The 72,089-nt window shown below is 42.6% G+C and overlaps 1 protein-coding gene across 1 annotated transcript; it reads left to right on the top strand.

The window, feature by feature from the left end:
* The first annotated feature begins 25,061 nt into the window (after positions 1 to 25,061).
* On the top strand, positions 25,062 to 60,073 carry LOC147730528 (gamma-crystallin-1-like). The gene is made up of 3 exons (XM_086958570.1): positions 25,062 to 25,076; positions 53,148 to 53,390; positions 59,752 to 60,073. The coding sequence occupies exons 1-3, from the start codon at positions 25,068 to 25,070 to the stop codon at positions 60,022 to 60,024; spliced, it is 525 nt and encodes a 174-aa protein (XP_086814696.1). The 5' UTR covers positions 25,062 to 25,067; the 3' UTR covers positions 60,025 to 60,073.
* The last annotated feature ends 12,016 nt before the right edge of the window (positions 60,074 to 72,089 follow it).

The raw sequence follows: 72,089 nt of genomic DNA, 5'->3' as shown, positions 1-72,089 counted from the left end.
CTGTACAGTACGCTGTAATGGCTGGCCTGAGCCATGTTTGAAAAGGCAACTTTAACTTGTGGCACAATGAGTGCTGCAGCCCACTAGTACCATTTAATTTATAGGCCCTGTTCAATTTTTTCAAAATCTAAAGGTACATTTGAAAGGTTTTACACCTACCTGTCTCATCTCAAACACTGATCATGCTTACCAAATTCCAGACTGTGGAGATGCCTGATACAATGGCATACTCATTGTTAACTTTATATGTGAGCCTTTTCAAGAATTCAGAGAAGAATTTCCGAGATAACTGGGAAAAAACATTTGAGATGATACATAGGAAGAGTTAAGGAGATCTGCGAAATATTTGACCTCAGCAATGTCCTCTTACATCACACTCTATGGATATCAGCAACTTTACATCAAGCATGTTCTGTTTGGAGGAAATGGTAATGCCTTCAAACTATTATTTACAGACGCTCCTTTGGAATGGGTACAATGTTCTTATACTAGTCATGCTAGATTTCCGAAGTGTGTGCCTTCCTGGTTTGCACATGATTGGATGAGTAGAGTTAATGTGATGTTTGTACTTGTTTACACCAAATTGCTTCATTACTTCTTACACATATTTGCACATACATATATATTATATTTTAGTTAGGATGTAGCTTCCATAGGATGAGCTTTTTTTCATTTGTCAATTATTTAAGCATCCTATGATGAATCTTTTCCAAACTAATATTGATTCTCACTTCAGCTGCTGTCTGGAAATGTAGCCCGAACCGCTGCACAGAAATACATCAAATTTGGCAGGAAGGTAGATGTTGGTCCAGGGAACTGCCTTTTTGTAATTCGGTGTTGCACAGTTATTCAAAGAAATTTCCAATTCAATTTATAGGAATGCAGAGGAACCACGACTCCTCCCGACCTCCTGCCGAGATCTGCTTGAGCTGAGTTCCAGAAAAAGAGTAAAACAAAAAAGACATGGGGGCAGGGTACAAATTCCCAGGCTTTCCCAGACCTCTTGGGGGGTCCCACAGGGACCCCACAAGGCCCAAAAAGCATTTTCTTAGAGAAAGATTTCAGTTGGAGTTGCGCATGATCCGTGTATTCTGCCCCAAAAAAATTAAGTGCTACCTCTCGCGCTTCATTAGTAATTGACCTCGGGTGGGTCAGGTCTGAGGGTATTTTTATAATAAGGGAGGTGGGGTGCATGGTCCAACCCCCCTCCTGGGGCTCATTAGTGGCCAGGGTACTGCAACCTCACTGGAACTTTTCTTCAACAATTAATGCAGGAGAGACCCGTACAGCTTCCCCGCTGCCCTGGGGAACACCACCTACTTTTGTTGACTGTTAACTCATTACATATGCTTTGCAATTAATGTTTTTCGCAGTTCCTGTATTTTTACCCTAGGGGTGTGATCACCACACCCCACTAGTCACCATCTAGGGAGGTACTCGAAGGTGACCCTTGTTGGATTTGTTTTAGTAATTTTGGGCTTAAGGGTCCTTATTGGTTATCTATATGGATCAAATCTTTGTATAAGCCATTGAACCCCCCCCCCCACCTATTACCACCTAGTTGCCGGATTTGTGCTATATGTTTGTTTGGTGGTCTGATGAGCGTAGTGAGGGATGGAATTGTGGCTTTTAGTCGGAGTCCTATGGAAATACTACTTTTGTCATAGGCACTTTGCTCAGTGGCACAGGGTCTAGTTACTGTGTGGCCCCTTGCCGAAGTGGTTTAGACTAATGGGGGCTACACCTTTTGATTTTATCCTCCATTGTGTTTGTTATGCCCTGTTTAGCTGTGGCCATTATAGGTGAGTGGAACATGTGGAAAGAGAAGGTGTATAACTGCTGCTGCCCCATGCCGTGAGCACATTTTGGTGTGGTGCATCTCTTTGTTCCTGCCACGTGGTGTGTAACATGACGTGTAACATGGCGTTACCCTCCTGCGCTCCCTCTGGACTTCCAGGTACTTGGCTTTGGATGATCTTTACCCCGCCTTTGCATTTGGATCTTCCTGTTGGGCTAGCTTTGGTCAGTTTTTCCTATAGTGCTGGGCATTTCCCTGACACATAATCTTATTGCTTCATTTGTCATGTGGGGGAGAGGATCAGGAGCTGCTCTGTGGTCCCTCTTTTCTCCCATCTATGCCTCCTCATGGTGTCCGAGGCTGGGGCCAAATGCTTTCCCTAGATGGTGCCTGCAAGGTTATAGTACCATTATTCACTATGCTTGGTATGGAGGTGAGTGCATTCAGTGCCCACTTCTTCTCCACGTAGTGGCGGGCCTGATGGCCCTAAATGAGTGAACTGGTGCATCTGTTGTTGATGTTGGAAAGGTTAGGCAGGGTGACTTGTCATTGGAAATCAAAAAAGGGACAGCTCACCAAACATAGAAGAAGGCTAGCTAAGCTACCATTTTCCTTGTAACCAAAAAGGACCTTTGCCCAAAAAACTAATTGCAAAAGACTCATGGGTGACGATGGAAAAACGTGACTGCCTCAGCAAATCCGGGATGCCTGGTCACCCAGGTGGACTCCTCGCACCTGAGGCTTGAACGCAATCCCATGCTGAAGCCTCACAGCTTATTTGCTCTTTGTGGGTGGGAGCTGTGGAGTTGAGGGGGATAAGATAAGAAGTAGAATGTATAGGAAACCTACAATTGCAATGCAATCTTGCATGCTGGGAGTTGCCACCCGAGCAGTCAGATAAACGCCATACCATATGGGGAACTGATTAGGGCTCGACAGAATTGTGCTCTAGATAGTGACTTTGAGAAAAATCTGATTGATATGTCACATAGATTTCTTAATCGTGGATGCAAACATGATGTAATCACAGCTGCAGTATCCAGAGCCAGGAAAGTAAAGAGGAAATCCACTTTGATCAGACAAAGTAAAGAAGAGAGAGTGAGAGACAAAGATAAGAAGATCAGGTTAATAACTAATTATGGCATGGGAAGTACAAGGTTATTCGCTATTTTGAAGAAGCACTGGCATCTTCTCCTCATGGATCAAGATTTGAGACCTTACCTGTTTGACAGACCCAGTTTGACTTTTAAGAGGGGAGTCACTTTGAGAAACTTGGTGAGTCCCAGCTACCCCAGCAAACCTAGTAAGAAAGATTGGCTTACTAGATTTAAAGGCTTTCATAAATGTGGGAGATGTAGTTCATGTAGATGGGCCAAAACCAAGATACTGCAGTTCAATTATAACAACTCAGGTGAGAATACTATTGGTATGTTTATAAACTTTGACACCACATACGTGGTTTATGTAATTGTCTGCTCCTGTGGTAAAATCTATGTGGGGAGCACGATCAGGAGACTTAGGGACAGAATGGCTGAGCACTTTAGAGCTCTGAAAAATGGAGATACTCACTATCCAATTGCATCACATATGGTGCAGAATTTTGAGAATAGAGGACAACATGTCTTCTCTTTTCATGGGATTTATCACATTAAACCTGACCCCCGTGGGAGAATAGACTCTTGACACTAAGGAAAAGAGAAGTACTGTGGCTGATTAAGTTAAAAGCTGTCGAGTGTGGCCTAAATTTGGATCACGAATTTGAATTTTTTCTAGGACCAGAATAACTTCGAATAATCTATAATGTATGATATGTTACTGATAACGTTATCGTCAATATGAGTTACATGAATTTTCTGTCCCTTTCATGATGAAGACATGTCTAAAATGATGTATATCTTTATTTCTTTATGTGAACTGCCCTATGGGTAGAATGTCATGTTTTACAGTTCCATAAATAGATCTGTATCTATGGAATGAAACTACATGCAATGTGACAATGAAGTTTAATGACGTTAGGATGAAGCCTACCGTCTGACCTATCCATCCGGCTCTTTAATTAAATACTACTTAATTTTTGGTTGTGAGAAATTGGATGACATCATAAGTGCCCGAATTTACGTATGTAGAATACTAGAGACTCACAAATACGAGGATACAACTAGGGATTCATTTGGATAATATTGATATATAGATCATTAGTATTACGTGTTATTTCCATGTTTTTATACAAAATTAACACTAGGATTTAGTCTTTGGTTACTACTAACGACAAAAGTGGTGAGTATACATACAAGATAGCGAGATTAAGGATCAGTGGTTTACGGCCAATAGTGGAAATATTTGAGGATGGTACGCGAACCTTATGATATAGAGATTACTATTGTAGATTAATTTCGGTTTGAGGTTATACCATGCTTAACAACAGAGCGTCTAGACCGATCCAAGATGGCGCCCGTTAATCGAATAATATTTTGAGTGGATTACTGTTAAACATTTTTCAGTCTTTTATAATTCTAGATTAATATAAACTCGAATTTAGATTGTAGTGGTAGGTTCGTGGCGAGAACATGCATTACTATTTGGTTGGCATGTATCACTAACCACTACAATATGGCTCTATGCTATCACACTATAAATTGCGATTCAAAGATGGCGCTGGTGCGGAACGCCACTTAGAGCTCGTGATCTTGCTGCAAACGGTAAGCTTGAGATAGTTACTCTACCAATAATTTAGTTTGATCGGATTACACAATGATTGTGCATTATGTTTTATTATTTCACACTTTTGGTTACAGAACACGTACTCGTGAATAACCAAAGGTGAAGAACCTCCGCGGACTCGGTGATTAATTCCGACTACCGCTAAACTATTTGAAAGGTGAGGAATTATTGTCACAACATATTAAAGCGAATCAGGAAATGCTTATATAAGTGATTGAATCACTAACAGTCCTGTTACAGACTATGTCATCAGACATAAAATATTTACCATTACTTAAACTTGAATTTGTAGGAAAACTACACGTGTTACAACGATAAGAAAGATTGGAGTCCGGTTTTGACTTCTAGAACTTTTTTTGAAGGTGAGGGAGACTTATAAAAAATAAGAACATGAGTAGTTCTTACTATTCTGTAACCTAGAGATGTCATTTTCTTTTTAGACTTATACGTATCGGACTAGTGGGATACAGAGAACACCAATTTGATAATAATATTGGTGAGTTGTTTAGCATGTAGGAAGAAATAACTTTTATTCTACTGTGCGAAATTCTGGGTGTAATGGTGTCACCAACTAATCACAGCCACAATAACTGCAACTGTCCAGAACTACTGTTCTAGACTATTTTTAAAGACTTTTTGGATAATTGTTACTTTACAATCTTTACTCTTCATGCTGATATGAACACGACTTTGGTGTAGCTTGTTCTTCTTTTTAACAAAAACCTTGTTATTCTTGAACTTTTTCTATGAAATTGTGAAGGCTTGAGGGTGTTTCCTTTTCAGCTAGCTCTCCTAACAAATTTAATAGGAGTGTTAATAATTTGGTTTGTAAAACTTGTGAAATCTGTTTTTTATTTCAAAATGTTTTGGGTTGCAGCCCTGAAGAAGTCATTTGTCTATACTGACTTGACGAAACACGTATTGGCTTCTTCTTATTATTTGGTGGATCTTGGATGTGACACATTTGAATTGGATTGGACATTAAAATCGTTCAGAGAAGACTTCATAAAGACTGTGTGTTATTATATGGAGTGCTCGGAGGAACTATAATCTAACCAAAAAGGACCTTTGTGCAAAAAAACTAATTGCAAAAGACTCCTGGGTGAAGATGGAAAAACGTGACTGCCTCAGCAAATCCGGGATGCCTGGTCACCCAGGTGGACTCCTCGCACCTGAGGCTTGAACGCAATCCCATGCTGAAGCCTCACAGCTTATGTGGTCTTTGTGGGTGGGAGCTGTGGAGTTTTAGAGATTTACCATCCCAGGCACACCAGAGTCATGGTTCCCGCCACTGAAAACAGCTTCATTTAGGAACTGAAAGGGGGCCTCCACCTCCATTTGGTGCAGAAACATCTGGCTTTTGGGGGAGCTGCTGGGATTACACTCCATGAAGGAAACATTGGCCCCGGACATGGTGCCCAAAAACGGGAACCTTTTGACTTGGTGATCTGAATGTCTCCCTTTATGACATTGGCTGTGGGAACTGAGTGGTTCCTTTCAAACAGTTATTGGTCTCGCCCCATCATCAGACTGCCATGACCCTGAAGTGTGGCCAGCCAACCCTGCTCTGGGCGATCAGCTGCAGAGGGGCCCTTCGAGGTCACCCCTTGATGATGATTTTGGTTCAGGTCCCCAATTGGCACAGCTCTCAGCCGCTCTAAATTTCTGGACACAAGTAAAAAAACTTGATTTAGAGTTTGGCTTAGGGTTTACTCCATCACAACGGTGACGGATATCCTGTCCTCTGTATTATGATATCCATAGGATATAATTTATTTATTTATTTATTTCAATTTGTATAGCGCATTATCACCCCAGGGTCTCTAAGCGCTTGTACTAGAGAAAAAACCAACTCTACAAAAAACAGGTAGCCAACTTACAACACTCCCCATGCTTCTCGGAAGAGTATGGTTTTTAACATTCGGCGGAATGGCAAAAGATTAGGCTCCTTGCGGAGATTAAGTGGTAGTTTGTTCCATGCTGCAGGAAGTGAAGTGGAGAAAGCACGCCCAAAGTAGACAGGCGGAAACGTGGATTGACCAGGAGAGTGGCTTCAGAAGACCGCAGCACCCTACCAGGGGTATAGCCAGATAGTCTACTTTTAATGTAACTGGGCGCGTTACCGTAGAGTCCCTTGTGGGAGATACACAATCCTTTAAACAATGCCCTCTGTCTAACAGGGAGCCAGTGTAACTGACGTAGGAGAGGTGAGGCATGCCTCTTTCTGGGCTTCTTAAAGATCAATCTTGCTGCGTCATTCATTACTGTCTGAAGCCTCGAGAGCTGTTGCTGGGGCAGCCCTATATACAGCGCATTGCCGTAATCCAATCGCCCCAGAATCATAGCTGACACAGCACTTCTTAGGGTGGGAAACGACAGCAATTGGGAGATCTTACGAAGCTGCCTACCACTACTGACACCTGCTTCTTCATAGACAGATTGCTGTCAATGTGGATTCCCAAGCTTTTCACCACGGTTGCTGGTACCGGCGTCCTACCCAACTCCTTGGGCCAAAACCCATCATTCCAAGGGCTGCCTGAAATGGTTATCGGCAGCACCTCGGTTTTGTCAGGGTTAATCTTCAAGGAGTTGGCGGACATCCAGTTTACCGTGTACCTCAAGATGTTATGCAACCTGGCTGGTGCTCCTGGAGAATCCTCTATTTGGATGACGATCTGCGTGTCGTCAGCGTAATTATAAATCTGACATTCCATCTGATTAAGAGCTGAAATCAATGGCTGCAGGTAAATGTTAAATAGGAGCGGTGAGAGAGCCGAGCCTGGCGGCATTCCACAGGTGATGGCCGCTGATGTTGATACTAGGTCGGACAACTGCACTTTCTGCGATCTATCTTGCAAGAAAGAGGTAAGCCAACCTAGTGCGGTCCCCCCGATGCCCAGATCTCTCACACACGACAGCAATTGACTATGACACACCGTGTCAAAAGCAGCGGAGAGATCAAGTAGCACCAGGTCCCCTGGGATCTTTTTATCAGCTCTACACCTCAATTCGTCCAAAATGGACACCATCACCAGCTCCGTACTATGATGTACCCGAAATCCAGCCTGATTCTGCTCTAACAGATCATTGGTCTCCAGATGCTTTGAGAGGTATGTCAGCACATGCTGCTCCAAAACCTTTGCTAAGAAGGGTAATTGGGAAATGGGCCTGAAATTCTTTAGAATTTTGACATTTGCCCCGGGCTTCTTGAGCAGCGGAATCAACCGAGCCTCCTTAAGCATAGCCGGAACTTGTCCAGTTTCCAAAGACTCATTTAGGAGGTTAAGAACATCCTCTTCCATCCCTGGCATAGCTAGCTTAAAAACCCTCGGGGGGCAAGGATCCACCTGGGAGCCTGACTTCACCCTCCCTACCAGGCTGGCTAGCGTCTCCTTCGTAATCAAGGGAATAGTATTCAGGGGGTTATCGACTTTAGGACTAAGAGGCGTAACTTGTAGTGAACATTCTAGGACGGGAGAGCGAGAGATTTCTAACAGGAGATCTTCAATTTTATTAGTGAAGAAATCCTGGAATTTTTGACAGTCCTCCTGCAAAAATTCAGGCCTCTGCTCCCTGTTCTTCCTCAATTCAGAGAGCACCTTGAAGACTTCTTTCTGCGGATTTCGGGCTGTTGCAATCCTAGTCTAAAAAAACTCCGATTTTTGTGCTAGGATAGCCTTTTTATACGCGGCAAGCTCTTGCAGATATAGGTTCTGTGCCGTTGTATTATAGTCCCTCCTCCAGGCTCTCTCAGCCTTCCGAAGGGCCTGTTTCCTTAACCTCAGCGAGTCATTAAACCAAGGCGCTCCAGCTCCTTTGTCCACCATTTTCACCTTTCTAGCTGGTGCCACCACTTCGATGGTTAATTTTAATTTGCCCACTACCTTCTGACAAGTGACCTCTATATTATCGTCACATGCGGTTGGTGCGGTAAGTTTCCCACCAATTCTTCCTCGTTTATAGAGTTCCATTTCCTCACCGTTTTCCAGGATACCCTGGATTTCCCTCCACATTTTAGTGCCACCTTCTGTCCCCTGATTAAATAATGGTCAGACCATACACACGGTCTACTGACTACCGGCCTGACCCCGGGGTCAGTCGACCACACCAGATCCAGCGTGTGGCCCTTGTCATGGGTGGGGCCTGCTACATGTTGTATCAGTCCAAGCGCAGGTCCTTATAATGAGACCTAAGGTCATAGACCAACTCAACAAAACCATCCATAAAGTCTGATTTTGACAAATAGCAATATAATTGGGAGGGAGGGAGGCCACCACATCTGGTGTAGATGAGTCTTCCAGCCACGTCTCTGTGACCCCCGAGATGTCTATCTCCCCATCTTGTAATAGTGTAAAGATTTCTAAATTATGTTTCTAAAGCGATCTGGTGTTTAAGAGGCCATACGTCAAAATCTTATCTACTTTCCTGTTTTTCCTACTTTTCTGCTCAAACAATGATTTGAGCAGTCCTTCCTTCCGCAACAATGATAGACAATCCCTACTGAGCTGTGGGTTCCCCTGATGTAAATTCATCAGCTCGGATCTACTATACTTGACAAATGGGCCAGGGTTTATGGCCCCTGGTCCCGTTAGGTCGCGGATGGGCGCAGATGGGCTCGCCTCCGGCAAGCCTCCAGCGTGCCCACGGCGCGCACGTTTCGCGCAAACGCTGCGCGCTAGCATGTGGCAGGTTTAAAACTCGAAACTCGAATGTTGTCCCAAAATGGCGCCCGCCAGGCGTCCAAACTATCCCCATGCCAAGATGGCGTCCAAAAAAGTTTGTGATGGTGCCGAGGACCCGCTAAGCAGTGGTGCAAAAACAATTATTGTGCAGGTATGTGGGGCATTCACTATTTAAAACTATATTCAGCAACTAAAAAGTCCCTACAATAAAACAAAATGCCACAGAAAAGCACAAATTCACAGCGCAAGCCGCATGAAGCGCGTTTAGTCAGAGCCTTCTTTGTGAAGTCAGTTACCTTGTACTCTATAATGGAATCATAATACAGTGGATGGAATATCTGCCTTGTTTGTTACGGAGTAACCCCATCTGCCAAACTCCAAATCAGGCCTGTTGTCTTTTTCTAATCTGGTTACCACTGGGTGTTAAGCTGTTGGGGTAATTTCTACTTGTGCTAAGGGAGTTTAACTTTACTGTGCATTCTGGTTTTGTGATTGCTTAAAGGCACTTTCTTCCAACACTATCACTCTTCTCTGTGGTCATTTTGGCCCGGCCCCTGGTGCGATGGGTTCCCTGTCTGTGGCTGCTGCTGCCATATGCTCTCCCAATTGCTGGATACCTGCACCTGTGTGGGGACTGGTGGACCTCCCTGCTGGATATGGAGTTCATTCTGATTTCCCTGTGCTTGGTGTTAAGGAGAGACATTAGTCGGGTGTTGTGGTGGCTGCCCCCTGGTTCATTGACCGCTGCTTCTTTTGTTGTTTATGGTAGGCCTTTACCCGGCATCTCTCTGTCAGGTGACCTGGCCTGTAGTAAAAGTAGCACTCCCTAGGGTCTAGTTGCAGCCAACCTCCCTGGCCTTTGTTATTATAGCCTGTTTGGAAACTCCAGGTGGAGACCCCATTGAGCCTGGTGCCATCTGCATGGTTGCAGCATTGCTGTCCCCTCGAAGGCAGTTTTTTTTCAATTTGTGTTGGACAAGTTTTGCAGTGTCTCTTTGGACCTGCTACTACTTCTCTCGATCTTTCACTTGCTTCTTTTTGTGACAGTGGAGTATGTGTGCTTGTATCTCTGACAATGGTTTGATGCTTAGACCAACCGCACCGTCCAACCTTCGCTCTATCTCGATGGGTAACCACTTTTTAAGAATGTTGTAGATAAATGTGAGTTGTGAACATTGCCCATCCACAGCTGTCGTGTTTCTTGTCACCATTATTCCCTCCTTCTATTCAGGAACTCACTTACGCTTTCTTCTGGCTGTGTGGTCTTTGCCATTAGCCCCATACGTCTGGGCTGTCAGGGAATATTTCCCTCAGGGTGGTCCATATCCGGTGCCAGTATGAATTAAATGCTGCCCTGTCATGCTGGGTCTCTGGTAACATTAGTGCTGGACTAGGGCTTTGGTGAACACCATATTAGTCTGTTCCCCAATTAGGCTGCTTAGCAGACTCCTAATATCGCCTATTGCAAGATTGATACCTGCGGTGCTTTTCATGAAGAATGTAATCCACTTCCCTGTCCCATCCAGCAATGATGGCAACTTTGCTCATAATCCCTCTTTTTCCATCTGGGCCCATGGCACTTCTATAACCCCTGCCACACACTTCTGCAGTAGCGTGTGGCTGGGGTTACAATCTCAGCCAAAAATACATCATCCTTAAACAACTGAAAAAACTGTATAGGCAAAAACAATTCACAATTCACTCTACTCCCTGCATCACCACTAAAGGCAGTCAACACTGTCTGCACCATGTTTGGATCAACCCAGCGTCCATCACTTCCTATGGCAAGCCTTGCAGCCCCGGGCTGCAATCCAGATGCTGCTTGCTGCACCATTGACACATCAGTGTCTTCCTCTAAAACAGGCACTACCTCCGCACCGAGAGTAGCTTCATGCACACAGAGAAAAGCTTCATCATCAGATTATTCCGCATGTACAGAAAACTCCCTGCCAGAATCTTGCACTTCCTCCTCTCCCTCAGACGCACTGTCAGTCTCATAATCATGGTCAGAGGAAGATTCAAAAGTGACGTCTCCTTTCTACTTACCACCAACTTTGGAGAGCCTTGGAGCCCCCTCTTCTCCCAACAGCTGGACTGTGAGAGTTGCTCCTCCCTGTCGCTGCACTCATGGTGCCCACCTCCTCTCTCACACCACACTAGTCCTGATGAAGACCCCAACAGTAGGGGTACAAACACCTATGGACAAGGGGTCGAAAGGTCGACTTTAGAACATCTGCCAACAACCGTTCAACAGTGATTTATTAACTGTGACTTTATGTGTATTAAATGGCATCATGTTTTTAATGTTTAGTGGTTGCCTATTTGGTATATAGTCATCTCTATACCAGAATTGTTTGTGATTACCTGTCACTACCTCCCAAGTACCCTAGCCATCACTAACTACCTTGCACTTCCCCCCCCTTCCTGGGCACCACCTATGCGAGTAACTATGAGGTGGTCTCATGCAAAGTCATATGTGTAAATAAGTACTTTCACCAATGTGATTAAATAACATTGGTTTCAAATCTATCTTCCTTTCGTCTCTTTGAAATTTTGGTATAAATTGTTTTGATCTTATTTTTTCTTCCCTATGTCAATTTAAATATTTTTAGTACACTGGGATCCCTCTTTTTGCATACTTATCTGTGGGATTGGCCAAGAGTTCCCTGCACACATTTTTGCCTGCCAAATATGCTCCTTCCCATCTGTGACCTACTAATCAGTATTTCTGGGCCTAGGACACAACTAGAAGTGGCATTCGAGATGAGTGATTTTATTGATAAATGTGTGGATATCCATATTAACAGCCTGAATGTCTAAGTGGCTGTATAAATATGTGGCTGGGAGTGTCATTGCCTCTATAAGTATGTGCCTATGTGTGTCAGTTTCTGTGTCGGAGTGGCTGGGTGTATCAGTAGTTGTATCGGTGTGTGTCTGAGTATGGCAGTGCCTGTATCAGTGGGTCCCTAAGTGTGTAAGAGGCTGTATCAGTGTGAGTCTGGGTTTGTCAGTGACTGTATCTGTGAGTGCCTGGGTGTGTCAGTGGCTGCACTGATCTGTGCACAAATGTGTCAGTCTCAGTGTAGTTTTATCAGTGTTTGATTGGGAATGAGTGTACCTGTATTGGTGTTTGTGTTTGGGTGCGAGAGTGGGTGTATCAGTATATAACTGGGTGTATGAGTCACTGTATCAGTATGTGTCTTGGTGTGTGTGAGTTACTGTATGAATATTTGAGTTGGTGTGTGAATTGCTCTATGGGTGCATTAGACTATCTTAGTAGGTTTCCATTTGTAAATTGGTGTGTGACTGTCTATGGAATTTTGAGTGGCTGTATGAGATGTATGTGTGGGTGTGTAAATTACTCCATAGGTGTGAAAGTTCATGTATGAGTACCCGTGTGGGTGTGTTTGTGGCCTATAAATAAAAATACAACTATACATTTTTATAGCTTTACAAATACATTTTATTAAAACATTACCAACAATTTAAATCAAACAACTAACAAATAAACAACTTATTTAACTATTTACAAATACACTTGTGTGCAAAAGTATTTCAGGAAGCACAAAACAAAGTGGTGTTTTGAAGCATCTTACAATACAGTCAAAGGGAAAAAAGGTTAAAGATAAATATCTGTACTGCAATATATGCAGCAAGCAGTTATCCAGGGGCATTACAAAGCATTATTTACATTGGGCAATTTGCATGTGGAAGCGCTTAAAAGCAATTCCAGAAAAAGGCCACAACTAAATTATGCAAGACAAAGTAAGTGCAGCAGGACAGTCCATTTGTACAGTACCCTTGGGAGACCACAGCCAGCTGCAGTCATTATAATAGCACCTCCCTTCAAAGATTTAAGTGAGATACTTACTCACTGTGCAAAATTCCACATTCCTCTCACCATGCAAATGTCTTCTGTTGGTACATTTACACTTTTTTACTATTCACAGGTTCTATACTCATATATCAAATGTGACGCACTGTTGAAAGTTTCATAAATGAATAGTGGGATGAAAAACAATCATAACTTTGTACAAACCCCTCCCCCACAACCCAAAACTTGGTTTCTAACTCTCAGCTGAGCAGATTATATATGGGATAGCTTACATTACATTTTCATTAAACAAACTGTAACAATAAAGACATCAAATTCAAGACTCAACACAAAGGCCTGATTTTGATGCATACACAGCAGCCTATTGTATTCGTAATTCACTGGCTATCAGCTAAAGGTAGGACATGCGTATACCACCCTATTTATGTATGAATATTCAAATAGATAAAACATTCAAACACAGCCATGTCCCGGTATTCCAAAAAGACTTTACAGATAATACTGGTGCGCTAATCCTAAGCAGTGTAAAATGATTTGGAAAAAAATATATAGTACCATCAGCAGAAATCTTTAATTGTTTTCTTAGATTTCTGTGGAATCTTATGTTTTTCACAGTCTTAAGCCAGTTCTTTCTTCCCAGTTCTCTTTGGAAAAGAAAGAAAAAGTATAAAACTGTTAGAAAAAGCTTCTTAAAAAAACAGCGATACGTTTTGCAAACATTTCAATAGCACCCCACAAAATCCTCCAAGGACTAATGACACACTTTCTGTCTGCGCCTGTACTTTAACCCCTTCCATGCTCATGACGGAACAGTTCCGTCATGAGCGTCGGTTGAGCTGTGCTCATGACTGAACTGTTCCGTCATGAGCCGATAGGCTCATTAGAACCTTCAGCACAGTGCGAAAATTCGCGCCGCGCTGAAGGGGTTAACCTGCACTTCTCTTGAGTAAATTCATACTTACAGACAAGGGCCTCCTTCATAATGGGATACCTCAATCTCTTCCCCTTCTATAGAGCCACTAGGGTGTCCCTTCCATCACCAGAATGTGACTCTAAAGGCCAGCTATCCTCTGGGTATATGAGCACTTTGTTCTGCACTAGACAACGTAGTTTTGTTCCTACCATTTTTGCTAGACTCTAACATCTTTTTGACATTCAAGTCCAAATCCTTGACAGTTACGTTATGAGCCAACAAGACTATTTTCTCCTCCAGGGCTCTCTCAGCCTTTCTCTCCTCAGCAGCCACCTGGGCCAGCTGCAGCATAGGCCCCTCTCAGCTGGCCCTTCCTTAACCTCCTCAGGGGACTGGGTTTGGGAGGAGAGACTGATTTCTGCATTGAATCCAGCAAAGAACGCTTTCTCTGTGGGGGAATCCCCTCGCTCCTATAGACCCTTGCCCATGCATTTCTCTACTCCTTTCCTTCCTCCCCAGATCCAGTACCCTTAGGGGACTTGATTATAAGGTCAACTACAATCAGAGTTCTCCCTTTTCAAGAGTACTGAAGTTGTCTTCTTGAAACTCTTCAAGTGGTGTAGAATGCATTCTGTGGATGTAATCCCAGACTGTATGGGCAAACTAGTACTCAAACATGAACGTACAGGTAAATAAATGGGTGTGTGAGTGGTCTTATGGGGGTGAGATGGGTACATAAGTGCTTTTGTAGGAGTGTAACTAGGGTCTGTAAGTGTCTGCCTGCCTGAATGAGCTCATGCAAATTACATGCTATTAAATTGCATACTATAAGCAAGCGCCCACATCTAATATCAAATACATTCATTTATATTTGCATAATAAAATTAATATTCATTCAGAATACCAATTCCTCTTTTGCCTTTCCTGCTCCATACATTTTTAGTTAATGTTGTCATCTGTGTACCCTTCTACTTTCCCTCCTAGTATAGTGTCTAAAAGCTACACATTTTCTTTCAGCTTACATGCACTCTCTATCTTTTTTCTAAATGTACTTTTATATTCTACAATCCAATTAGCATTCCTGTAAAAGCTCTTTGCTGTTCTCTCAGCCGGCGCTAGGCATGGGAAGTGTGGGCAGCTGCCCAGGGACCTGCTTCTGGTTGCAGCCATGGGGCCCACACTTGTGAAGAATCCAGAGTTTCGAGGCCCAGGGGGCCCCTAGGAGTTTATTTATTTTCTATTTTAGCAATTACTTCAGCTGGGTCCTCTCTCTGAGCCTAATCACAGCATCTGCATGAGGATAATAGATATCAGATAAGTAATGAATTAGTCCTTAGGTGTGAAGTGTTCCCTGCCCCTATATGAATAAAAAGCAGGATAGCCTGCAGGGTCCACAACAAAAGATAGAATGACATTGCAGTACAAGGGAAACTGCTCACTTAGGATGAGAGGAAAAGGGAGCAGAGAGGTGAATAAAAGGGGTAAGACAAACAGAATGAAGTGGGAGGAAAGGGAGAGTGGATAAGTGTGAGTACCGCAGTGAGACAAGAGGTGAACGCAAAGGAGCAGTATCAGCATGTGAAAGTGGCTGGGTCCTTCGAGTCTTAGACCCTGTAGTAAATTAAAATGGACATTGAAACAGTGTTTGTTACGCAGCACTTTTCCTCTATCTTCCTCATGGAGAGGGCACACTAGTCCTTGGTCCCTTACTCCCCTCCTTCAACGCCATCACGGCCTATCACTGGGTGCCTTCTGAATTATCGGGACCGTGATACCATATTCCATCTGGGAGAAGTCCTCTCTACTTTATCAGGGGACCACTTTTTCAATTTACCCCGACTACACCCTGATGGTGCAAGAGGCGAGATGTAAATTCACAGACACAAAGGCACAGCTAAGAAAGTATGGGATAAAGTACAGCATTCTCTACCCTGCCAAACTCAGAGTAGTATCGGAAGGTAAACACCATTTCTTCGACAACCCAGCTGATGTCCTTGCATTCTGTAAACGACTATGACCGGGCAGCCCTCCATCAACCAACAACACCCAGGAATGCTCCTCTCTGGACATTAACATTTCTGCAAACCCCAAACTCCTTAATCCTTGCTGACTGTCCCTGATGTGATCATATTGCAAGTGTTGTTATGCTGGGAGACAACTAGTCATCTCATACTGTTATTTCAGTGTTGTTGCATACCCTGCCTCATTATGCAAAGTGTCCGGCTCAACCCTTATAAAACAGTAATAAGAACTTTACTTAACATGGGCACCAAGCTCCGACGTGTTGCCCACCCTGAGGATGATGCCATGTTTAGATTTGTTTACGTTTTGGTTCCTATTATGGGCTTCATTGGGATTCACTGGGATTTCTTCTCCTAGTGTGGGAGCTGCTTTGCGAGACTTTGATTTGATTGTTATTCCTATACTTTGTTTATCTCTCTGTCTTTTCTCTACCCCTTTTTTCCGGACAAGATGGTATGAAGTAGTGACTACTTTTCTAGAAATGACTAGCCTAACCCTTTTTAGGCCGAGCCTAGCGCAGCACGCTTGCGCTGCCCAAGAGTGACCTTTTGGAATCAGTCTTCACTTTTTGTAAATCTCTTGCATGTGCTGCACTGTTTCCAATGGGCACTCGTGCATGCACGGCATCCAACATTTGGGAGCGAGCAGCGGCGCTATCTGTTTCGCAGTGTGCCAGCTGAATTCTTTAAATTCCTAGAAGCTCGGGTGTGCACCACTCCCGGGCTTGATTTTTCTCTGTGGCCAACATGCTCCCACTATGTCACATGCCTGCATTTTCTTTTAAAGACGCCGCTTGTTTGTTGTTTTTTGATACATTTTTCCTTTATTACTAAAATCCTTTCATTCCCATAATTGGACTCTCGACATTACATAATTGCCCAAACAAAGACTCCATTCATGCACTATCCTTTTCTCAACTATGGGACTCGTAATTTATAATTGCATTTTTCCATAAAAAAACATAGCTAACCAGCCACATTAAGCATCAATGTATATTGTTTCCGAGCGACCCAACTTCAGGGTATAAATCTTTTCAAAGTTGCTTCCCCGATGTATAAAAAGTTATTTTTGGGGCGCTCGTCTCCCGCTACACCGCCCCCACCACTCCAAATTTGAGTATGTTTACCCCCAACCTTTAAGGCAAAGCAACTGGATGACTTTGCATGTCTCTCTCCCTTTCTCTCTAAGTTTAATTACCAAATGCAAATTTCCTTGCCTACTACGTGATTAATCAAAATCATATTTTCATAATCATTTGGCAGTGGCATTGTTTCAACATTATCCGATGCCTTGTGTGTCTGTAAATACAGCGTTGAGCGGGTGGAGGAAGCAGAGCTGAGGACCTTTTATGTGTTTGTGTGCCTGCCATTGGCAACATAACTGGCTTATTTTCATTTCATCCTTCGGAGGTTGATAAATGAGTTCTGTTGAGCTGGGTAATATAAATACCCACTGTTTAACTACAGGAGCCAGCGCTGGGTAAAAACATGTAGTCGATACAGTATCTATCTGTATGCCTGATCTGTGGTGTGGTTTGTAAATGTTGATAATGTTTCCTGTCAGTTACACTCGGCTGCTTCAAGTAATGAACCAACCTGTCCAAATGTGAAACCTGGGGGGCTGAGCCTTCTATACTTTTGATAACCACAGTACGAAATGCTGCAGCCAGCCTATGAACAGCACATCCTGCATTCTAATTAAATATGCAAGATTAACATCAAGAGTGCTGACTTGGTCCTCGCAGCCATTCCCACTGCTGTATTAAACAGCCCCGATCAAGCGTCTTGTAATAATGTTTCATCCAAAAAAATGTTATATAAAATTCGGATTGTTGTCACCCTTTGTGAAGGTTCTGAAATATGCTGGTTAGAGTCACCACTACAAAGACATTCTCTAGAAGGATAGGATTTTCACTAATCGAAACCCGACAACCTTAACAAAGGGGGCAAATGTTTCTTCTACAAGTTTACATCCTCAATGGCGAATATTTGCTTGATTTCTCTTTATCATTTGCATTTCTTTTCTGTGCATAATGGCATTGAGCAGGAAAAGCAAACCAATTTATCTGTGCAAAGTATAACTTATGTAGATCAATTTTATTAATGTTAACTAAGGATGCGTGCGACAAACTGTCAGGATTTTCAGCAGAAAGTGTGGGAAGTACAACAATGAACATCTTTCACAAAGCGGGAAAGATTTCCTCTAAAGCTTTGTAAAGGTTGCATAAAAATACAATTTGCAAGTTCCCACGCCCTGGCTCCTATGCAAATCTCTTTCTATGCACCATAACAGCCTGCAAGTGAATTAAAATGCAGTTTGTTGAAGGTCACAGTCAGGTCAGAAGTTTGATCAGCACGATAAAGTTCTATATGAAAAGGACAGCTATGTAGCCTAGTCAAATACAGAAATGGTCGACTGAGAGCACAGTATAAAAGCAGGTTACTTAATACTGGCAAAATGGATGGAGAAACACATCAAGCATTAGAAAACATGAAAGAAACAACAGACACAATGAGATAGGGTGTACACACATTTCACATCCGCACAGGAAAAAAAAATCTATGCTCCTGACACATGGACAGGAAAGCGATACATTCTAATGGGTCACACTTGTGACAAGTGGCGCTTGTTATACACACATTTTAGAGGGTCTGACAGGAGATGAAATGTAAACTCCTCCAACAGACACACAAGAATGGACCGCCATTGCAGACTTAAACCATGCACTGCTGTGCGATTTTCTGCCAGTTTCCCGGTAGGTTGCTACATAGAGTCGGAAGGCTCGAGCAGAAAGGCACATTTGACATCAAAGAGGATGCTGGGAGTCCGTCTGACTTTTTGGTTGATTTCCACTGAAGGCGATCCATTAACAAGCATTGGCATAGCCAATAGGTCTCGCCTTTGGGACCTTATAAGTGTTTAGCCATGCAACAGTTGAAGTTGTTGCACCAAGGATATTGTGCTGCATAACTATATACTTACAAGGTCCCAAAGGCGAGACCTATTGGCTATGCCACTGCTTGTTTCCCTTTCCTTTTTTTATTTTTTTTTATTATTAAACAACTCCAGATAATACAGATATCCATAGGAGAAGAGCATGATTTTAGAATAAAAAAGAAAGTATACTTACATCGAAGACAGGTTATTAGAAAATATGAAGAATTTCATGAGCTTATACTGAGTAGCTAGAATAACTTATACATCTCAATTTATATCTAGAATATAAATCAATACAGTAATATAGAGAAGAATACATAGTACTATTATACAGTAAGAGAGGTGTTATATTGATCTGAACCCTGTGCTCCAAGCTGTAATAGGAGACCAGATATTGCTGCCCGCATTCTAGATTGCCTTCCCCAAGTGGCATAAATGGCTCTCTCCTGATTAAACACCCCCAGGAAGTGAGTCGACCACATTTGAAAGCTCGGTGGGTCTGGATCTTTCCAGTGAGTATTATTCTGTACACAGCCGTAGCAATAAACAGGGTTGATTCCTCCTCCAAATTTAGTTCAAGCAAGCTATCATAGCCTAGCATATATAAGGTAGGAGAATCGGCTACTTTAAGCCCGAACACCTCCTCCCAAAATTCTAATATCATTGTCTTAATCAATGTTAATTCATCACATTCACAAAACATGTGTATCAGTGTAGCTGGACCCACACCGCATCTAGGGCACTCATCATTTATCCTTTTTCCCCATGCATATAGCTTTGCCGGAGTAAAATACAAATTATAGATAGGCTTATACAGCTGGGCTTTTAAGCTGGACGATATGAGCAGGCGTGATTTTAAAGATAAGCTCATATCAATATCTACATTTGGATTAGCCAGCTTGCCTGCCCATAGTACTTCGGTTTGTTCCAAGTCGTCCGTAAGCTTTTCAAGAAGCATCCCATATATTAAGCCAATTCTGGTAGTGCTTTTGAATATGGTTTCTATGAGTAGGATCCTTTCTAGATTAATATTAGATGTTTTTTGCCTTGGAATCATATTAATTTGAATGAATTTAAAGTAATCACCATTAGATACATTAAAATTGCTCTGTAGATCCGAGAAGGTGGTATACATATCCTCTCCCAGAAAGTCCCAAACTGTAGTAATTCCTATGCCTTCCCACTTTTTAGTGATGTCAATGTTAGCCAGTGTAGGGAGCACTGAGGAATGCCACAGAGGAGTGTACCGATTGATCCTCGGAATCAACATATACTTAGAAATTTTTGACCAAACTTTCCAAGCGCTAAAAATAACTTTACATTTTACCTTTTTAAAATAGCTTGGTTCTAGTTGTCTTAGAAAGAGGCATTTAGCTTTCATCCCTATTGACAGCTCATAAATAGAGGGTATTTCTATGCGCCCTGCATTATCAGTGGACAAGGTGATATTAAGGAGTGGCGCCATTGGTTGGAGAAAAGCAGCCCAGAAGTAGAGTGGCATGTTGGGAATTGCTAAACCGCCTCTGTGCTGTGGCAAGGATAGATATTTCAAGGATCTCCTAATTTTGCCATTCTGCCAAACAATTTTTGACATCTGAGATTCGAGGACCTTAATAATGTTATCCTCAATACAAGGGGATTGCCCGGAATAGATACAGTACCCTGGGAAGTATGTTCATTTTTAATAAATTCCCCCTGCCGATAATTGACAAGTGTAAGCTATTGACTTGTGCTAAGTCCCTTCTCATGGTGTTCATTAATGGCTTGTAGTTAAATTTAGAGATAGATTAGACATCTGGACTTATACATACCCCAAGATATGTTGCTATTTCCGCTTTCTGGAGTCAGTAATGTTAATGTTATCGGTACACAGTATGATTGTTTTATCTTTATTGAGGGAATATCCTGAGTAATGGCCATATGCTTGTGTAATAGCCTCTATTTCTATGATTGCCTCAGCCTTGTTGGTTGTTAAAACTGCAATGTCGTCGGCACAAGATAGTATTTTGGTATCATATAAGCCGACCACGACAGGTTTAATGGCCTGGTTTTCTAGAAGCTTCAAAATCAGGGGGTTAATATAGAGAGCGAATAAGATCGGGGTGCAGGGGCAGCCTTGCCTTGTACCTCTTGAAATTTGTATTGTGCCCGATTTGAGACCCATTATTTGAAGCTTAGCTTTAGAATCCTGGTACATTGATCTTATTGATTTTACAAAATTAGGCCCAAAATTGTTATACGCCAAGACCAACTATAGGAAATCCCACGACATACAGTCGAAGGCCTTCTCGGCATCTAAGAGGATCATCGACATCTGGCCCTTCGTCCCGGATATGATGTCAAAGAGAGAGATAGCTCTGCGAGTGTGATCAGTGGTGCCTTTTCCGGGGATGAAGCCATGCTGGCACAGGGAGACCAGATGTTCGACATCCCTCCTAAGCCGATTAGCCATGATTTTAGCATATAGCTTTGAGTCAGAGTTGATTAATGATATTGGGCGATATGATGATGGTAAATCAGTGGGTTTGCCCTTTTTGGGAAAATAATTATGTTTGTTTCTTTCCTTGACTCAGGGGAAATGCCGCTCCATTGTATACCAAGAAATAAATCAAGTAGAAGAGGGCCTATAAACTCACCCAGGGCTTTATATAATTCTAGAGGAATTTTATCTGGGCCTGCAGCTTTCCCTGAGGCAAGAGCGGAAAGAGCTATTTGTAGTTCTGTAAGAGTGATTTCTTTCTTGAGATCTTCTCTAGTTATGGCAACTATGCCCCTGCTCGTATCTGTATCAATTATAAAATCCCTTAGAAATATTTCATCTCTGTTAGCTAAGCTATCCTTTTGGTAGAGTTTTTGATAGTAGTGTTGGAACACTTCAATTATGTCTGCTGATTGTGTATGTACGTGGCTGCCTGATTTAATAGAAGAATTTACATTATAGGAGACTTTCTGACGAGTTCGCAGTGCAAGTTGTTTACCAACCCTTTCCCCATTCTCATAAACATTTCTTTGGGGTACTTTATAGGTTTCTGCGGCTTTCTGGGTCAACCCAGTATTTAAGTCTGTTTTTAATAGAAGCATTTGGTACATCGTGTGTTTCCCATCCTCCCCTTGAGCTATTAATGCAATATGTTCTTCTTCTACCCTGGCTAGCTTGTGTATTCTCTGGTTGTTCTCACAATCTCGTTGTTTTTTGATTCTGGCTACATAGCTAATCGTTTCCCCCCTAAGAGCAGCTTTAAAACAATCCCATACCACACATCTAGGGGTGCTGAAGCGGTTTGTATCAAAAAATCCTTGAGCCCAACTGGTAATATATTTAATATAATCCCTATTAGCCAATAATTTCCTATCAAATGTCCAGTTAGCTTGTTGTCTGCTAAAAGTTGTTAATTTGATTGTAAGGGTTAGTGCATTATGATCAGAGATTATTTTGGGATATTTAATAATTGTAGCTTGGTTGGATAAGTCCCTCGTTACAAGTATATATTCAATTCTAACATACTTATTATGGGGGATGAAAAGTATGTGTATCCCGGGTCGGACTAGTTTTTAGCGTCCCAAACATCCACCAGGTCATAGCTGTCTCTGAGCCAGCTGATTGCATTGAATACTCTCGGTTTGCGGCCCGAGTAGCTTTGCTGCTTCTGCTTGTTAAATGCAGGTCCAAGCGAGATGTTCAAATCGCCACAAAATATAAGTGATCCTGGCCAAGAGGCGAGCTCAAGTTTCCCTTCCAATGGGGAACACTAGAAGGGCTGTAGACTTGATTCTCCACACCTGGAATGTCTGCGGACTAAATAGCCCTCGTAAGGGCAAATTGCTACTATCATATCTGACCCAGCATGGTGTTAAGTCGCAAGAAACACACCAACCCCCTGGACATGCTGCGGGACACCACAGTTTGGGGAATCCAGACAGGGCTGAGTGAAACATCATAGTAAGCCGGTTCAAAGATAGCCAGGAATTCGACAGGGAGACCCTCCTCCCCCCCATTCTGGTTGCAATGGGGCAATATCTGGTGTGTCCCGGGCTTACAAGTCGTAGCACGTGAGTGAATGAACGTTAAGCTGGCAGGCCCCCTTAGACCCTGTCTACTGCTGCCTACATGCCAGGGTGGGTGCGTGAGTGAATGAATGCATGAAATAAAGCAGTGCAACCCGATGACATCACAGCCTGTGGGCTAGCTCAGAGTAGCATATACAGACTATTTACTCACACAGAGTTTTAAGTAGGGTCGCTGCAGCCACCCACTTATGGGCGGTGTTTCTGAGGGCCACTTGGCCTGGGGCAGAGTCACTGTCATGTCGATTTCCGCCTGACTCGGCCCTGGCACCCCTCTAGAGACAGCTGGGGCGGGCATGCAATTCTCCCTACTTTACATGGGCTCAGTCGACACTATGCAGCTTCACGGACGCACACAGATATACTTAGCAATTAAGAAACACGAAGCAGAGCTCCCAGACATGCTGATAGGTATAGGGAAATCAATGAGTGAGGAAGGTATTTCCCCTTGTGGAGTCCATCGACCCTGAAGTTACAGAGGGGGAGGCCCATAGAAATGAATGTCAATTACCGAATCGGTAAATACCGATTCGGTAATTGGGGGAAACATTTTTATTATTATTATTATTATATTCTTATATAGCGCCAGATTCGACCCCCGAAGGGGTATCTCCGCGCTTGCCTTGGGAACCTGTCCTGGCTTTTCCCTGTGAGATAGCCCCTACAGGGCATCCCCAAGGTGAAAGCCAGGCATCCCGCCGCAGAGGGGCCGTTGTGGAGATTAAGCAAGCTGAATGCCCAGAGTTGCAGAGTGTGAACCCATGATTAGGTCAGGCACCGAAGCGAGAATTATCGAGTCCATGGACATTTGAGCTCAAGAACCTGCCGCGTCGGGAATTGAACCCTGGTCCCGGGTCTGACCTCTGCTTCAGGGTCTGCCTGCTCTAACCAGTGAGCCACACTTCTCCACATTGAAGGGTGGCAGGGTGTCACTTTAACACCCTGTTGCACCATTCAATTGTGTATGGGTGCACATGTTGCAGACATACATGCCCTTAGGGCATGTATTTCTGCAACAAGGCACTGTTTAAAAGGCAAAACAAAAACGTTTTAAAGGGTTTTCATTATTTACCACCAACTTCTAGTTGGTGGTAAATAACGAATTCTTAAACCCCTGTAGCACTGATTACAGTGCTACCTACATGTCAAATTACAAATTTGGTAATTTTACTGATTCAGTATTTTACCGAAGCACCTCAGATAACAACTAAATAAATAAATACAATTGATTAAAGTATAGTTTGCCTACTATTTGATATATCCAGTATTTTACTGATTATAGTATGCTGTTCATTCCTGGTCACAATTTCGTATTGATTAAATTCAACTACACTACCAAACACTTTCCAGAAATGACATAAACTATAGTACTGAAAATAAACATCACCCTAAACTAAAATAGGCTGCCCTCCATATTTTTCAGTGGTACCGTAATGATATAGCATATTCTGAGTCACCATGTTCTATTGTTTTGAAGCTGGACAAAAGCATTAACCGATTGGCTGCCTGGATAAGTTGCCCTGTTAATGAAAGTAGAGGGGTAATGAAATTCTACGGATAACTTTTAATTATTATTTTGCAAACTGGAATTGCAACCTCATCCTTGTAAAAACAGCTTAAGATACGGTTCCACCGTTGTTCCATGATTTGAAGCTGGATAAATACATCCATAGATGGATAGGCCTCGGGGTCAAGTAGGCCTGGTAACGACTGTTGCATAGATTCATTAATGGTTTGCTTTAATAAAAACACCACTGTGTTACCTGCTACCCGTGTGTTAATGGGTAAGTCCGAAGCTGACACAAATGTTGTCAGCACATAATGCACAATAGCATGTCTGGCCGGCCCCTGTACTGGAGTGCAGGTTTCGTCTGACAACGTCATTGAACCACCACCCCACCCCCATTATAAACACAAACAAAACCAACCATTCAAAGCACAAACGTCCCTAGCACAATTCAGGATGAATAGGGGCCGGCATTCTCCGTAGTGGGCAGAAATGCAAACCCTGTTGAGCTTGCATTCCTGGTGTGAGTGTGTGTGTATATAAAGGCGTCGTCTATGGGCAGCGAGGTACCACATCCAACAGCCAACATGGGAAAGGTAAGACTACGGGTTTCGTCCTAAAGAGTTCAGTTCAGAGCCGTGTGTGTGTGGAACGAAATACCCCGCTCGTAATTGGGGTGCATTTCAGTAGCTCATCAAAGATACAATCCCTGTAGAAAAACAAATGTAAATTGAGTATATAAATATATACATTTCTGTCAGATTAGCGTACACACAATTTCCACTTGCACAAAACTCTGGGTTTTCTGGAAATGTACTAAGGTTGGCACAGATTTCTTGAGTTTCTCTGGACTGTTTTGTGTGAATCCTATGTGTTAGGTTCTAATGTAGGTTTAGTTCTACTGAACCACATGTGTCACTTTTAAAGCAGGCCCTGGGCGTATGGAGCCGATGTGTACTGTATCATATTTGACCTAACAATGCCTGCCTATTTACACATCATTTATATGGACGGCCTGGAGTTGATTGGGTGACGGTTTTCTTGAACAGAAACGTGACTACCTCCTCTTCTTCCTTTCCTCCTACCATTCCAATCTGAGGGAGTGAGAGCGTCCAGTCACTCCCTAATACTCACTACTGTACAGCTATTTTCCCTTTCTAGGAGAGGGTCGAAGGAATGATCCATAAAACCTCCCTCCTTCTTCTCACTCTTCCTGTTGTTAGGTCGAACATTCAAGGCCTCGTGTATACTTTAGTACACTTCTTTAGGGGCTTTCAGCCATCCCCTGCTTTTCATTTGTTTGCTTTGGTGTCCTTTAAAAAACCTTTCTTGCTAGTTGTCAGTTCTGCCTCTTTGTCCCTACTATTTGCCTTTCGTTCTTTCCAGGGAGCATGGGCCGCGTACTGTATCATTGCGCTTTGTGTGATTATCTGATGTTTTATGGGACTATTTTCTTCGCTGCTTCCTGCTGGGGTTACTGTTTGCAGTCCAGTTCCCCTAATCTCCCAGTGCGGTCGACAGAATGAGGAATGCAGCATCAGGATCACTGCCCCAGGCTTCCTCCATAAACAGGCATGTAAAGATAACAATCTCCTCACATTTGCCCGAGGGTGCCCAGAATGTGTTATCAACCCAGTCTTGTTCCAGGCAAAGCTCTTTATTTACTTTCCACATGCTTCACTGTAACCTCACCCTTCAGCAGGGGTGGGTGGGGGGGACCAGGTATGCTGTGTGAGAGAGATTGTGCCTGCTTTAATACTTTCTGGTTTGTGGGCAGGATCCAACTCACAGATTTCAGCAGTTTTTGGAAACTACCTTGTATATTTTTTATACTGAAATGAATTTAGGAACTGGCACTCTTAGCTGCTTGTTTGTAAGTTGACAGTAATACAATTCACTATATAGGGGCATATGTATCAAGCCCTTTTCACGTGCGCAAACGGGGCGATTCTCAGAATCGGCCCGTTTGCGAACGGGAAAAGGCATTTTGGGATGTATCATCCCAAAAGGGCATTACAAAATAGGGAATCGCAAAATTTGCGATTTCCTATTTTGCAAAAGCATTTAAGGAATCGCAAATTGCGATTTCTTAAATGCGATGTACCAAGCACCCAAGTTGTGCGATTTCTCCTTAAGAAATCTCAAATTACCACCAACTTCAAGTTGGTGGTAATTTACGATTTCTTTGAAAAATTCACTTTTTGGCATTTTTCAAAGTGCCATGTGGCGCACATACATGCCCTCAGGGCATGTATGTGCGCCATATGTGCACACATGCTCATTTCAGGGGTGCATCAGGGTGTCCTTATGACACCCTTGCACACTTGAAATTATTCTCAATTTGCGATTCTCTAATTGCGAATCGCAAATTGAGAATGTCTTCTCATTCATTCCTATGGGCCTCCTGGCCCATAATAATAATAATAATAATCCACATTTGTAAAGCGCAAACAATCACCCATAAGGGTCTCCAGGCGCTGTCGGGAAGATTAAGCAAGCTATTGCCCAGAGTCACATGGTGCTGGGCTAATCTGCTGCCGGTGATCGAACCTTGATCCCCAGATTCCAGCATCAGTCGCACTGGCCGCGGCGCCACAACTCTCCCCATAGGAATGAATGGGAAGGTATTCTTTAATTGCGATTCGCAATTTGCTAATCGCAAATAAGGAATGCCAAGGAATCGCTAACTATTTGCGAATTTTTAATTACATCTTGTTTGCGATTCTCAAATAGCAATTCTCAAAAAATCGCTATTTGAGAATCGCAAACAGAGTATTGATACATATGCCCATATGTCTTCAAACGTTCCAGAAATAATCCACACTAAAAACAGGTGCCACCTAAAGAATATATTTCAGTTTCGTAGCTACAGGCAGTCCGTTAGTTTGCTGCTTCTTTCAGGATTTAGTTCATCTAAAGCAGGGGTCCCTAAACCGGTCCTGGAGGGCCGGATCCATGCCAGATTTTTAAAATTACTACATGTATCTCAATGGGGATATCCAAAAAATCTGGCATGGATCCGGCCCTCCAGGACCGGTTTCGAGACCCCTGATCTAAAGATACAGCAGTATGTGCTGCAGGGGCCTACTCTGGCCCAAAGAAAGCGGTATGGCTACTGAGTGCCTGTGTGCCCCTTGTCCCCAGCTTCACATCTAGGGGCTGTACATACGTTAATGCAATACCAGCCAAGGGGCAGTCGGTGTGAGTCAGTTGTGGCTGGCGTGCTATCTCCTGCCACCTCCCGTAGACCTGAACGAGAAAAAAACGGATGCCAGTGGCACAAGGAGAAGCAAAAACTTGTCTCACGACATTGGAAGACCAGGTCCAGGGCCGGCCCAAGGCATGTGCAAACTGTGCACCTGCACAGGGCCGCCAAATCCCAGGGGCCGCCACGACCAGGATCGGATCGGAAGGATCACTGGCGGCCCCCTGGCAGGATTTGGCGGCCTCCGGGCAATGCGTGAGCGTTACTGACTCAGTTTCACTTGCCGGCCCCACCCAGCCAGCACTTTTCACACTCCAGTGCTCGGGACACACGTAGCTAGGGGGGGGGCGAGGGGGACGGTCTACCCCAGGCGGCACTATTTTGCAGGCGGCAGCCTATCGGGCCCCGTCAGGTTATGTGCTAGTGAGTACGTAACGTGCCAGCACCACGGTGGACGTGACCGTCGTCACATCCTGTCTTGTTATTGAGCGGGGAGTTCAGTTTATTGCCGACAGTTCAGTTTATTGCCGACGGCTCAGGCTGGTTGCTGAATTTGCCTCACCGCCCGCGAACCATTAGTGGCTCTCGTAGCTTCCTGCTGCAGCTCGCACCGGCCCCTAGCCAGCCTGGCCCGGGTGAAGTGTGCTGTCAGCTGCTGCACCCTGGCAAATTCAGTGACCTGGACGACTCGCATCTCAATTGGGCAACGTGAGTGAAATGAAAATATACTTTAGCATTTACTTTCATTTGCTGTCCTGGCCCACGAAAAAGGTATAAATAGCAGACCCACTGAATAACCGCAGTAGATATGGGGGCCAAGCAAATTCTTATTCCAATTCAGGCCTAAGGTTCTCTTCTGAGGTGGGATTTACATGTTCAATGTACATTAATAATGCACAGAGAACACCTCTTAGACAAAATACCAAATGTATACATTTTTTTGCAGTGTAAATAGCGGAGCACGCGTCTTTTACAAAGTCACGATTATTTGTTAAGGCACATGGGAGATTATGTGATTAGCCCAACATCACAGGATTTTCAGACGCGATCCAGGGTCCCTAATTCCACCTCTGGCCGTAATGCCCTGAATATAATATTCATCTTGAATTGTCAGGGCGAAGGAAGGCACTGCTGGTTGTTATGCACCCAACATTTGTAGCCGAGTTCTCAGGTTGCTGTATTTTTAAGCTGCATATGGATTGAGCAACCGTTTACCACGTGGCATGAAGAAACCCGACTATGAAACCGTGCAGAGAACATTTAGGAAGCCATTTAACTGCAGCAGGGTCCTCGTCAGTTGGTTTACTTCCCCCTCATAAGATGGCTGACTGAAATTGTTTTATGGCTCATCTTTTCTCAATCCTGCCACCAGTACATTTAATGCGGTCGACGGAATGAATGTGACCACGTGAAAAGTAGGAGGGAAAATTAGAACGAGGACTCGAGCATAGCACTGTCTGTGAGCAGCTCTCAGCAGAGCAGCTGTCGGCTGTGAGTTTCACTTTGCAGCTTAGACCCTGCAGCCCTAGGCAGGATTTTCCCGTTGGTAAGTGGCCTGTTACACTACGGGGCAAGCCTAGAATCAGTGATGTTTGTGTTTAGGAACAGCATGCAATAAGGTTCAGATTACAAAAAGAAAAGGAGTTGGATTGCTGAACAAAGTGCGCTAAGGTGCTCCGTGGCCAAACATGATCTAGCAATTTGATACTGGCAAATGCAATTTCTGTGGCTCTGCAAGAATCAACAATGATCACAAGTGTGAAATCACTAGAGTAGATTGTGGGTATACAATCGTTTTACAGTGTGATTAGGTGTTTTGCAGCAGTTTCAAGTTATTTTCAAAGCTTATCCTTGCTCAAATTAATGTAATTTGTTATGTTTATCTGTTTCCATGTACTAAATTTGTTGATTTTGCTTGCAAAAAAAGTGTCACTCAGTGTCATACATTTAGTAGCTGAATGCCCTTCATAGGTACCCTAAAACCTTGAAAATGTCACACATAAGCACTCTTAAAACGTGGCAGCTACGCAGTCTGTGTTTCTTGTCAGATAGTGCCCTTCCATTTCTGGTGGTTTGCAATAGTTTTAAGATCTTCGTAGTGTTTCTCGTTGCTGAAATGGCTGCAATTTCTGATATATATATATATTCACTGAAAAAACCATAGGTTTCACACCAGTTATAGTTAGGAATTAGCATTTAAAAAACCTTTGAAATTCACTGAAAAAACCATAGGTTTCACACCAGTTATAGTTAGGAATTAGCATTTAAAAAACCTATTAAATTCACTGACAAAACCATAGATTTCACACCATTTATAGTTAGCTGGAAATTTTACTGACATAAAACCATTGAAATTCCCACGTTATAGTTAGTTGGACTCACTATAACTTGCGCGCCTGTAATGCACTGCTGATGACGTCACATATTACATCACTCATGACATGGTCAGTGACATCACTCATGACATCACTGATGACACCATCCAGTGAATGTGTGTCTTTCTGAAAAATAAATTTGTTTTATATATGTATTTGTAAAGGTCGATGGAAGAATAAATGTTTAAATAAGTGTGTAAATGGATGTTTTTTTAAAAAAAAATTGGTTGGGTAACTGGCTTATTACGTGTATCTTAGTGAATACATATATTAGCGAGTATTGTTTAAATATTTAAATGTTTGTATCAGTGTTTCTCTTTGTGTATAAGTGGCTGCAGGGGTTGGTGACTGACTCACTGTTTGTATGTGTTTTGAAGACAGCATATGTGCAGGACTGTATGGGTGGATGAGTGTGTATATGTGTGTGTTAGTGAGTGAATGACTGTCTCACTAGTGTCTTCATTAGTAACGACATATGTTTTAATCTAGTATATGTGAGTATTGATGTATATAAGTGAGTATAGTATATATAGTGAGAGATTGTAGGAGTTCCTGTTTAAATAAGTATGTGTTTCTATAAGTGATTGTTTAAGAGAGTAAGTATGGGTAAGTTTCCTTAGAAGTAAGGTGGTAGTGTGTGTATAAATGTATATGCAAATAAATGGATGTTCAATAGTTTATTTGCATGTGTGAGTATGTGTGTGAGTAACTTTTGGATGACTGCTGATGTGTAACAGGATGTATAGGTGTATCACTACATATGATGAGTGAGTATATATATGAGTGACTATATAGAACTGTTGGTGAATGAGTGGATGTGTATATAGATGGTGGAATTACTGAATTGGTTGTTGTTACTGGCTTGGGTATCTCCATTTTTTTGAAAATGTTTGTTTCTATTTTTGAATATGTGTTTCAAGCGTTACATTACACTGAAATTAGGTCTGTCACTCTGTCACAAGGATGGTGTCATCAGTGATGTCATGAGTGATGTCACTGACCATGTCATGAGTGATGTAATATGTGACGTCATCAGCAGTGCATTACAGGCGCGCAAGTTATAGTGAGTCCAACTAACTATAACGTGGGAATTTCAATGGTTTTATGTCAGTAAAATTTCCAGCTAACTATAAATGGTGTGAAATCTATGGTTTTGTCAGTGAATTTAATAGGTTTTTTAAATGCTAATTCCTAACTATAACTGGTGTGAAACCTATGGTTTTTTCAGTGAATTTCAAAGGTTTTTTAAATGCTAATTCCTAACTATAACTGGTGTGAAACCTATGGTTTTTTCAGTGAATTTCAAAGGTTTTTTTAATGCTAATTCCTAACTATATAAGACCTGAAAGCCCACCAGGAATCTCCAGTATGCGCCAGGGGACTGCATTGCAGAGAGGTGTAATGAAGCCACAACCCTTTTTACACCTCTCTGCAACGCAGCCCCCGTGCATGTTTGAAGAGGGGGAACTAATTCCCCTTGCATACTGGGGGCCCCTGGGGGCCAATTAGCCCACCTGGAACCTCCAGTATGCGCCAGGGGCTGCATTGCAGAGGTGTAATGAGACTATGCCCCTTGTTACACCTCTCTGCAACGCAGCCCACTGCCGCGTTTGCAGAGGGGGAACTAATTCCCCTTGCATACTGGGGGTCCCTGGGGTCAACTGGTCCACCAGGAGCCTCCAGTATGCGCGAGGGAGCTGCATTGCAGAGAAGTGTAATGAGACCACACCCGTGTTACACCTCTCTGCAATGCAGGCCACTGGCGCGTTTGTAGAGGGGGGACTAATTCCCCTTGCATACTGGGGGTCCCTGGATCATATCTGCCCAAACACCGATATTCCGAACGATTGTAAATTACTTTTCTTGAGAAACATTTGGATTTGGATTATCATGTCCTATACTTTGGAATTTTTGAAAGACTGACTTTGAGGATGCTATAAATTACTCAAGTCTGCCCGAATTGTGTGGGTAAAATTGATACCTAGTCACTTTGAATAAGAATATACTTATGTCTCATCTAACATTTGGAAGAAATATCTAGTTATATGACAACTGGATACCGACATAACTTGAAGGAAATAAGAACGCCCTGAAGAAGTTCTGTTGTACAGAACGAAACCTTTCGGCTGGCTGTGGTACATAAACTTAAGGAAAATAAAAGCATTTGAATATACACCAAGATTCAGCGCTTCAATAAGGACTCTAAGTGATATGATTTGATTGGACTCATTGTGAAAGTGGTGCTGTGCCAAACTTTGGAATATTCTCCACTACTCTCTACTACTTACTCTCTCCTACTCCACTACTCTCAAATACTCACTGTCTACTACTCATTCTCTACTACTCTACTACTCTCTACTACTCTCTCTCTACTACTCACTCCCTACTACTCGCTACTCACTACTCCCTACTACTCACTATCTACTACTCTCTACTACTCACTCTCTACTACTCTCTCTACTACTCACTCTTTACTACTCACTACTACTCTCTACTACTCACTCTCTACTTCTCACTCTCTACTACTGTCTACTACTCACTCTCTACTACTCTCTCTCTACTAGTCTCTACTACTCACTCTACTACTCACTCTCTACTACTCACTACTATTCTCTCTGCTACTCATTCTCTACTACTCTCTACTACTCACTCTCTACTACTCACTCTCTACTACTCACTCTTTACTACTCTCTACTACTCACTTTCTACTGCTCTCTACTACTCACTCTACTACTTACTCTCTACTACTGTCTACTACTCACTCTCTACTACTCACTCTCTACTACTCTCTACTACTCACTCTACTATTCACTCTACTACTCTCTACTACTCACTCTCTGCTACTCTCTCTACTGCTCTCTACTACTCTCTACTACTCACTCTCTACTCTCTATTACTCACTCTCTACTCTCTACCTCTCTACCTCTCTCTTCTTCTCTCTCTACTAATCTCTACCTCTCTACCGCTACCTCTCTACCTCTCTACCTCTACACCTCTACCTCTCTACCTCTCTCTACACGCACACATATACACATATATGCATATATATATGCATATGCATTTATATATATATGTATGTGTATGTATAAAAAAAAACAACAAAACATTTTTTTTTTAAACAGCTACTTTTAAAACTGTCATTCTTTTTCCCCATGGTACGCTCCCCGGTACGCTTACCGGTGCGCGTACCGGTGCGCGTACCGGGCGCTCACCCCGCGAAAATCAAAAATTTTTTTTATTTTTTTTTTTGCTCCGCGGGGCCCTTTTATGGCCCCCACATCAAACCTAGGGGGTCAAGGGGGGTCTACTCTGCCCCCTTATGGTCATTTCCCTCTTTGTTTTGGCCACCTCTCGTGTCTCGATCCTACCGAGACACAAGATGGCGGCCGCTCCGGACTGTTTAGAATGTTTACAGACATCCCAGAGCCAATCAGCTTTCTGCGCGCAAGTCGCGGTAAGCGCCCGGTGCGCGTACCGGTGCGCGTACCGGAGCGCGGCTATAGATATATATATTTTTTTGAACCTTAATTACTCAAAATCCACTGGAGCACATATCTTGAGACATAGCAAAGGCACATCGGGCTACCAGTCCCTACAATTTTGCCAAGTTTGGTGGAAATCCATTCAGCCGTTCGGGCTAAAAGTGAAATCGACCGCCCTATGGAAATTAACATGGGGAAAATGCGTTTTGGGACCCCCCTTTTATCTTGGCCCCCGCTTGACGAATCCCCCCCAAACTTTCAGGGAAGGACCGGAATGCCGCGAGGCCATTTTGAGGAAATTTTCAGGCAGATTCGTCAACCGGCGCCAAAGTTATTCCAAATAGAATTTTCAGATTTAACATTGAAAAAAATCCTAACTATAACTACCTACTGGCGACCGCCAGTAGGTAATATATATATATATATATATATATATATGTTTCCCTCATCCTAATTGTTTGATTTTTGTTCGCGAGAAAGTGTCACTCGTAGTTGTTGAATGTCACTCATAATTACACTCAAATTACGAAAATGTCACACATAAGCAATCTGAAACCTTGGCAGCTATGGGCCTTTATAATTTATTTGGGACACTCACTGTCAGTCACATAAGCAATCTGAAACCTTGGCAGCTATGGGCCTTTATAATTTATTTGGGACACTCACTGTCAGTGACTGCAGTGTGTCCTCAAATAAATTATAAAGGCCGCCCCCAGTGCCAGAGCAAGGCAAGAGCACCTGCTTGTAAATGCTGCCTGCAGTGCAGGGGGCTGCGCGGCACCCCGTCCGGACCCCCTCTTCCAGGGCCCCCACCTACGCTCCCTGCACAGGGCCACCATGAGCCTAGAGCCGGCCCTGCCAGGTCTACAGAGTTCTGCCACACCATTTGTTCATTTCTGTTATATTATGATGTCTCAGCGTACACTGAGGCTGTCGTCAATGAGCATGTTACTCATACATGTTTAAAACAGTGATTCATAGTAAAAGGTATATTGCTAGTTGTTTCTTTTTACCGTCCCATTCCTTGCCTTGTGCACAACCTTCTGCCCAGTTAATTGCTTGTTTTGCATGTGCCTTGTCTCCTGCTCAATGAATGGAAGTAACCATTTCCAGTCTATGAGGAGTGGCGTCCTCCCACTTACAGAGCAGCACAGGGCCATTTGTTTTACCCTGTTTATAGCCAGTGGGTATCTTTTTTTTCTACCTTACTGTCCACCCTTTGACTAAACGTCTGGGGGGCATTCTGATTCAGAACTAGTGTTAATTGAATGGTTGCTGTGACTCGGCCTTTGTGGCTGTCAGCAGCACATCTCACCACAAAGGAGGAAGACACATATTTACAGAAGAACAAAATATTTCCTAGTGGGTTTTGCAAGTATCTTTGTGCTTGATGAATGCCTTTTAATAGCATAACAGGCACCTTAAAGTTCGCCTTTTAAACCATTCTTCTGCTGAATGTACGAATAAAGAATAGTTGCTTATTTGTTCCACTATCAAAGGAGCGCACACAACTTCAACAGTTTTGAGACAGAGATGCATATCAGCTGTGTTTTCTCATCGGGGAAGCAGAACCCTTTCAAGGTGACCTTTGCTAGATTTTTAGTTGATTTCTCCTTTTAGCAACCAGCAGCCTTCCTTTGCTCAAATTTGAATGGCAGTGCCACGGAAGCCACGCTGTTGTGGTTAAGCTTTACTTTAGTATCAGCAGCACAGCCGATATGGCAATAAGGGGTCCACAAGTTGCATTTAAATGCAGATTTATTGTGAGTCGATTGCTTCCATTTTATATAGTATTTTTTGGTTTAAAATAATAATAGGAAATGCAACCTTTCTTATCATGAATAGCTTGTGCTGCTGTATATATACATTAATTATGTGTTACTGGATTTTACCAGTTACAATAAATTGTTGCTTTATTGTAAAACTGTCTTCTCGTCGGACATTTTAATATTCAACTAGTTGCGTGTTTTTTCTAAAAACCACCCTCCCTATTTCTTGTATTTAAGTCTCAGCAGAATGCGCTGTGAACACGGAATTTAGTTGGTCAGAGACTGTCAATTGTGAGTGTGATCTATCCATTCACTGGAGCCAGTACTTCATTTGTGCTGGTGGTTGTCGGTGCCAGTATTTCATTTGTGCTGGTGGATGCTGGTGCCAGCACTTTATTTGTTCTGGTGGTTGCCGGTGCCAGTAGTGCATTTGTGCTGGTGATTGCCAGTGCCAGCACTCCATGTCTGCTGGTGGGTATCACCACCCCTTACTTTGGGGGACCAGGGTTCTTTTCACTTCTTACCACACTGTTGCCCCTGCCCAGAACCCCGCCAAAGTGCCTTGGGTGGTTCAGCTTCATATCCCTTATGCCCACCACCAACCCAAACTCAAACATTTCTGGTCAGCCAGCTCAGCTGAACTCACACTGTACACTGCTAGCTTTGCACTTCAAGAAACGTGAGGCCTCGCCTACTTTTTTGTGACACCAGCAAATGAACACGGCCTACCCGCAGTAATGCTACCTGCCTCAATCTACAGCCTGAATATGAGCCCGGACCCAAGCCCCCATGGCATCTAGCAGGTGATCTTTTGGGCAATGAAACTCCACCGCTGCTACCCGACAAACTCACAAGTAGCTATTAAGCAATGCTCTGACGTTGGCCACCAGCACCGTTTAAAAAAAACACACACCAACTACAGCATCTGCCCATCTACCTGCACCCATTCCACCATCTATTCATTCATGCATCAATTTTACATATGCACATCTATTCATCTATATAACGGTTTCCATCATCCAGGGCATTCGTATGGTCATGCATGCATCCTTCTATCCTTCTAGGCAGACACTGCCATTCACTCATTCACCCATCCATGAACACATTCACAAGAACACCATTCATTTATCCACATGCAATCTTCCATTCTTCCTTATATCCATATACCCACCCACTCATCCATCCAACTGTCCATCATGCAGATCATCCACCCTTAAAGGCACACATTCTTCAACACTGTTCCAATGCAGCACCAGTACAACATCACCTCAGTTCCACCTGAGCATCACCAAAGCATCACTAACCATCTTCTTAGCACCACCTCAGTATCACTCAGCACCATCTGAATGCCTCCATAACACCCAGCACCAGGGCAGCACCGCCTCAGCACCAGCACAACATCAGCTCAGTACCACATACGCATCAGCACAGCACCACCTGAGTACCACCACAGCACCACCCCTGCATCAGAACAGCACAATATCAGCATTAGCACAGTACCACCTCCGCATCAGTGCAGCACCAACTGAGCATCAGTGCAACACCACCTGTGTAGCAGCACAATCCCACCTCAGCAGCAATTCAACACCAATGCAGAACCACTTAAACATCAGCGCAGCATCCCCTCAGCACCAACTCAACATCACTCAGCATCGCCTGAGCACCAGCTCAGCATCACCTGAGCATCAGTGCAAAATCAACACCTCAGTATGACTCAGCACCACCTCAGCATCGCTCAGCACCACCTCAGTATCACTCAGCACCACCTGAGCACCACCACAGCACAGCGCCATATCAGCATCAGCACAGCACCACCTTCTCATCAGTGCACCACCACCAGTGAAGTACCACCTCAGCACTGGCAGAGCACCACCTCAGCACCAGCAGAGCAACACCGCAGAGCCAATGCAGTACCACCTCAACATCAGCACAGCACCATCTCACCATCAGCACAGCATCACCTCCGCATCTGTGCACCAGCCAGCAGAGCCCCACCACAGCAGCAAAACAGCACCACTTCAGCATCAGTGCAGCACCACATAAGCATCAGCGCTGCATCACCTTAGCACAGTACCAACTCAGCATCTCTCAGCCCCACTTGAGCACCAGCTCACCACCACCTGAGCCTAATTGCAGCACCACCAGCTCAGCATGATTCAACACCAGAGCATCACTCAACTCCACGTCAGTATCACTAAGCATCACCTGAGAATCCCCTCCACATCAGCACGCCACCACCTCAGCATCACTCAGCACCACCTGAGTATCATATAGAATCACCTCTGCACCAGCACCCCACCACCTCAATACCACTTCAGTCTTCCCTCAGAATCTGGCATCTGTTGATTCTCCCCTAGTGTCCGACCACTGCTCATGTTGTAATTCAGGTACTATTTCCCAACCTCTACCCTCGCATTGTTTATGCCATTAGAACAGGCGGGAAGAAGTTGACAGCATTGCAAGGACCAAAAAACTAGAAGACATTTTTTATGTAAATTATTTTTGAATAAGGCCATCCTTTAGTTGCACATAATGTCTTCTTGGTTATACATGCAGTAACAAAAATGCTCATAACACTTTTTTATTATAACTTTTCAACATTCTGCACAGCAGCCGCAGTGCACAACAATATAGCTTGAAGACATTGGCAAAGCCACTAGCTCTGGCTCAACACTTATAAAGTCCCCAAGGAGAGACCTATTGGCTGTGCCAATGCTTGTTTGTAATGTGAGCCCTGTCTTTTGAATGGCTGCGGGAGGTTGCTTGTGCATCCTTGAAGATTGCCAGGTAAGTGCATTTTACTTTATTTATTTTGATTTAGTATTGCGGCTGCTTAGGAGCTGCTTTTCCTTGATGCAGTTCTGTTTTTAACGGGCACTGCGTCTTCCTTCTTGGTGGCGAATGCTGCGTTCCCTGGTTTGAAGGTAGCTGCTCAGGTGCTGCATTTGGTGGAAGTGGTACAAAAGGGGGTGGTGATGGACGGAGCACCTGAACCAATCAAACACTCACACCCAGTCAACAGATCAGGGTTTAATCCATCACCGTTCTTTAGCCCACTCTGCGACCCCAGTTCAGACATGGACATATGCAAATCAGTCTGACCCTGTGCCTCATGGGAACAGTCCAGCCTGAACTGCCAAGCCATGCCTTCCCTGGACCGGAAACAAGCTTCCAAGGACCGGTTTCTGGCATTACAGCCGTCTTCAGCCAGGCTTGCTTGAATCCAGTGGTAAAGTGAGCAAGGGAGTCACGTTTGAGCATACCGTGACAACTTATGGCAAACAAAGCGGTACAAAAGGGGGTGGTGATGGACGGAGCATCTGAACCAATCAAATATTTACACCCAGTCAACAGATCTGGGTTTAATCCATCACTGTTCTTTAGCCCACTCTGCCAGCCCAGTTCAGACATGGCCATATGCAAATCATTCTGACCTGTGCCTCATGGGGACAGTCCAGCCCGAACTGCCAAGCCATGCCTTCCCTGGACCGGAAACAAGATTCCTAGGACTAGTTTCTGGCATTACAGCCGTCTTCAGCCAGGCTTGCCTGAATCCAGTGGCAAAGTGAGCAAGGGACTCACGTCTGAGCCTACCCTGCCAACTTTTGGCAAACAAAGCGGTAGAAAAGGGGGTGGTGATGGACGGAGCATCTGAACCAATCAAACACTCATACCCAGTCACCAGATCTGGGTTTATTCCATCACCGTTCTTTAACTTACTCTGCCACCCCAGTTCAGACATGGCCATATGCAAATCAGTCTGACCCTGTGCCTCATGGGGACAGTCCAGCCCGAACAGCCAAGCCATGCCTTCCCTGGACCGGAAACAAGCTTCCTGGGACCGGTTTCTGACATTACAGCCGTCTTCAGCCAGGCTTACTTGAATCCATTGGCAAAGTGAGCAAGGGACTCACGTCTGAGCATACCCTGCCAACTTATGGTGAACAAAGCGGTACTAAAGGGGTGGTGATGGACGGAGCATCTGAACCAATCAAACACTCACACCCAGTCAACAGATCTGGGTTTAATCCATCACCGTTCTTTAGCCAACTCTGCCACCCCAGTTCAGACATGGCCATATGCAAATCTGTCTGACCCTGTGCCTCATGGGAACAGTCCAGCCCAAACTGCCAAGCCATGCCTTCCCTGGACCGGAAACAAGCTTCCTAGGACCGGTTTCTGGCATTACAGCCGTCTTCAGCCTGGCTTGCTTGAATCCAGTGGCAAAGTGAGCAAGCGAATCACGTCTGAGCATAGAATGCCAACTTATGGCAAACAAAGCAGTACAAAAGGGGGTGGTGATGGACGGAGCATCTGAACCAATCAAACACTCACACCCAGTCAACAGGTCTGGGTTTAATCCATCACCGTTCTTTAGCCAACTATGCGACCCCAGTTCGGACATGGACATATGCAAATCAGTCTGACCCTGTGCCTCATGGTAACAGTCCAGCCCGAACTGCCAAGCCATTCGTTCCCTGGACCGGAACCAAGCTTCCTAGGACCGGTTTCTGGCATTACAGCCGTCTTCAGCCAGGCTTGCTTGAATCCAGTGGCAAAGTGAGCAAGGGACTCACGTCTGAGCATACCCTGCCAACTTTTGGCAAACAAAGCGGTAGAAAAGGGGGTGGTGATGGACGGAGCATCTGAACCAATCAAACACTCATACCCAGTCAACAGATCTGGGTTTAATCCATCACCGTTCTTTAGCTTACTCTGCCACCCCAGTTCATACATGGCCATATGCAAATCAGTCTGACCCTGTGCCTCACGGGAACAGTCCAGCCCGAACTGCCAAGCCATGCCTTCCCTGGACTGGAAACAAGCTTCCTAGGACCGGTTTCTGGCATTTCAATCGTCTTCAGCCAGGCTTGCTTGAATCCAGTGGCAAAGTGAATAAGGGACTCACGTCTGAGCATACCCTGCCAACTTATGGTGAACAAAGCGGTACTAAAGGGGTGGTAATGGACGGAGCATCTGAACCAATCAAACACTCACACCCAGTCAACAGATCTGGGTTTAATCCATCACCGTTCTTTAGCCAACTCTGCCACCCCAGTTCAGACATGGCCATATGCAAATTAGTCTGACCCTGTGCCTCATGGGAACAGTCCAGCCCGAACTGCCAAGCCATGCCTTCCCTGGACCGGAAACAAGCTTCCTAGGACCGGTTTCTGGCATTACAGCCGTCTTCAGCCTGGCTTGCTTGAATCCAGTGGCAAAGTGAGCAAGCGAATCACGTCTGAGCATAGAATGCCAACTTATGGCAAACAAAGCAGTACAAAAGGGGGTGGTGATGGACGGAGCATCTGAACCAATCAAACACTCACACCCAGTCAACAGGTCTGGGTTTAATCCATCACCGTTCTTTAGTCCACTCTGCCACCCCAGTTCAGACATGGCTATATGCAAATCAGTCTGACCCTGTGCCTCATGGTAACAGTCCAGCCCGAACCTCCAAGCCATGCCTTCCCTGGAAAGGAACCAAGCTTCCTAGGACTAGTTTCTGGCATTACAGCCGTCTTCAGCCAGGCTTGCTTGAATCCAGTGGTAAAGTGAGCAAGGGACTCACATCTGAGCATACCCTGCCAACTTATGGCGAACAAAGCGGTAAAAAAGGGGGCGGTGATGGACGGAGCATTTGAACCAATCAAACACTCACACCCAGTCAACAGATCTGGGTTTAATCCATCACCGTTCTTTAGTCCACTCTGTCACCCCAGTTCAGACATGGCCATATGCAAATCAGTCTGACCCTGTGCCTCATGGGAACAGTCCAGCCCGAACTGCCAAGCCATGCCTTCCCTGGACCGGAAAAAAGCTTCCTAGGACCGGTTTCTGGCATTACAGCCATCTTCAGCCAGGCTTGGTTGAATCCAGTGGCAAAGTGAGCAAGGGACTCACATCTGAGCATACCCTGCCAACTTATGGCGAACAAAGCGGTACAAAGGGGGTGACTGATTTGCATATGGCCATGTCTGAACTGGGGTGGCAGAGTGGGCTAAAGAACGGTGTTGGATTAAACCCAGATCTGTTGACTGGGTGTGAGTGTTTGATTGGTTCAGATGCTCCGTCCATCACCACCCCCTTTTGTACCGCATTTGGTGGAAGCGGCAGCTCGTGCGCTGCTCCTTTTTTTTCACTTCCGGCTACTCAGGCACTGCATTTGCTCTTAGTGCAGCTGCTTACGTGCCACTCTCTTTTCAGAGCAGCTGCTTGGGCACTGCACTCGTCGTGCAATAGAAGAGCACACCCACAAGCCTGTTGTGGCAGGAAAAGGACACTTTATTTCGACAGGCTTATAGCTGCACAGCGTTTCAATATATACAGCGTACAACAATAGATTCATTAATGTATAATCTAATTGATACCCCCAACTTATGCAAGATCCCACAATTAAACACCCCATACCACAACAGGTCATTCATTCTGCCTTTTCACCGATCCTTCACATTAACCACTCTCTCTCTGCCCAAACCATCCTCACCTAAATTGCTCCTCTTCGCCTTGTCCATATCCTCCAAGCTCCTCTTCACTTCCCTTCCCGTGGGTCTGTCCCCCACACTCCCCAAGGGATGAATGAGTCCGCACCTTAATCTCCACCCACCATATTATCGCCACCCAGGAAAATCTATGTAGTGTTTTCCTGCCCCACCCCTAAGAAACACGGACTCACAGCAAAGCATTACACCAAGGTAGCTCATCACACCTCCATCAACAATTCTCCAAATTCCATCAAAATACATACCCAAATGTAATCACATGCAACTGACCAAAACCTTATCTAGTCCTTCATCAGTGATTTAGCCAACACCATAAAACGCTTTAATTAGCAACATACCCCCTCTGCTCCGTCAATATTTTTTCTGTTTTCTTTTGAAGCACGAACTGAGGCCATACAAAGGTTGACTTCTGATCATATCCATCTGAGGAACTGCAATCAAGCTGTCTTCTGCGGCAGCAGTTGCATTAGCTCATTCACCCTAGATTAATCTTTGGTAATAATTATGAAAAAACCCTGTTGGAGGACCACTAAACCCAAAAACATACAGAAACTTTCCCACCACAAGAGCATCCTCATGCCCCACTAGAATATTTCATGTCGACTGATAGGTGGGCCTAGTATTCTTCCATACCACTGTTAATCAGTCAATAGCAAAGCCCAGTTTCCAGGAACACCAGAATCCTAACAGATAAAAGTCTCTGCCCCAGAACACAATCAACTGGATGATTACCACAACACCATTCTCCACAAAATGCAAGCACAGCCAAACTCCCAGAAATAGGGTATGCAAAAGAAACTCCCATGGATATGCAGATTGCCCTCCCATCCCAGCATCCTGACAAACATAAACAGCACCTGAGCATGTCCAAAACAAAACGTGCTTGTGACATTCGGGTTTGTACCTACAAACATACTCGAGACAAAATCCCCTGGTGAAACCCCAACACTGAGGGAAGACTCTGGCTCATACCCCCAGCAACACCCCCAGACGATGTGGACTCATACAGGAAAGGCGATATGATATGGGCAAGCCGCTTGCTGCATGAGTAGTAGACATCCGTTGAAGTCAGAGGGATAGGATAGATACGCTAGCGCTTCGGTCGCTTTGCTGTTGCTGAACTAAAGGGATCTTCAGGAATATCACAGCACGATATTTTATTCGTAGCCTATTTTAAATTATTTTGCTTATTAAAAATCACTATTGCCTTTTTAAAAGCTCCGCATACCCGCACTTAAAAGAAATAATACACGCCGCTGTCTAGAGCGGGATCTGTCGCTTGTCTGTGTGTTCCAGTGCCATCTTGGGTGAGGAGTTGCCACTCGAGGGCACCATCTTGGGGAGCGCACTAGTGGCTGGGGCCGACACGCTTCCTGCATATATTATCTTGGGCAATGCAAGCGCGCCAGAGGCACGCCCGTCTGTGCCCATCCGCGCCTCGGGCATGCCTATTGCCAGCTATACTGCCCGTTTGGGTAGCGGAGGACATCGCTATGTGTACACGAGGAATCAGCTAATGGAAATAGGTAAGAAGGTAGACCCCGACACTACCAATCAGTACCCTGTTAAGAAAGAGGCAAGTGAGGTTAGGAATACTAGGCTGAGTTGTGGGCTGATTAACTGCAGGTCGCTGGTTAAACACCTCACACAAATTTCTATATTGATTGAAGACATGAACTTGGATGCACTATTTTTAACTGAAACCTGGATTCCAGCAGAGTCTGCGCTGGAAATAGGACTTGCCTGCCCAAAGGGGTTTAATATTCTACATAACCCAAGGCCAAAGGGCAGAGGAGGAGGGGTTGGAGTGATTTATAGAGAAGAACTAAATTTCGCCCTGATAAAGGTGGATTAGATTATTGGGTTAGAGCTCATGTGATTCTGGTTGCAGGAACTCAAAGGTAGCCAACTCACGGGCCTGGTTTGCTATAAACCCCCAGGTAGTGCCAATCAGTATCAAGATGTTCTAGATACCATCACTAATCTCTCCCTTGAGCACTCCAGAATGATCATTCTTGGTGACTTTAACTTGTGGGAGAATGCCTCTCTGGGTATCAATTTGAGAGAAGTGACGCATACCTGTGCTAACTTGAGCCTTCAACTGCTAGTCAACCTCCCGACCCATCGAGGAGGTCACATACTTGACCTGCTTTTCGCCAATGGCATGGACACGGAGGTATTGAGTGTTGTACCTCAAAACCGGACAGACCATCATCTAGTTTCATTTCAAATCTCTCTCTCAGAACAGATGAGACAAGCCAAGATACCAGTGGCCTATCGGGTCGGAAGGGAATGGGCGAAGCTGGGTAGGTTAGGTGCCACATTAACTCCACCTACAGAAAACCTGTTCTGTGCCTCCGCCTCAGTTGAGGCGAACTACAACACCTATCAGAACTATATCGTGGATGCTTTGGATCAAGTAATCCCGATAAAAAAAATCAGAATAAGAAATAAAATCTCAGCACCATGGTATAATGACGAATTGAGACAACTACACCTACTGTGCGAAAAGGCGGAAAGGAAATGGAGGAAGGGTTATTCGGAGGGGCACAGGCTAGAGCTTGGGGCAGCACAGATTGTGTATAAGCAACGGATTCTACACTGTAGGGCCCATTTCTATGCCAACTCTATCTCACATGCCTCTAATGGAAGCAGAGAACTTTTTAGGATAGTCAGAGACCTATCAGCTCCAACATGTCTGAGCAATAAAGTGGTGGCCTCCCAGGAACTAAGCGATGAAATTGCCTCGCATTTCCTGGATAAAGTGGGGAAGATTGTTAGCTCACTCGGGGTGCTTAATACCGACACCCAGATCCCCATCTCACAAAAGATGGAGGGAGCCCCGAGCCAGTTATACACCCTTGATAGTTTTCAGGCTCTCTCTGACTTCGCCTTTAACTGTGTGGCGCAAAGTATATCCTCAGGATCTCCCTCTGACCCTTTGCTACAGAAAATATGGAAAACCTATGGCCACGCGACTCTCCCCTGACTTAGACAGATATGCAACTAGTCTCTGGAAGAAGGCACCGTCCCGGGAGAATGGAAGCAGGCGGTGGTGACACCACTGATTAAAAAACCCTCCTTGGACCCAACAAACCCGGTCAATTTCAGCCCAATTTCTCTGATCCCTTTTCCTATTAAAATCTTGGAAAGGGCTGTAAGCAGGTCCTTGTCCAACTTTTTTGAGGAACACCAGCTGTTGGACAAGGATCAGTTTGGGTTCCGGCCGGGGCAAGGGACGGAGTCCGCTCTCTCGACTATGATAAACAACTTACGAATGCGGGCCGACAATGGGAATGGCGCAATATTGGTTCTTCTCAATATGTCGGCCACGTTCGATACGGTAAGCCACCCAATCCTCTTAGAAAGACTGGAAAGGATGGGGGTTAGGGGTAGGGCCTTGCAATTGCTACGTTCTTATCTGATAGGAAGAGAACAGGCAGTCCCCATGGCACCATTTACCTCCTGCAAGACATCTGTCACTCATGGGGTGCCCCGGGGATCTGCCATCAGCCCTATTCTCTTTAATGCTTACTTGCAGCCACTATTTCCTATTATTAAATCGTTCGGGGTTGACTTGGTCAACTATGCAGACAATAAGCAGCTGACTTTCTCCTTGGAAGGAGAACAGGCTCTTTCTTTGGAGCACTTTCAAGAGTGTATGCGCCAGACTGCAGATTGGCTGCGGAGGAACTCTTTGCAGTTCAATGGCGGAAAAACTGAGGTGCTCTACTGCTCTCATGCAAGGACATCCAGATATTTTCCATTGGAGTTTAGAATCACTCCGGAGGAGGATCCACTGATTCCGGCCAATACGGTGTGGAATCTGGGGGTCCTAATAGACAAGACCCTCCAGATGGAGTCACAGGCAACTAAGACAGCTAATGTTTGCTTTGGCTTGTTATGCCTGCTACGTTGAATTCTCCCCATCCTACCACAAGATTTGTGGTCTTTGGTAGTGATCAGCACAGTATTGAGCAGACTGGACTATTGTAACTCCCTGAAACTTAGGAGCCCCCCAGTACATCTTTCAAGGGCTGCAAAGAGTCCAGTCTGCAGCGGCAAAACTAGTGCTGAGTCTGCGACGCGACTCGTCCTCCACTTCCGCATTGAGACAGCTTCACTGGCTACCAATAAGGGAAAGGGATCTTTTCAAGTCACTTTGCCAGGTGTTTAGAGCCTCACATGAGATGGGCCCAATTCCACTACAGGAAAGATTCTCCTGGTACCTTCCTCAGAGACAGCTCCGGTCCTCCGGTACCGGTTTCCTGACAGTCACAAAATATAAACGCTCTCGGATGAGGGGGGGTGGGTTTCAGCGTGGTAGGGGCACAGTTATGGAACAAGCTGCCACAAATGATCAGACAGAGTGCTTCACTAACCGAATTCAGGAAAAGCCTGAAAACGTGGCTATTTCTGAAACTCTGATCCACGCTCCATCCTTCTGTTCACCATCTACCTGACCAAGTGTTTGATATCTGAAGCACCAGGATACCCGTAGGGTGGCAGAGGCGATATACAACCATATATACAATACAATACAATACAACTCCTCATCCACGTCACCCCATAGCTTGTCTGTATTAATTCTTAGTCTAGCTCTGAACCCCTCATTGTACCAAAACCAAGCAAAAAACAACAAAGTGCATTTATGCTTTGTGAATAATATCCATGTACTTGAAAAGTGCAAACACCCTCTCCCTATGCTTCTCGTAGTATATGCTTACGTAAATAAGAAACACAGACATCCAATTATTTACGTTGATAGGCACCCTAGTTCTGCATTTCAACTCTCACTCCTCCTCTTTTTACCCTTCCTTAGGCTGAATGTCATGATGCAGTGGTTTAAAAACATTAATAGACTCATGCTTCCAGAACTTGTTGTGTGCAGGCGCAGCCCGTGCAGGTCGGAAGTCGACTTCCCCCATGCTGCTGCACCTCTCTTACCTGTACGAGTCATGCCTTGTTGTGTGTTTGTTGCTATAAATGAGACCCCAGTGGCATCGCAAGCCCCCTATATGGCAACTTAGTATTTAACTGTTCAGAACTACCCCTACCTTCCTCTTGCACCTCCTTGGCTCCTTCTGATTTGGGTCTCTCCTCCCATTGTATTTCTTTAGCACACAATAAAGGTTACACCCGTTTGGACCTATGATCCACATACACCCATCTCCCCGCTTGATGAACTCTGAACCGCTTTTGTAACCCCTCAGGAATCACCCCAACCCCCACTGAAGCAAAGGAAGACAGTTCCTCTGTGCCCCACTGCACATACATCCCTTCTGTTCCCCATGCACCCGTACATCGTTGTAGTCTGTGATCTCCCACTGTACAGCTGCCACCCGAGCAACTCCCTTTTAAGCGGTGTTGGGTCTTGGTTGTACTTCTCAAGGGACTTGACATCTGAAAAGCACCAACTGCCTCACTCCTTCCAGTTAAGTGCCCCACAGCCCTTCCCCCAAAGGTTACCCCCCAGTCGCGACATTGTGTTCCCCTCATGCAAACCACCCACCTCAAGCTCATCACTGTCCCCACTATAATCGAAAACCAAAGGATCCTCCTTCAACTTCTCAGACATACCACTCACACCCAGACGTACTCCATATCTTACATATCCGTTGTAACTAGTCAGTGCCACGCCCCAGCATATAATCAAATCAGGTGTTTGTTAAGCGCAACTACTCACCCGTAAGGGTCTCAAGGCGCTGGGGGGGGGGGGGGTGGTTTCACAGGGTCCAGTCCATCATGAAGGGGGTCTGTCGAAGAGCCAGGTTTCGAGGTTTCTCGCAAAGATGGGGAGCGATGTTGTCTGTCGAAGGTGCAGCGGAAGGTCGTTCCAGGCTCTTGCCGTGCGGAAGGAGAAGGAGCGGCCCCCAATCTGGTCTTTTCGGTGCGGGGGACCACGGCGTAGGAAAGCTGGGCTGTTCATAGGTCCTTTGGGGTGTGAGGAATTTGAGTCGGCTGTTCAGGTATGCTGGTCCGGTGTCGTGGAGGGCTTTGTGAGTGTGGGTTAGCATCTTGAAGGTGACTCTAGCTTCAATGAGGAGGCAGTGGACTGTGCTTAGGTGCTGGGAGATGTGGAAGTGACTTGGCAGGTTGAGGACTAGTCTTTCAGCAGCATTTTGAATGTTCTGTAGCTTGCATGTGAGGTTTTTGTTTATTCCGGCATAGAGGGCATTGCCTTAGTTGAGCCTGCTGGTGACCAGGGCGTGAGTGACAGTCTTTCTGTGTTCGAGGGGGATCCATTTGAAGGTCTTACGTGTGGAAGCAGGAGGACGAGACGGAGTTGATCTGGCGGTCAATTTTGAGCTCTGAGTCCAGAATGATTCCCAGGTTGTGTGCCTGGTCCATGGGGGTGGGCATGCTTCCGAGGGCGGGGGCCATCAGGTGTTGTTCCAGATGTCTGGGTTTGGGCCCATGATGAGTACTTCCGTTTTGTTGGTGTTTAGTTGTGGGCAGCTGTTTGTTATCCATTTAACGACGGCTTCCATGCCTTCTCGAAAGTTGTATCTGGCAGTGTTGGGTTCGTTGGATAGGAAGAGGATGAGTTGGGTGTCATCTGCATTTCACACAATGTTCAGTCCGTAGGTTCTGACGATGCGGGCGAGTGCAGCCATGTAGATGTTTAAGAGCATAGGGCTGAGGGAGGACCCCTGGGGGAATACGTAGGTGGTAGGTCTAGGGTCTGAGAGGAAAGGGGGGGGGTCTGACCCACTGCGTTCTCCCGGAGAGGAAGGAGCGGATCCAGTCGAGGGCCTTGTCTTGGAACCCTGCGTCGTAGAGTCTGCTTATTAGGGTGAGGTGAGAGACTATGTCAAAATCCGCTGAAGGGTTCGGGAAGGATGAGGGCTGCTGTTTCTCCTTTGTACAGTAAGGTACGGATGTCGTCTGGAGGTCGGTTTCCGTACAGTGTTTTTTTCTGAATCCGGATTGGGAGGAGTCGAGGATGTTGTAAGGTAGAGAAAATTATTATGGCTCCCTCAGCTGAAACCTCGGCCAAGTAGCTGCTCGATCGCAGCATTTCACTGCCACGAAGTGGAACTACATACTCCAAGATTTCCTGCTATGGTTTAGTTCAGAGATCATGAACACTTCGATGGCTGCTTCACAGTGCTTTTTTTCGGTAGGATCCCTGTTCCTCTTGTCAAGAGTTGTCTAAGTTCCCTCAACTGTTGGGTGGTGGGAACTTAACTTAGAGTTTTTCTTTTGCTATGGTGAGACTATAAAGGAATGATTGGAAGAGACTTTGTGTTGGCATACCCCAATTGGTGATGAATGGGGTGAGCAAAGGAAGAAGAGGAAGTAATGAAGATTACCAATAAGTTATCTGACCATTATAAAGCACAGGGCCCAAGTTCTATTTAGCTTGATGTACATTGTGGCTAACACAAAGTAAAACATAAAAAGGGAGTTTATGTGTAAAACAAAAATGGAAGCACTCCTGGAGTAACATTGTAACTACGGTAGCTCATTTTAATTGATCAAAAGCTACTAAAACACCATTAGGTTAGTGGTCATTGGGGCAATTCGAATATGCATGAAACTTAATGATTTACTTAAATTGATATATTTTTTATGAGATACATTTTTAATGCACAATTAGAAAATCGCACAGTTGTAGAGTTCTGAATGTTCCCTAAAGACTGCCATAAAAAGCAGCATATTTATTTTGAAAAATGGTGTAAAAGTTTTTGGGACTTATTTTTCTGTTTGCACATACACCTGTAAATAGACTCTTTTATAATGTTCAGATTGGGTAAATGGACAAACATAGTTAGAAAGAAAAAAGAATTATGGTCCAATAAACTAAATAGTGTATAGCTAGATTAGATCCACCAGTTTCACATATTGACTATTTCACATTTATATTAGCAAAGGGATAAAAATGCCATTAGATTTTAATTTTCGGGATGTCCACAACGAAAAGACACCCTACCTAAAAACAACAAGCATTTTCGAGAGTTGAAGCTATTTGCATTGTAAATGACCATGGGCTAGATGTAGGTAAAATAGATTTACCGATTTTAAATTACAGAATCTTACCGATTCGGTAATTAAAAATCGGTAAATCTATGGGGTCGACATGTAGGTATTCCAGATGCGCTGGAATACCGAATCGAATGATTTCGGTATTTACCGATTCGGTTAATACCGAATCGGTAAAGCCCATTCATTCCTATGGGCTTTGGAGCCCATAGGAATGAATGGGCATTACCGATTCGGTATTTACCAAATCGGTAAATACCGAATTTCACAAGGGTGCAGGGGGTGTCACTTTGACACCCTCTGGCACCCCAAAACAGGCTCGGGTGCCATGTGGCAGGCATACATGCCCTAAGGGCAGGTCTGCCTGTCACATGGCATAGGTGTGGATGCACACATGTGCATGCACACCGGAATCGGTATTTTACCATCAAATTGGATTTGATGGTAAAATAGCGATTTGGTAAGGCTCCTGGGACTCTGAAGAGTCCCACCTACATATGGGTGGCTCAGAATTGGTAAATTTACCGATTTTTTATTTTACTGAATCGGTAAAATTACCGAATCGGTACTTTTACCGATTTGGTAAAATAAAGCCCCCTACATGCCAATCACCTATTTACCGATCGATAACGGCCGAAAATACCGATTTTCTGCCGTTACCGACCGACCTACATCGGGCCCCATACCTTTTATTTATCTTTTGTTATGATAATTAACACATAAATAAAAGGCATTGCCATTTACAATGCCAATAGCTCAAACTTTTTTAAATGCAAGACATAGGACGCCATTCTCCTAGGCTGCTTGGGAAGTAAAAGATTGCATGGCGTGCTGAATGTTTCAGGAAAGCATGTAGTGCCTGCAGTAGGATAAATTAATTAAAGATAATAGTGCTTACAGACTAAATAAGACATACTGTGTTACAAATTAAGACAAGACAGTACTAAGGAGGGACTAACAAGCCTATTAACAAATCAGAAGCCAGCCTTTACAAAGGCCAATTACAAAAGCCAATAAAAAATATGGGCAGAGAGTGGACGGAGCTTCAAGTCCATACTCGTATAAAAGCATGCCTCGCAGAACAGTGCATTTGCTGCCCAGACTCGTCCTAAAAACACTCTGAATCAATAAATACAAAAGTGAAAGTAAATGAATAAATGAACACACAAACAAATGTAAAAAAATAACGAACGGATGAAAGAACAAAGGCGCAAATGTATATATGAGGGCACAAGGTAGTCTCTTACGGTGCTTCCTGGCTTGTAATAGTGGAGAAATCCTGATATTCATTAAAAAGGTTTGTCGTTGGCTTCTTTCCAAAAGGGAGGTAGTCACTTTTAGTGCAGCTGCTCACAAACGCACGTGCAAAACTGTGGTGTTTAACTACTTGGAAGCTCATCTTTCTGGGCATAATGTAAACTTTCACAGGGATATAACATTCAAATTTGCTACTGAGGAAGTTTGAGGTTTCACTGTGGACTCATGCTTATGTTAAGCAAAGTTGTCAGATGGTGACTCAGGCTAGGATTTGGAGCAGTGTGACTGCTGGAGAATCTTTATAGTCTATTGAATTCCAGGCCACATTGGGTAACAGAAGTTTTGTTCTATTGGTTTGGCGAGGTGTATAGATGGGTCTAGTGCTTTCTTTTACTCCTTGTCCATGTTAGCTTCTCTAATGGTAAAACAAATGACCAAACAACTTATATGGTTTACGGAAATTTACAGCAGAATCATCGCAGTTACTTGTTATTGCTTCAGAGGGCATTGTAACACCAGCAAGGCTGCTCAGGAAAATATGCTCTGTCCATGAATACAAACCGGCTGTATAGGGCTAAAAGATTTACCACATTCCCATATATCCTATACCCCTAGTTGAGGTATTTACTGGGTGCAATACCTCCTAATCCAAATTCCAATTCACTTACAGAATCAGTATTGCATGGCTAAACACCCACAAGGTTCCAAAGGCGAGACCCATTGGCTATGCCAATCATCATCAAATTTATTAAACTGTGCGATTACTTAAAATCTTTACAGTATAAAACACAAGGAACATCAATCCCCCACTCCCCCCCCCCCCCGGCGCACCCATTACCCAGTAAAAACCATATATACAACTTTAAGATAAAATACTTTTTGTCCAATGGAAGTTCTGTTAAAAGAAGAAAGGGTTTTGTTGTTCCTTAACTTCGCTCCTTCTAGAGTCTAGGGAAAGTGTGGAAATTCGGGAAGAACGATCTCACTGCACTGCACAGTGGATTAGTTCTTCATTGGACCCTTGTCAAACCCTGAATTAATTTCTCGGTCCAATAGTTCAGTTACTATGCGAGAACTCCCTAGGTAAACTGTACGCTGACATCATTAGGACACCGGATGGCGCCCCTTGCGCAGTGTCGAGACCCCTAGGATCTTTGGCCTTTTGATGGAGGTCGAGTGCCATTTTAACTTGATAGGTGAACTTGCCGACCCTCGCCAAAAGACTGGTTGTAGTTTCTGAGAAGCACCAGTCCGAGGTTCATGTTCTATGGCTTATATTTCGTAAGGCCGGGCGCAGCAAACGATGACGGTCGCTGACCAATTTTGTGCAGCAACACAGCAGGTGTAGCCAAGACTCTCTGCGGTAGTTGCATAATCGGCAGGCGATGGCACCGTCCATTCGTGCTCATTTTGGATTAAAGTCCGCGATCATGAGGGCCAAGAGGCGCAGATACAGGATTTTCTTTCTCGCATGGGTTGTTAGTGAGTCTTGCAGGTATTGTTGGGGTTTGCCAGGAATATAGGACTTATCCAGGACCAGAGTTAATGGATTGTGCCATAGTGATAAAAGGTCAAGCTCGAACGAGATGGTCTGGACTTGACGCTTTACGGCTTGGGCCCAGGCAGAGTATGGAATTTCACTTACAGAATCAGTATTTAAAGCACCAACCAACTGCTGTTTTGCCTTTTGTCTCAGCCTTCTCACCAGGTTTCTTTCGTCAGCTTGGACCTCCTGAAATTTGTCAGTGGAAAACAGGAGTCTTGTTTTAATTATCATACCACTCAGAACTCTGATCCCTGTGTAAGCATTCTGCAGACACTCTTGAGGATTGTGGCGGTGCTCGGTCACTTTGAAGTAGTTGCAATGTATAAACGGGTCTATCACCCTTTAATGTATGGAGCTCTAAGTAATATATAATATCAAAACCAGTAAGGCAGACATGTGCAATATGAACTTAACTTCATAGGGAAAACTTGGATCAGAACCAGCAAATAACCTTCCAATTTTCTGAATATCTCTCTTGCCTGATGAAGCGAGCAATCTGTGATGCAACTAATGCTCCAAATCCTACTATCAATTTCTCCTGCAGATCATCTTCTTCGAGGACCGTAACTTTGGTGGACGCTGCTATGAGTGCAGCTCTGACTGTTCTGACCTGCACTCCTACTTCAGCCGCTGTAACTCCATCAGAGTACAAAACGGGTGCTGGATGCTCTATGAGCACCCCAACTACAAGGGGCATCAATACCACTTAAGAAAGGGCGAGTACCCCGATTACCAGCGGTGGAATGGCTACAATGACTCCATCAGGTCTACTCGGATGATTCCACAAGTAAGCTTAGATTTTATGACATTATATGATTTACAATGTTACGATTGTGTTTGCCATCAATACCAAGTAATTATTTTCTTATGCATTAATATTTGCACAAATGCCATTAGGAGATTCTATTTTGAGCAGACATTTTAAGTTGTTATCGTCTACATTTTTTTTTGAAAGACAGAATACTACTTTCTTAGGTACCCCATCACAAAATTCAGAGTGAAAACATTTTTGCACTGGTTCCTGTATTTGGTTTTAATGTGGCCTCATAGCTCTTCCATGCCCAAATGTCTTCAGCGGGTGTTAAAAACCGCACCTAACCTGTGTATGCAATAAAATTAGAATTTCAGCAAAGAATAACCTGGCTGCAAACATGCCAGTGCACATTGAGAGAATGTGTCAAGGGCTTCTTACAAAGGGGCAATTCACGTAATAAAATTGTGCACACAAACAATGCATTTGGGGTTGAACCTGCCGCACGCAGTTGTTTCAAGCAGTTGTATGCTCTTTCGTAAAGAGTATTTGACATCATGTCATTCACACAGTGCACACAATGACCCTGTCTAAAATACCATACCAGAATAATGAGAAATGTGCTTCTCCCCAATTCTGGCAGGAAACTTGTGTCCGATAATCATTAGCTACTTACTGCATCACATTTCAAATGAAATTCTTGGATTTTTCTGCTGAACTTTGGAGATCATTGTAAAATGTGAAATAGAATATGCATAGATTTGAACCAAAATAACAGTGGTCTTGTTTTGTGTGCAGCCTACCAAACTAAAATCTATGTCCACCGTGTCCGTGCAGTTGCAGATGATTAGAAGCGGCTGTATTTTTTTACTTTTTTCAAATGTATGGAAAGTGTAATAAAGTACAAAAATGAATATACAAATTATATTTGTGTTTATATATTCGTATATATGTTTTATATACATACATATGTATATATGATCTATATATACAGATACAGATATTCACTGAAAAAAATAAATATTATAGAGAAGTTATAGTTAGGCTCACATTTCACTCATACAAGACCATTGAAATTCGATGCTTAGAATTACCTGAGCTTACTATAACTTGCACCCCTACAATGCACTGCTTATGACCTCACATATTGTCTCACATTTCCCCTCATTAATTCCCATTGGGTTTGTGAACAAGAAAACAGCCCAAACTGCTGGACGGAATTACACCAAATTTTGCGGAAAGCTAGCTCTTGGTCCAGTAAACATGCTTTACATAAATATATATATATATATGTGTGTTTCAGAGTGCCAGAAGCCACTCTGTAGTTATATAGTTATAGTTAGGATTCCAAATTGCTTGCATTTTTGACGGGTAATAACTTTGCAAATGGTGAAGAATCTCCATAAAACTTTGCAGACTTATTTATTTTTTCTACATTAGCTGAGGATGTAATGTTTTGTGCCGATTAGTTAAGGGGGTGCAAAGAAAAATGGAGTGGGGCATAACACAGTTTTCCATCAATGAATTTCCCATTGACTATTTACACAGATGTAGCAGCAGAATGGCTGACAGGATTTTCATTGAATGTGTCAGTAATATAGACTATGACATGGAAAGGATCCTTTTTGATAGATCATGAAAATTGGTTCTGTAGTTTTGCTATAATAAGGGACACAAACTAAGTGATATATTGGGCCGCTATACACCACAGTCATTTAGAGGTATGCCACAGTACATGGTGATGACAAAACACAATATTCTTGGATGATTACTGTCCTTAAAAAGTTAAAAGTCAGCCGTATTGTTTGTGTGTGTTCTGTGTTTTGTATTCAAATATACATTAGTACGATTTTGGCATATCTAGAAAGACATTAGTGACTTTAGCAAACTGCGTACAGGTAAGAGAAATTCAATCAATCAATTGATCAATCAAGTTTTTCTGCAAACAAAACTGCTTTTTTTAACAATAGCCTTAGCTAAAAGGTGTTAGGCGTGAGCAATTAGTCCACCAACTTCCTAATCCTTAATAAGCCATGGTGGTAAACTCTACTCCGTTCGCTGAGTTTGCAGAGTTTTTCGTACTTAGTGCTCTGCTGACTTCCGAAAAACTCCATTCCACATAGCAGAGTTTATTCCTCGCTCACGCTCGCCAAAGGCAAGTTCAACACTAGACCACTTCTCAGCTACATTTCTCAATGCAGGATGGTCGCTACAGATCGCATTGAGAAACCTTCCATTTGTGGTGAGGAAGCTGTTGCTCAAGTAGAACTTCTACTCAAGTAGCAGAAAGAAGCAGCACCCTCTTGCAATTGGCGTGATGCCGTTTGTACTGATTTTACAGCACGGGGCAAACACCTGACGCTAACAATCAGTGCCAACAGCATGAGATAACGCACTCTGCCTCTCGGGGTACTCTGCAAACCCTGCCCAGGCCTAATCCTAATATGGTTAACCAAGATTTTACACCGCGGAACCAAGGTATAGTACTAAACATGCAAGAAACATGTGCCTTGTATGGGGATAATTTGGCCATGGTTCTAACATGTACACAATATAAAAGGGGTCTTAATAGCCGAGTGCTCAATTCTTAGTAGCCTTATGCAAAAAAAACAATAGTATCAAAAGAGTAACTTGACGATGATTAGGGAGAGATCTAATAAACACATTTCCTGGTGCTATCCGCATTGATGTATTTACGAATCTCAACTTGCAAAGGTGTACTGTCTGATTCTTGACTTTATATAAATCTCCTATGCTGTGGTACTGTTCTATTGATTGATGCGTGTTGGAGCCATACGAATGCACCACTCCCACGCTGAAACATAGATCTACTTTTCTCCATTTGATACACCCAAGATAATCTACTGTCAATCTTTGTTCCCAGACATTCAAAGCTCTACACCTATTTACATGTCTAGTACCTATGCAGACGTTACTTGTAAAAGACCTTTAAGTATTCAAGGCCATTTATTTAGTTTTTGAGGTGTTGATTTCCCGGCGCTTGTAATCACAATAGTCTTTAAACTTAGCTAGAAGGTTTTGTAACCCCATGAGCGTTCTAGAAATGAGAAAAATAGAATCTGCAAATCATAATGCAGGTATGAGGGAATCATTTAATTTGGGAGGGGGTCTGAATACAGCCTATTAGGTCTTTAAAAACATTGTTAGTAAAGAGGGAGAAAAGAGTGGGGCAAGAACCTTGTCTCACACTTCTTAATGCAGAAATGTGCCCAGCAAGTTCACCTTGTTTGCCCAATGCACTTGAGCATAGTTAGACCTCATGCAACCTAATAATACCTGATAGTAGAGGGGAATGCAGACCCATTGACCTAAGAATTTTTCCAATGTTATTGCAAACTATTGGATGATTACTCACTTTTCCTTCTCCACCGAGAGGCAGGCCTTTGGCCCCATTAATTAAAATGTATACTTGCCGCTGTGAATTTGGAGTAATAGGTAATTGCACAGCTATTCAAACCGAGGAAAAACATTTTGTAGAAAGATATTGTTTTTTCCTTCCACGACCCCACATTTTATTTGTCATAATGAGCTGGTCATAGTACGTATGACTGATAGACTCAATTACTGCCCGGCCCTGCTTTGGTTGTACATATGGAAAACAAAGGCAACTGACCTCACAAGGGACATAATCAGTAACTTCTTAGCATGTGACAAGTTATATACAATTGTGCCAAGAGAAGCACTTCACTAGCTACATCTGGAAGATTGGTAGAATTTTTTCATTTTAGAGACAACACCGTAAAATTGTTGCTATCCTTCCCTTTAGGTTTTCAGCATACGTTAAAGTTGTACCCTTACAAATGTAATGATCACTCTAGTAAATCTATGCTACATTTTCTTTTTTTGTGGTTACTATATCAGATTTACTAAGCAATAACTGGTTTTCCTATTAAAACCCAGAAATCATAGACAGTGCATATCAAAGTTTAATGGAGCTACCAGATGTTGAAACCTGTTTTTGTGTTAGTTCATTCTTGCATGCTGCGGTTCGGTCGAGGAGCATAATGTATTCTAACTAATTAGGCTCTTTTATAATGGTTTATAGCATTTTTATGTTGGATATCTTTTACTTTGAAGCTGTTATTTGCAACCTGATCTTATGATTAAACTAATTTGTACTGATCATTTTTTAATAAGATATTTTATTTTGTGTTTGTACTTTTATGGCTATTCTGGTGGCCAAATAAAGTTTGTGAAATTAAATGAAATGAGTTGTCCGATGTATATGTCCTGGGTCCAGATCAAAAGCTGACCGAAGGTCGACAAATGCAATATAAACATGATCCTTAAGACCGGTGACACATTTCCAGTATATGAGTACAAAACTAAACAATTGGTATAATGCACCTACTTTAGCTCCAAAGTCTGTCTGAATAGGGGATAAGGTGTTTTTATCTGATATCCACTGTTCAAGTTTATTCAAAAACTGTTTGGCAAAGATCTGCTGGAGATTAACAACTAAACTTATCAGTCTATAGTTCCCTGGCAGTGCCTTGTCTCCTTTTTTTGTATGTAGGCACAATGGAGCCATGTGCAAAATTTGGGGATCTCCGTTCCATTAATTATAGCATTTGATAATACATTTATGTAGGGGGGCCATAAGGGCGGATCATGGTGAAAGAGATCCCCCGAAATGTTATCAGGTCCCAGTGCTTTCCTGGTTTTACTCTGTCTAACCTCTTGGATGCTCATGACGAGCTGAGCTCATCATGAGCCACGGCGCTCCGGTGCTCATGACGAGCTCAGCTTGTCATGGCCAGTGGAATGCTCAGGTGCGGGGAGAATTCCCCCGCTGTGCTGAGCGTTCCACGGGAGGCAATACAGTGTGACGAGCTGAGCTCGTGATGAGCACAGGAGCGCCATAGCTTATGACGAGCTGAGCTCGTCATGAGCATGGGGGCACTGTGCGCGCCCCTCCCACCCAGCACAGCGGAGGATTAACCCCCGCAGCGAAGGGGCAAACGGAACCATAGTATCAGCCATGAATAAAATGGGTTGTTTTGGGAGTAGAGGTACAAGGTACATAAGAGGGATTGGAATCTGTTGCAAGGGATGCATCCAATACAGGTACAGAGGAACAGAGACTCTTAAGAAACCCATACAGTAGGTTTTATCGAATAATCAAGGGACGGCTACCCTGTCTGCTACCAAGTGAAATTATATGCCAGAAGGATATCACATATTAAGCCCTCTAAGCATTCAAGTGGTCCATCCAGACAACATCATCCCATTCCCTTTAACTTTTGTTAAGTGTATATCTATAATCGGATCTAGCTTTCTTGATCACAGGTGGAATGCAGGATTTAATCGAATGAATGAGGAAAGATTTAGATTTGGGGCATTTCATGAATACCATGGATTGCGCCTCCTGCTAGTAAGCTAAAGAAATAGTCGACCTTGAATGAACAGCTTCAAAAGATTTCTTAATTGAACAAATAGTTGTTGATGTATAGTAATGTGGTATCCGACTAAAGACCTCCACCAGGATACAGTACGATAGTTTGATAACTTGAAGTTTATTCCACAGAGAAGATCCCATCCATCACATCACAAAGTTGAAGGTAACTGACTTAAAATGTCAAAGACTTAACATTCTTCCCTCAGCCCACCTATGACATCCCTCATAACATACTCAGTGTTCCACAGTGTTCTCAGATAGCCAAACTCAGGTGTCACAAGTAGTTATAGGAATGCCCTAATTCGGGAGATTTGCATATGGGGCAAGTGTCAGATAGGAAAGATTATACCTCTTTCTTTAAATTCCATGGTTAGCGAACACCTTTGGCCATTTAAGTGAACTATAAATATTACTGAAAGTATTGAGGTTCTATTTAAAACTGTAAAACAAGGGTATATGAAATAATTCATACCAAAATAAACATTATAAGTTGACATTTTTTTTTTTTTATCAATTCAATAAAAAGCAAAGGTTGATGAGAAGTTATAGTTAGGAAAACGTAATTACTTATTTGTATAAAAACAATTAAAACTAAACAAACTTTAGAAATTTGAAAGTTATAGTTATAACTTAAAGTTATAATTTGCGCCTCACCCAAAATGTAGTATGACTCGCACACCTCCATAGAGAGAGTTTGAACTTGCTGCACAGACTAAATGAACTAGAACTCACCCTTCTACCATGCATAGCTCATATCCTTTCATATTATATCACTTATGCAACGTTAATTTATAGCATAAATGGCAACATTCATGACATCGCAAATGACATAATTTCTGAAAACAATGTGTATGCTAGAAGTCTGCGTTATATTTCATTAAGTCTGCATAGCGAGTTGACAACACTGTTGTCAATTATATCTTCCAAAGTCCAGAGCTATATGTAAAAAGTATTTTCTTGTTCTATTTTTTTACACAGTATCAGGGTTTATTCAAGATCAGGCTTTACGAGAGAGACAACTTTGGGGGTCAGATGATGGACTTCACAGATGACTGTCCAAATGTTTACGACCGGTTCAACTTCAATGACATCCACTCCTGCAATGTGCAAGACGGGCACTGGATTTTCTATGATGAGCCCAATTACAGAGGACGTCAATACTACCTGAGACCTGGGGAGTACAGGAGATACAGCGATTGGGGAGCCATGAGCCCCAGGGTTGGTTCCTTCAGAAAAGTAGATTATATCTAAACTGCTAAAAACCTCTGTTGTAATTTCATTATGAAAGGTTAAATAAAATATTTTAATAAAAAAGTGGTCTCTTTTTATGTGTTTCAATAAGTGTTGGTATTTATGATATTTGAAAATATATATTTAGATGTAATCTTCTATCAGACAGTGGTTAGAGAATTTGCACACGGGGGCATCATTTATCCCCACTTAAGCAGCTTCAGCGTGGGGTGGGGGGAATGAGGTGACAGAGTCGTTAGGTAATTCAGTGTAACGTTAAACATTTAAGTTCTTATATCTGGAGTCTTCAACTTGATTTCTAGACTCTGCTCTCCAAGAATCTATAAAACCAATCTCTTGCAGTCAAAGAAGGAAGGAATATAGGGTGGAGAGATGGGCAGTAGGTTGGAGAGGGGATGGATGGATCCTGAGGTGGGTAGATGGAGTGATGAATAGAGGCATGGAAGCTCAGAACTTGGTATATATTTCCAAGGTGGGGTTCATTGTTCCATATTTGAGAGAGAGAGAGAGTGTGTCAGTGTGCACACTCGCAAGCCCACTCACCGAGGACAAAATGAACATAGACATATACTATGGAACAGTATACTTAAAATATCTGAACACGCTCCTATAGTGCACGAGTTTGAAGTCACAACATATTTTCTCCTCTGAGGTTTAAAGGTAGTAAGCATGCTTGCACTGTGCAACAATTCTTTACTATCAATGCAATGGCCTTTGTCCGCAAATTCTCACTCCCCTTGTCAAAATCAGTGGCTTACAAAAAGGGACATTGCCAATCACAATAAAGAATGAAACGGGTAATACATTTTGTTACGTCTACAGAAAAACAGAACATCTTGAGCTTGCACTTCTAGTGTCAATGTGACCAAGTGCATAAGTGCTTGGTATGTGGACTGTGTGTGGACATTGAGGTACAAAGAAGCTAACATGGGGAAGACAAAATAACAACTTGAGCACCAGAACGTTTAACTATTGTTTCTGATCCATCGTTCTCTCGATTCATCTGAAGCTGAAGTTTACACTTAAAAGGGATCAGACATTAATGGGATTCAAAAATATACTATAATTATTTTTATGTTAACTTAATTTAGAAGGGAAAATGAAATGTTCTCCACTGTACTACAGTGACAGATGGAACGAGATTGGACGCAAAGTCTGGTTGCACTTTTCCTTAATTACGAAGCAGCAACATGTGTTTGCATAGTAGATTAGAATGCTCATTCTGACTGGGCAGTTTGTGATGTGGCTACTAAAATATATGTTCCGAAAGCCTTACTAGAATACAGTGTATTTAATTCAATGTTGACATGGGAAAGGGTGAGGCGTCTTTTTGTTAGACATTTCTTATTCTAATCTTCTTGAAAATCTTCTTCGAATGGCAGTATATACTACAGCAATCACTACAAAACGTAAGTAAAACGAAATTTGAGAGTACGTTTATCAGAATCGTCGGCTGCATTTAGAGTTCGGTGAAAGTGGGACATTCCTCTAAAAAGTGGCGGAAGTGCTGTGTACACTCTTAAGAAGGTATTGATGTCTGTGCGTTCAAAATAGGGTTAGTGAAACATCACCTGCTTTGAGAAAGTAGAGAAGATTTTTCAATACAGACGTTTTCTATTCGATAAGTGGTAGAGCCCATCTAATGAATCAAAAACATGCTTGAAAAATAGATCAGATCCAAGAATCAACTTTTCTGTTTAGAATGGATACCATGTGAATGTATCATGCCTTGCTAAGGGTATTAAACATGGTGAACCATTTCTATCTCTTCTTCCTTTCAGATCCGTGTTTGACCTGGCACTTTCAGTATTTAACTTACTTTGCTGAACCCGTTTTTATGGCTGAAGTACACTTTACGTCTGCTAATCAATTATAACATGTTTTTGCTCTCCTTTCCAAACATGTTAAAATTGGGATTCACTTGATTAATCCATTTAATTTAAGTATAAGTACACAGTAGATGGTACTACATGTAGCTAGGGCCTATAACCTATATGATACAAGTGGGCTGTAGAAGTCATTTTGTCACCCATTAAAGTAGCACTGTCAAACATGTTCTTGGCATATCACTGCAGACTGTGGTTTAGTTTTAAAAGTGCCATCCTGACCCAGCAAAACAAACCTTTTGTCTGGCACAAACTTTATTTTTTTCAGTTCAAATATCTTTATTGTTATTTAAAAGAAGTAATACATTTATTATTATACAATGCAATACAACATAGCATTATGAAATATACGATAAATTACGATTGAAGAGTTATAGAAATACAGACAGAAAATCCTATCAAGAATTAATGAGCTGTGCTAAAAAGGAGTATAAACATATTTTTATTTAAGCAAAGGAAATCCAATATATAACTAAAAGATGACCTATATATAAGTTATAAATTGATTTAAATGATATTACATATCCTGGTATCAGGAATAAATAAAGACAACAGCATAACCATGTCAAGATCATTCAGTAGTCGTATTGCTTGATAAGTAAAAACACATAATAAAAGAAAGCAGAGAGAAAAAAGAAAAGACGGAAAAGAGGAAAGAGAAGAAGAAAAAGAGGAAAGGGAGAGGAGAGAGGAACAGTGGAAAAAGGAGGGGGCAACTGCTTCAATACAGTACACATCCTAAAAAGTAGAGTCAAAAGGATACTGAGCAACCAATCCCTGAGAAGATAGGCTCAAATATTTAACCAATGACCTCCAGATGTTACTAGAAATGGACGGAGTATAATACTTCACTTCAACAAAAGTATGAGCCCCACGAAGGTATGATACCCAAGCCCACCAAGTATGATACGATAAAAGATGAAAAAATTTCCACTCATATAGTATACCTTTAACAGCAATGGATATAAGTAGATCCAATTACTGCAAATCCATATTATCAAGGGGTAAAGGAATAGATGTAGCCCATAAGTAAAGAAAGCTTAAACAAAATGTTAAAGATTAGTGATAGGTGTTCTGTATTAATCCCCAAAAGGATTGCAATAAAGTACACTCAAAAAACATTTGTTGATGAGTGCCAGGAACCAAATTACAATTCCAGCAAAGATCACTATCTCTAAGATTTAATTTATGCAAGTGAGCAGGGGTCAAATGGAGGAGATTTAGTGCAAAAAATGAAGATTGAATAAGAGAAGGAACAATCATATTACGCAAAGATGACTTTCCAATCATTTGCCAAGTCTGGTGTGAGATATGATTAAGAATATCATTGTCAAAGTGATGAGACCATTTATCCTGTGTGACTATAGGCTGTGAAGGAGAAGGAGCAGATAAAAACGTATATATTCTAGAAGCGATATGACCTGAACGAGACCACATAGAAAGAAACAAAACAGTAACCGACTCCGAAGAAAGGGGAATCTTAGAAAGGGCAACCTTCAATTTCAGAAAGGAATAAAAATCCATATTACTAAGGTTATAGTCTCTAGCCAAAGCCGAGAAGTAAAGAGGGTTATGATTAGAGTCTTAAACATCTTTTGCCAACCTAATAACTGTAGTAGGCAATGAAGAAATCGAATCAGGCTCAATATCAAAAATAAATTTAGGATTGTTCCATAAGGAGGACCACCTAGATTGATGAATTGGTTTAGAGACATTTTTATCCATATATTTTAGTGCACTAACCCTATCCAGAATAATACCAGTGGGAATGAACAAGTACAAATTTAGAAGCAGTGATAAAAGAAGATGTAGAGAGAAGAGTACATAATTCTCGTGCAATAAAAATCCACGGGGGAGTATGTTGAGAATCTGACAGGAACCAAAGAGCACCTTGAGAAGCTAAAAAGGTGATTTGATTCAGATTTCAATCAGGAAGATTACAACCGCTCAGAACATAGGGCTCCCTTCTATCACGTTTATCACTCCACAAAAATTCTGAAGTGATTGAGTCAATCTCATGGAAAAAAGAAGAAAGCTTTATAGGTACCATGAAAGACATTAATTAATACTCGCGGTTATCATCATCTTAAGAGTCTGAAATCTTCCCCACCAGGAGATATATTTAGAAGACCAGTAGGACAAAAATCCTTAACTTTAGCTCTGATTTAGGTTTCATTATAGTAAATAGTCTCTGAGAGGTCTTTACAAAACCAAATTCCTAAATAATGAATGCGAGTCAATTGCCATTTGATTACTGAGTCGCCCATGTGAGCAGGGAAACACAATGAATTGAAGGGGAGCATTTGCGTCTTCTCTTTGTTCAGAGTAAAACCCAAAACCAACTAAAAGTCTCTAATGGTATTAGAAATAACATGAATCGCAGCAACAAAAGAAAGGGTGATAAAGGGCATCCTTGTCTAGTTCCCTGACAAAGATTTTTTTTTAAACAACGTAGCCCCATTAACTCTGATGTTAGCTTTTGGCTGCGCATAGAGAGACTTTACCATATTGATAAAAGAGTCTCTGAGGTTATGTAATTGAAGAACTGCTTGTTCTTCAATCACATAACCTATCTGGCATCAAGGGCAGACGCCGCCGATGGTAATATAGACATCTTTGCTTTCTCTAACATATGACAAAAGGTTCAGATATTATCTCAAGCCAGTCTCCCTTTAATTAAATCAGTTTGGGACTCATGAATGAGACTAGGGTTATGTCCCTCTAAGCGCTTAGCCAAAATCTTGGCAAAGATTTTTGCACCCATATTTAATATTGAGATTGGATGGAAATTTTTCAGGTAGAAAGATCCTTGCCCTCTTTTGGAATCATGACAATAGCAGCCTCAGCAGCCGAACCAGATACCTTGCCAGAAAGGACAAAATGATCCAAAACCTCTTTAAGATATTTAATTATTGAGGAGGAGAATGTTTTATAAAAAGCAATCAGGAACCCTTCAGGACCCTGGGCTTTCCCCGACCAAGTAGCCTTAATAGCCTGAATAAGATCGTCAGTCTCAATCAGTTTCCACAAATCAATCATATCCGAATGCGATATAGTTTTGGTAGGAATCGAGTTCAGAATTTTCTGACACACAGATATGCTGCATTGTTCTTTAGGCGTGTATAACATTTCATAGAAATCAGGAAAAACTTCAAGTATTTCTTGAGTGTGAAATCTCCTAGAACCATTTTTATCATTAATATATGAAATCTGGGAAGCTTTAATATTTGTATTCTGATATTTTAAGGTAGCAGCCAATAGCTTTCCATCTCTATTTCGTAATAACGACTGTAGAGATTTTTGAGCATGTACCCCAATGTAAGCTCTTTTAGGGACTATAGAGTTGAAAGAGTATTGCAGATTCCAGATAACTTGCGGGAGAAACTTATCCTTAGAACGTCTATATAGCACCTCTTTACGTTTTATCTCATTTCCTAAAGACTAAAGCATTTTCCGAATATCACTATTCCTTTTTGAATTTTTTTTGATAATATGGCCCGAATAGTACATTTAAATGGATCCCATAGAACTATTGGGGAATTCACAGAGGACTCATTATCTTTGAAAAAGTTATCAATTTCCTCATTAAACTCTTTAATTTCATCCTTATCAACTAAAATCTCTGTATTAAGAAGCCAAGTATGAGGACCCCTTGCATCTGTAAGTTTAAGGAAAGGTAATTAAACTGCCTTGTGATCAGAAATGACTATTGGATGAATCATAACATTTATTAGAACATTTGAATGTTGGGAGCTCCATTGAAAACAATGGAGTGCTTTGGGCTTATAATGGCTGGTATAAGCCTGGAGCTCCAACATTTCAATGTTTCTTTGTTCACAGCTCTGGCTGTGAACAAAGGCTTCAGGGAGCCTGAAGGGATTCCAATCCCCTCACGCTTCCAAAAGGTTTTGTTTTTTTGTTAGAACATTCGGTCCTCTAGTGACAGAATGTCCTAATAGCCTTATAGCCCTTCGTAGATGGGCTATACCGCTATTAAAGTCCCTCTCCCTTGTTAAAGGCAATCGCCTTTGGCTCGGAGCCTTTAACACTGGAGAGGGCCTGTAATAGCTGGTATAGCCCTCTACGGCAGGCTATAAGGCTATGTGATATGTTTTAAAAGAGCAGCATCAACTAGCAGATAATCGATACGAGAAAAACAAAAATGTGGAGAGGAGAAAAACGTGAAATCGCTACCTGTAGGGTTATGCAATCTCCATGCGTCAACAAGCTGATGAGAAGAACATATGTTGAGCAATTATTTATGTGACCTAGGGGGAGAACATTTTAAAGCAGAATGTCTGTCTATAATAGGATTCAAGGGCAAATTAAAATCACCACCAACAATTGTTCTAGCGTTTGAGGGATGTCAGAGAGCTTTTTATTGATGGAACGCCAGAATAGTTGACCATCAGTGTTAGGGGCATAAATATTCAAGATATATAAATCATCTGAACCATTGGACAAGCGAGAAAGCAGCCATCTACCATTAGTATCATGTTCAGTGTAACAATAGAAAGACCAGAGATTTTGGAAATCAGGGTCACAACTCAATTTTCTACCTGATGCTTCAGAACAAACAACATCAGGAGCCCACTCCTTCCGCAATAGCAAAGCCTCCTTTCCTTAGAGGCTATCTTAGTCTTGTGAAGTAGAACAATATCACCAGATAAGCTTTTGCAATAATCAAGGATCTTGGCACTCTTAACAGGGTGATTCAGCCCACTCACATTAATTGAGACTACATTTAATCCAGTCATAAGAAACATAAAGTAACAGATATTGGGGTAAATGGTAAACAAGAATGACCTGAGAAATATACCGAAGCTGAAGCCCCCAGAGAAGAAAGGGTAGAAAGAAGGGAAGAAAAGACTAGAAAGACAAGAAGAAAGAAAACAGTACTCCAAAGAAAAAAGGAGCATTAAAAAATAAAAACCCCACCAGGGGATGTCTGTAACAGACATTAAGCATGGGGAAAATAACGTGGAGGAGCAACAATAGAGGCCAACAGACACAATTTAAACCGCTCAAATATAGAAATTTCATTAAGCAGCCGAACAAGTGTATAAATATGAATGTCTATAATACTCTACATTTTTTTTCATTAGGAATAAAAATATAACTTCAGTTCATATATCATATTTGGAGAATAACCAACAACTTATCATATACTACATAAAAAGATGAGATAATATCAGATAAGTATTAAATTAAGGCAATATAAGTAGCACTATTAGATAATAAGTGGTGTAATAAATAGCAAATTAAGGTCATATGAATACCAATATAAAACATTATATTTGACGAACCACTCATGTACCAAACATTACAAAAATGGTATACCTTACATAATATAATGTCCTGAATAGAAGAGTGAAACAATGGTGTCTTATAACTATCAAATGAAGGCACTATAAGTAGTAATATGAGGTAATATAAATAACAACCTGAGGCATAATAGGTACTTAAAAGTAGCATAACAGAAAGCAATCTGAGGTAATATAAATAGTAATGTGAAGTATTATAAGTCTCAGGCCATTAACGCATAAACATTACAAAAATCATAGCATCTATAAGTCAGTACTAAACTATAAGGAAAAGGAATAGATAATTATCATACATCACATAAGATATAATTCATGACTTGAATACATCAATAATGCAGGCGAATAAAAAGCAAAAAGAAAGAGATAAGTTCATATATATAAAATTATACAAACAAAGCACAGACAAACCTAAGGACAACAATAATGAACAAAGACAAAGAAGAGTAATGAACACACAGAAAGAACTGAAAGCCAACAGAGAATCAAGAAAAAGAGAAGAGAAAAAAGAATAAGCGTACAGGGAGCAGAAATAGAGGAAAACAAAAACTAACAAAGAAAGAGAAAGAATGAGGCAAGTATATAAGATAAACAACATGTATCATAACAATAATGAGAAACAAAAACCAAGAGCAGACCACCTTACTAAAATTACATACTAAAAATGATGTCAAAAATAGGAATCAAGAAGAAAACATACGAAAGTAGAAGGAAGAAAATAGCAAACAAAAACAAGAATAGAATATGTCAGATATGAAAAGATGATAAAAAAGAAAATGAGAAGAGGGAAATTAGAAACACAATAATACCTAATAGTTAATAACAAGATAGAACTGAGAAAGTGCCAACTAAAGAGATGTAAACCCAAAAAAATACTTAAAAATATAAACATCTGTAGAACATGAAGACGAAAAATTAGTTTGATAAAGAATATCCAATATAGGGCAAACATCTTCTATAATGCATTGTTATTATTACAAAAAGAAACCCAGAGGAACCATATTAACCACACACGTTGAGAAAAGGTACCAAAAGCATGGAACAAACCAGCAGAAAATGAAGGGCATTAAAGATGAGAAGTGCCAGTTAGAGACTCAGAGTCCATCTGGGATTCACATTGATTACCCAGAAAAGTGGCTCTGCAGGTTCATACAAAAATCTGTGGACGACCTCTGAAAGTTATTTTGAATCATGAAGGACCTGCAAGGAAAATGGAATATTCATATCTATGAGTCTTCTGCGAAGATTTAACAACCCTTTCCGACGAATGACAGTGTCTCTAGCAAAGTCCTGTGATATTGATATTCTGTGACCTTGCCATTGTAATGTTTTAATCTTCCTCATTTGGGCAAGGATTTGTTCAGTGTGCTGATGATGTAGAGGTTTAAAAATCACTGTCATGGAGAAGAGAACGATTTAGGCTTAAAGGTGGGAACTCTTTGAGCATGTTCTAATTTAAAGTCTTTTTGAAATTAAATGTTCAGAACAGAAGGGATCCAAGTGAGCAAATAATACAACATTGAAGGAGCAGATTTCTCACAGTCTTTCGGTAAGCCAAAAATGCGAAGGTTACATCTACGAAATCTGTTCAGTGAGGTCCCTTCTCAATGAAGCCAAGGAGCGCTCCATACTTTGCAAATGTTTAGCTTGCTTATTCGTGAAATCTTCAACCGTGCTTATTCCTGTTTCTGTGGTGAGGTCATTCTGAATAGGCAGCACCTCAGACTGAAGTAAGTCTGTGTTTGTTGTGGTACACTGTGCTATATCATGAACTGAAATAAGTTTGAGTAGTATGGTGTCTAAAGCCGAGGCAGAGTCCAGAGAACCCCTAGCTGGAACCTCCAGTGTGGGTGAGTTTTGTTTGGATCTCTTCAGATTGCCTTTAGAATCCCTGTCCTTGGGAGTGACACCTAGACCTTCTGCCATTGAACACAAATAAAGGAGGTGCACCAACTGACTGAAAATGCGTAGACATTGCGGAATGAACACAGAGTCCTGTAAAACTTACTTAGTAGAAGCGCTAATTGCTAATGACTGAGAGACCTAAAGCATATTGGTCTATGGGACTTGTGAGAAGAAATCAAGTATCAGATTTTGGCAGTAAAGCGCTTATGGGTAGGTGTCACAGCAAAAAATAATTCAGAATTCAATAGGAACCGCACAGCCAGCAAAAGCTAATACAATCACCAAAGCATAAAGTTAAGCCCACAATATGCTGTTTATGCGATAATATATTCCTGGAGTACAGCCAAATGAGTAGAAGACCACTACATGAATGTTACCATTTGTAACGAGTCCTGTCAGCAACTGACAAAGTGTAAAAGTGAAGGCTCAGGTCCTGAGAAGTAGAGGTGTTGAACATGACAGTATCTCATGTAGACCCAGGGTAGTTAATGAGTGGATCAAACAGGAAAATAATTGGTTTTATCTCCTCAGATTCAAAGAACCAATCATGCCGGCTGCCATTTTGAATTACTGCAGTGAGGAGAATATCAACAAAGAACGCTGCAGGCAGGGAAAGTGTTTACGATCACAGCAAGCCGGTCTACGTGCTCCCACGATGTTCCGCCTGCCCAATGCTGAAGGCTGGTGATTAAAAACCACCAGAAGATCAAAGTAAAGTGAGTGTCTGCATCGGAGATCCGACAGAGCTCAAAGCAGCACGCCATCTTGGTTGGGCGCTAAGCCAGCCCCCACAAACTTTTGTTTTTAGTTGTTAAAAATGAACCCTAGTGTAGGCCCAAACAACGCATAGGGCAGGGTGTATGGAATGTAAACGGTGGGACACCTGTATTTAATTTTACATGTTCTGGCAGTGAAAAGCTCCAAAAGTCTTTTTTGACAGTGGTAAGGCTAGCTCTCCAATAGACTCACGGTGGTTTGCCATATTACACTTAATATGTGATAACTCCAGGTAGGGGACAGCTAGTAATAGAATGGTGACATACTAACCCACTAACAGTTAAACAATGTTTGCATTCAATGATTGAGTGCTTTACCTTATATGCTATGTCTTTTTGGAAAGAACGGTGATTTTCTTATTTTTGTCTTAAATTAGTGCAATTAATCGATTCATTTCAAAATCAATCTTTGCCTCAATACACCTTGCTAAGATTGATTTTTAAACCTCTGTTCTGAATCTTTTGCAATTTTGCCCAGGCATATTTCACCTGGTAAAAGTCAAAAGCAGTTTCATTCCTCATTCAGGGCTTGAACTCCATCGTAAGAGTTCCCTACCTGCCAACATAATGGTCAACACACCCAATTTAAAGTCAGGTAGACCATAGTTGTGATGATGGCATAGACTATTCTATCTCTGCCGTGGTCAAACCCCTCTGAAGGCCTGACAGATTAAGGATCGTCAGAGTGTTGGCTATATGTCCACCCACCTAATTTAGATGGGTGTGCCCACAGCCAATTTGCAATGCCTGTCACTGCCAGAAAATACTTGGCATTAAGAGACATTGAAAAGTCCTCAATGCCCACCCCACCCCCTCGTAATAGGAGGAAACTCCCAGGGTGAAGCGGGGATTTCTTTTAGTTTTCTTCTTCAAAAAGAAAATCTCGCTTTGGGGTTTTATTTTTGAAGATATCAATTAAGTTATAAGTTTGATATACAGCTCTGTCATGTTGATGGAGCCATCCATCAAACATACAGTGCATTTCCTGGAACTGCTGTGGCGGTGGTGCCTGAAAATGCAAGAGACGTTCACAAGGGCAATCGCCATCTCTAAATATGCAGGCGGAGTACTCTCAGCATGGCTGGTGTAAGTACTCAGCTATGGCGATGATAATTACTCTATCTTCCTGCACAAAAATTATCCCATTCGCCACCAGAGGCTTTAGACAGCAAAATGGCAAGTTTCTGAAAGTATTTTTTCCTTAATTATTAATATTCAAAATGCTCAAGTGAATAGGCTTCTAATACATACTACAAAGAGTGAAAGAATGTATTTTCTTTGGTGTTTCCAATTTAAACATAGGTTTCCTCAACTTAGAAGTACATCCTGCTCTTTCTCTATGGAACAGGCAGCCATGCTACAGTGAAAACTGTGTTATGGTGCTAGACACTGTTAGGAAATGTTTAACATTACATTTCTACATGTCCTACTTTCAAATGCCACGCACCCAGCCTTATGGGCTACTCACCCTACTTATAGATGACGAAATTAATATTTTAAAGGAATGTTTAACCTGTTAAAAAGGGTTATTTTGATAGGTCGAATTTCAGTGTTATACCTGCTCCAGTCTGGCTACAATATTAGGCCTAGAGCCATGTTAACACTAACACTGTAGTGGATAGCACAATAGGTGCCATTTAACTTACAGGTGTTGGTTACACTTTATATCATATACTAATGACTTTTGGTATGTTAGGGTAATGCCGATTTAACCCCACGTTTAAAAGGGGAGCACTGGCACTGGCCCTTTAGTTCTGATTAGCAGGGGTAAAGTGCACAGAGTTCTACAGCAACCAAGAATTGCTTTCAGTAAAAAGGCAAATAATTCCAGGGAGACCATACAAGAAAGGTGGATTTCCTATTGAAGCATTGCAAACTGGCCAATCGCACCCTCCTTTTACCTTCTTTCTTTGCATTGCAAACTGGGCAATCTTCCCCTCTTTTTACTTTTTTTTTTCCTCAGGAGTACAGCTTGTCACTGCTGTTGTTTCTACCTTGGCTATAATGGCATCCTTCTCCCATTCCTGTCTCCTAATCCTTTCACATGTCATCACATCATCACTGTTCTGCATTGGTGTTTTCAAATTTACCATGCTCATGTTGAGAAAATGTGGCCCTTTGCCCTGATGGCCAAGTTTTGACCCTCATACCCAGCTGCACATTCCCCAAGGAAAACC

The sequence above is a fragment of the Lissotriton vulgaris genome, chromosome 2_1, assembly GCF_964263255.1.
Source record: "Lissotriton vulgaris chromosome 2_1, aLisVul1.2, whole genome shotgun sequence".
In the NCBI taxonomy this organism is placed as follows: Eukaryota; Metazoa; Chordata; class Amphibia; order Caudata; family Salamandridae; genus Lissotriton; species Lissotriton vulgaris.
This window is presented reverse-complemented; position numbering and strand designations above follow the sequence as displayed.

Coding starts and splice junctions, on each gene's coding strand:
- LOC147730528 (XM_086958570.1), top strand. Junction 53,391..59,751: donor CTACTCGGATGATTCCACAA/GTAAGCTTAGAT, acceptor TTTTTTACACAG/TATCAGGGTTTATTCAAGAT.